Genomic DNA, 72,089 nt, shown 5'->3' with positions numbered 1-72,089 from the left:
AACTACGAGTTCTGCTCACGGGTGCCTTTTCGAATGATGCCGGTGCATCTGGCCTCCCCATTCCCATTCAGCCCTATGTGGCTCGAATGGGAATGGGGAGCATTTCTTTCTGGTGCCCAGGAATGGGCAATTACTGGGTCCGGCGGGGCCGTAATAACCATTCCTGGGCATGGGAAAAAGAATGATACCGGCGGCAGCCGTGCCTGTTTTACTGGCACGGCTACCGCCAGTATCGTAATGAGTCCCACTGTGCCACTTTTGATGGCCTTGCTGTGTGTAGCTTGGTAACAAAAGGAGGGGATCATTGGTGGGACAGTGGTAGAGGCAGATGCGAAAACTGTGGTTATGTTTGTTGCAGGTCAAAAGGACTCAGCCAGTTCCTGTGTGTTAATGTTCTTTCTATAGGTTTCGCTGAGACCCTTGGGGGTATATGTTATCAGAAGGGAAGAGCCCAGGATTGGAGAGACCACAGAACTTTGGGTCTGGTTAGTTGCGAAGTGGAATAGTGTGATAGGGCTAAAGAGAAAGAGCTTAGTCTTGACTTGATTAGTGTTGGCATGTGGGTATGCTTCTGGCGAGCATCTGTGGGGGATTTGTGTCAGTAGTGTAAGGTACTAGGAGACTATACAAGGGAGTCAGTCGTGAGAAGAAGGGAGTAGGCCTTACAAATCAAACCATGTAACTGTACTGCAGGTTGCCTGTGAACTCACAATAAAAAAATTGCAAAAGTATTCCAGAAAGGAGTGTACGGCAGGCAAGAAGTAACACAGTTTTATTAAGGGCCCAGACGCAGCTGGGACATCAATATTCACACAGAACACAAACAGAACTGCATGAAAAGGCGCTATCAAGAAATGCATCTAGGTCCAGAACTTTTTATAATCATCTAAACCAATTACCATCAAAGCAAACTGACACAGTTGGCCCACCCCTTGAACGAAGATCACTCGTGAACATACCGTTACCCTATATCGGGACATACATTAGCTTGCGATGACTAGGTCCCGAAATTCTTATCACACCACCATAGAACCATATTGTGATGTCACAATCCAACCCCCAATTCCCACATCATAAAGCTTCAGGCATTCTTGTGCACTCAAATCTGGTCCTGCGAAATGTAAACGTGGTAAGATACTCTGAGGTCTGGATGCAAACAATTGAGAAGAAAGCATTGTTCTAATTCACTACTATGAAGTAGTGTGCCTCTGCTGGGTAGTTAAAAGGGCATAAATCCTGCGTGAAACACAACGCCCCTCCCTTTGATTTTTTTAATCAGATATATGGGCGTGTTGCATGATGATGTGGACTCCTACATGATACCTTCCTGCCATAGGGTGTGCAGTGTCTCATATATGCCCTCATCTACTTCTCGTGAGTGGGGGTATTGTTTCACTCATGGTAGCAGTGCTCCCTCTTTCAGTTGTATGTGAACTGCCACCTCCACTTTCAGTATGCCCACATCGTGGCGTCCTGTGGTCCATAGATTCTTTGGTACTTTCTCCAAATCTTCCTGTATGCACTCTCTCTCTTTTCTTGTCAATTGTGCCATCAGCGGCATCGCTCTTTCCTTTCTTTGAACTGGACATGGTATGTGTAATTCAAAAACCACCTCTGCTGCCTCCTCATCTTTTGTAGCAAACAACTCCTTGTCTGTTACTCCCATCAATGTTAGTGCGGGTTCTATGCACAATATTGATCACCATCCCATGTTATCATCATCTTTGGCAACCAATATAATCATGTCTTTTTTCACTACCACTTCTTTCAGGTATAACAGTGTGTGTATGTCTGGTGCAATAGCCGAGGGGGATCTTGGTCTGAATATAAATTCATTTGACAGTTGAAAGACCTTGGGCCTCATTCCGAGTATGGCCGTAAGGGATAGCGGCCACCGGTAACGAGACCGGTGGCGGTGATCCCTTACTGCCATACTCCGAGTTCCCTTTGCGCCCTCGCCCTTAACGCCTGCTTTGAGCAGGTGTTAAAGTCGAGGGCGCAAAGGGGCCTCCAAGCCAATAACGGTGACCGTAATGAACGGTCACCGGTATTTGCATCTTCCCCATTCCCATTGAGCCCTATGGGGGCTCATTTGGGAATAGGGAAGAGCCTTGGTGAATGGGGAATTACCGCCCCGCCAACCTTGGAATGGGGCGGTAATTCCGCCATCCACCAAGGCGCTGCCGGTCCGGGTACGGCGTCAACCAAGGCGTTAATAGCGCCATTGGTTAGCGCCGTACTCGGAATGAGGCCCCTTCCCTTGTATTCCCGGGACCCAACCTAGCAGTATCTGGACCCTGTACAAAAAATCCTCTGTTTGTGTGGGTATCCTTCTCAGTGTGCTGTGTGCATTGTATGCCTTTATCAGTACTGCTACCCTAGTTGGGTGCATTCCAGGAGTGCGGCACACGACTCCTTTCTAATATAATAGTGGTGCTACAATGTGTTGTGTTCCTTTTGTCAGTGGTAAATCTTTTGTTAGAGGAAGTGCTTGGATTGTCCCGAAAAGCCTTTTGTGTCCAATTTCTTATTGAATAATGGGAACCCCCCTTCTTTTATACAGGATCTATTGCTCCAGTTCTGTTAAAAAGGAGAAGTCCCTCTACGCTATCTGAACTGCTTCCTCAGCCTCCTCTTCTAGATTTTCAGTTACTGCTAGGACAGGACACACTCACACTTCCTGTGGGCACCCCTACTGACAAAATGTGTTCCTCAGAGATGTCAAAAGGATTCCCTCACACCACTGTGACGCTGGTGAACTGGGGAACCTCATTCTGTTCCAATATTGTCACCCTTTCTTGTGTGTGTGTCTGCGCCGGTGCCTGCAGTATACTTACAGTACCCTGTGATCCAGCAGCCATTCCCCCTTCTGCTGGTGCCTGTCTCTGACTTGATGGAACCTGTGCATTTGCTGTTGCAGCACTATTTCTGTCTGAGGTTGTGACTATGTCTGCATGTACTTCTGCGGAGGCTGTACCCCTCCTTTCTGTTCTGCTTGTTAAAGGAATGGGCATGTTCGAGCAAAATGACAACAAATCATGCAATCAAAGCACTGTCCCCCAAACCAGGGCCCCATTCCTCTATATCAAAACCCCTTTGCCCTTGGATAATATCCCCTTCCTGGCTGATATTGCCCCATGTACATGTTTGCTCCCCCTCCCTGTACAAACCTAGGCGGTTGCATATTCATGAATCCAGGCTCCTGTTGTATCTGGTGTCCTCCCACTGTGGGTTATATGGTGCTTGTGTATATCCCCCTTGACTGGAAGTCCCCTTTGTTGGGCGGTGGAATACTGACAGGTCCTGCGAGTACTGCCCCTTCCATGCTTATTTTCGCCAGTTTTTTCTGCACTAGTTTGCTGCTTTTTCTGTGTTGTCTACTGCCTCTTTATCCTTTACCTGCTTCCTTTTGCAATAATGTACAATAGTAGCTTGCATTTAGGCCATCCTTTTGCCTCTATCCCGACCACCTTTTCTAGGGAAGCCTGCACGTCTGTGGGGAGCCCCCTTACTAATATGTGATAGAATAGAGGTATTGTACCATCCCATGATTGTTTATTCTCTTGGGTCCACGTCTCTTGAATAGATCGTATGTATTCTGGCTTCATTGTTCGTGCCAATATTGAGGCCATATCTGACGTATCTGAATACAGCTCTCTCAGAGCCTTCCAGACGTGTGCTCAGAAATTATTAAATGGTACCCCGTCACGTATATTTGAGCTCAATTTCACCCCTGCATATCATGGTTCCTGCCAAATGTTGCTGCTTCGCTCCCTTACCAATACTGCCAGCAAGCTCTTGATATTCCCTATCTCTAAAGGTATCCCTGCCATCTCCTTTGTAACGCTCACCTGATTCCCGTAGAGGCGCCGGTCTTGACTGGGCGTATACCGTATCTGCAAAGGTGATGTGTAACACACGGATGGCTCTTTGGGCTGGACCTCTGTGCACTTTATGTCTGACTTGAAGGGTAAGATGTCTGCAGATAGAAAATATGGGATTAAGGAACTGGGTTATTGAATGTCTCTCTCTTCTTCCCTTCCTCTTCTCCTGTAGAACCCCAAAGGTTAACGCTCTCACCTTAGGTAAGTGAACGCCGTGCTCTCCATCTGCCTCGGGGCAGGGTGCTGTAACCAGTTTCTTCACTGGATAAGGGGAGCAGACCTCTTGACTTCAGAGGACTGCTGTCCGTCGTTTACTGCACGAACGGTAAGTTTCGAGTAATTCTAATGTCTTTAAAGTCTTTAGTAATGATGTTTCTTGTTTTGCAGGGTTCCGGCGATGGCGGATGACGGGCTGAAGTGAGTTGAAGATGGAGCCCGTGTGATGAATAGAAGCGCCTGGAAGCACGTAAGTAAGCGCTTGTTGCCTGCTTCACGATGCGCTCTAACTGTCTTTTTATTTTGCAGGTACAAGTTCGGAGCGGCTGCAGGGTGCCGGAATACCCACTGGGTTAGATGTGGAAAGGAGTAATGGCACGTGAGTATTAAAGTTCCCCAATGTCTTTAAACGCACCTTGTTTTGTCTTTCAGATGCGGGATGCAGCGCCAAAGGCCTCCGGAGCGTGCGAAGAGTTGGTAAGCTTTTGTCTTTCAGATGCCGGAATGCAGTGTGAAGACCTCCGGAGCGCACGAAGAGTAGGTAAGCCTTTGTCTTTCAGATGCCGGAATGCAGCGCGAGGCGTTGGTGACAGCCGATGGACCAGGTAAGTGAAGAGCTGTCACTGAAGACCGTAATGCTAACCTGTTCTTTCTTGTCTTTATAGGTGTTGCTGAAGACTGGATTCAGGATGGTAAGCCTTTTTCCTTAGGCCCAGGATCAGATGCAGAAGACACAATGAGCGTTCTGCTGCAGAGGATGCAGAATAACGCAAAGCAAGATTCATCCATCGGGTGTGGTTTAAATAGCCTCCTGTAGTGCTTAGGTGTCTCCTTCCACAGCCACGCCTAGGTAAGAAAAGAGTTCCTGCTTTCCAGAAGAGTTCCAGTGTTCTGAATCTAGGGAGTGGCTCCTGCCCCACCCAACAGGAAAAGTAGTTCCAAACAGAAGAGGATCAGAGGCTCAACTGGCAGGCAAGTAAGCAGCATGGTCTGCTGCAGGTAAGTCCACCCAAGCATTATGAGCCCGGCGCTTCCAGCGCTGGGACTGGGCATATTTATGAGCCTGGTGCCACTGGCGCCAGGACTGGGTCCAAAAGGTCCCAATTGGAACTGGTTGGCACTCGGAACCTGGGTTATGGATCTGCTTCCAAGGGAGTTTGGAAAACCCTGACCTTTTGGAAGCAGAGATCATGACAGTACCCCCCTCAAGGCCCCTCCCAAACCTGGCTTCTCCGGGGGTTTTGGCTTGTCAGGAAATGTTCGGTGAAATTTTTTGATTAGGCGAGGAGCGTGGACATATTCAGCAGGTTCCCAGGATCTCTCTTGGGGGCCGTAGCCTTTCCAGTCAATTAGGTAAAATAGTTTAGATTTGGAGATCTTGGAGTCCAGAATGCTTTTGACTTCAAACTCGAGTTCTCCATCAACTAGGATAGGTTTTGGAGATTTAGTTAGTCGGGTTTGAGGTTGCACGGGTTTTAATAGAGAGACGTGGAAGACCGGATGTATCTTCATGTGCGGGGGCAAGTCCAACTTGACCGCTACTGGGTTTACTATGGTAGTGATGGAATAGGGACCAAGGTATCTTGGGTTGAATGTGCGTGGCCCTTTTAGAGGTAGATATTTGGTGGATAACCAGACTTGATCCCCTACTTGATATTGAGGGGCTTCCTTCCGATGTTGATCTGCTCCTTTCTTGTATTGTTCTTTAGCCCTTTGAAGGTGAGAAACAGCTTCCTTAAAGGCTTGGGTGATTGTAGAATGCAGTTAGTCTACTGCTGGTGTTTCAAGATCTTGGAGGGGATCCAACTCCGAGATTCGAGGGTGACTGCCGTACAAAAGAAAAAACGGGGTTTCCCAGTTTCCGAATGGACAGAGTTATTGTAGGCATATTCGGCTATCCAAAGGATGTCTTTCCAAGTTTTTTCAGTTTGTTGCAGCATGCAGCGTAAATACTGTTCCAGAGTTTGATTGGTCGTCTCGGTTTACCCGTCGGTCTGAGGGTGGTGACTGGTCGATAGTCTCACATCAATTTGAGCCGACCGACAGCAACTTCGCCAAAAATGAGAAATAAATTGACTACCTCGATCCGAAATTAGAACCGAAGGAAAACCGTGCAGTCGGACGATGTTTTCGAGAAATTCTCGGGCCAGAGTTGCTGCTGTTGGCAAGCCTTTGAGCGGAATGAAATGCGCCATCTTGGAGAATAAGTCCACGATTACTAGAATCGTATTGTATCCGGAGCATGGAGGTAGATCGGTGATGAAGTCCATAGAAAGCGTATGCCAAGGGCGAGGTGGGATGTCAATAGGGCGTAAGAGGCCTGCTGGTCTTTCCTTTTGACTCTTGTTTTGGGCGCATTCTCCACAGGACATTATAAAGTCTCTGATATCTTTTTTCCAAGACGGCCACCAGAAGTAGCGCTTGATCTTTTCTGAGGTCTTGGCCATACCGGGATGTCCTTCCATTAAAGAATCGTGATAACAAGAGATTACTTTTTTCTGTAAATCTGTGCTGGGTAGGTATAATCGTTCTTGGAAATACAATAAGTTGTCCTTTACTGCAAAGTCCTTTCCCTGCAGATGCCAATTCTGTATGTCTGCTGGAGTTACAAGTTGCCTGGCCTTATCCTTAACTTCCTCTATGGATTCTGTGGCGATTACGCCCAGAATTCTTTGTTCGGGAATGATTGGTACAGGTTTAGGGTTGATCAAGTGTTCTTCCACTCCCATCCGAGAAAGGGCATCAGCTTTACCGTTCTTTGTACCAGGTCGATAGGTAATTATGAAGTCAAACTCGGCAAAGAATAATGCCCAACGGAGTTGTCTAGAGGATTGGGCTTTTGCGGTTTTCAAATATTGGAGGTTTCGGTGATCCGTAATCACAGTAACGGTGTGTCGGGCCCCCAGCAGATAATGCCGCCAAGCCTTAAAGGCAGACTTGATAGCCAGAAGTTCCTTGTCAGTAATCGTGTAATTGATTTCAGGAGGCGAGAATTTGCGGGACCAAAATGCCACGGGATGCAACTGATTGGTTACCGGGTCCTTTTGTGATAGAACTGCCCCCATGGCAAGGCTTGAAGCATCAGTTTCCACGATGTAGGGGAGTTCGGGGCGAGGGTGTTTTAAGATTGGTGCAGAGATAAATTTAGTCTTAAAATCCTGGAAAGCTTGTTCCGCCTCGGTAGACCATTCAAAACGTTTGTTTTTCTTTAACAAGGCAGTGATGGGCTGGACTATTCGAGAGAATTCGGGGATAAACCTGCGGTAAAAGTTAGCGAAGCCTAACATGCTTTGCACACCTTTTACGGAGGATGGTGATGGCCATTTGAGAACTGCATCGACCTTCTTTGAATCCATACGCACTCCGCCAGGTGATAATATGAATCCCAAGAATTCAACTTCAGTCACGTTGAAAACACATTTTTCCAATTTAGCGAAAAGTTTGTGTTGACGCAATCTTTCGAGGACCATTTTCACGTGTTTCCGATGTTCAGATTCCGATGAAGAATAAACGAGGATGTCGTCAATGTAAACAACAACACACACATCTATGAGCTCTCTGAGGACATCGTTCATAAAATATTGAAAGGCGGCCGGGGCATTGCAAAGTCCAAAGGGCATGACCTGATATTCAAATAGTCCATACTTGGTGCGGAAGGCCGTCTTCCATTCATCGCCCACTTTTACTCGTACCAAGTGGTAAGCTCCTCTAAGATCCAGCTTTGTATATATGCATGCTTTTCTGACTTGGTCCAGGAGTTCAGGGATCAAAGGTAACGGATATCTATTCTTAACGGTGATCTGGTTCAGGGAGCGATAATCTATACAAGTTCTAAGGTCTCCTTCCTTTTTTTGAACGAAGAACAAAGCTGAAGAAGCAGGGGACTTGGAAGGACGAATAAACCCATTTGCCAGGTATTGATCCAGGTATTGTCGAAGGTGAAGGTTCTCAGGCTCGGTGAGGGCATAAATTCTACTACAAGGAGGAGTAGATCCAGGTATCAGGTCTATCTGGCAGTCATAAGACCTATGAGGAGGTAGAGAGTTAGCCTGATCCTTCCGGAAACCATCTTGGTATTCTAGGTATTCGGGAGGTAACTGGGGAGTCTCTGAAGAAATTGCTGCCAGTGCAACACCAGGTGGAGGGTGACAAGTAGAGACACATTCTGGAAACTGGACCGTTCTTGCTCGCCAATCGATCAGAGGATTGTGTTTCTCTAACCAAGGTATTCCTAGAATAATCTGAAACTGAGGGGCCTTGATCACATCGAACACGATCTTCTCATGGTGTCCATCTTGACTTACTAGCGTCACCTCTTGAGTGGTATGCGTTACTGGCCCGGAGGCTATCTCCGTACCATCCACCGTAGTAATGACGTCCTTTACAGCCTTGGGACAAAGAGTTAGATTCATCCTCAAAACCATTTCATGATCCACATAATTGCCGATGGCACCGCTGTCGACGTAAGCTTCAATTGCATGTAATCGATCCGGATTATCAGGGCTAATGAGGACCATAGGTATCACGAAATGCGAGGTCACGGAACTGGTTTTCACGCTCGGCAAGAGGACCTCTATTCTTGTCGGGCGAGGTCGTTTCCCTGCTCAGAGTTTGTAACTTTGGTAACTGCAGCTCCTACTGCCTTCTTGGCAGGTTTCACCGGACAGTCTCGAAGAAAGTGCCCTGAGTTTCCGCAATAGAGGCATAATTGCAACTGTTTTCTCCTTTCCCGCTCCTTTTGTGTTAGAGGACCTTTCAGACCCCCTATTTGCATGGGTTCCCCGGAGTCTACTCCTTTGGAAGGAGTTGGCGGTTTGGAAAATACTCGAGCATCAAACTTGGAACGATCGGCCTTCCTGTTCTGCAGTCTGTGATCTATTTGAACGACTAAGTCTATATAGTCCGAACAATCTTGTGGGGGATTCACTACTTGGGCTAACACATCTTTGAGCTCTCCACGTAGACCTCTATAAAACAGCGTAATCCTTTTGTCCTCAGGCCATTGAGTTTCCACTATCAGTCTGTTGAAAGACGCAATATAAGCCAAAAGGTCTTGATTACCTTGTCGCAACGAAAGAAGCTCATTGTCCAAGGCCTGCCCCTGTGAATGTCTTGCGAACAGTTTTTCCATACTGAGCTGAAAAGCTTGAAAATCATGGAGGACCGGATCATCTTGATTTAATAGAGGGATCGACCAGTCTGCCGCATTGCCACTAAACACGAGGTACTAAGTTATGAAAACTTAGGTATGAAAGCATGAAAGCTACTTTAGCTTGATCAGTTGGAAAGGCTGCTGGCCGGCATAAGAAATGCAACCGGCACTGATTGATAAATACTGCAAACCTCTTTGGGTCACCAGAAAATCGTTCGGGCGGAGCCAGAGGTACATTCCCAGGTAGGTTGATCTGCACTGGATTCATAGAGGATGTAGAAGGAAGGTTTCCCCCAGATGCGGGTAACGGGGTCTGTCCGGCTTGTGACTGTAGCAATTGTCTAGCGAGATCATCTGTTCGCTCCTTGGAAATAATCAGTTCCCTTCTTAGAGCGTCCGTTTCCTGACGGGCTGCATGCACTTCTGCCCTTAGTTCCCCAAGTAATTGGGCTAGCTGGTCGGTATCCGAGGTTTCCATAGCGTCTGGACGGGAGTTTTGTGGTAGTCTTTGCGTTCTGTAACGCTCACCTGATTCCCGTAGAGGCGCCGGTCTTGACTGGGCGTATACCGTATCTGCAAAGGTGATGTGTAACACACGGCTGGCTCTTTGGGCTGGACCTCTGTGCACTGTATGTCTGACTTGAAGGGTAAGATGTCTGCAGATAGAAAATATGGGATTAAGGAACTGTGTTATTGAATGTCTCTCTCTTCTTCCCTTCCTCTTCTCCTGTAGAACCCCAAAGGTTAACGCTCTCACCTTAGGTAAGTGAACGCCGTGCTCTCCATCTGCCTCGGGGCAGGGTGCTGTAACCAGTTTCTTCACTGGATAAGGGGAGCAGGCCTCTTGACTTCAGAGGACTGCTGTCCGTCGTTTACTGCACGAACGGTACGTTTTGAGTAATTCTAATGTCTTTAAAGTCTTTAGTAATGAGGTTTCTTGTTTTGCAGGGTTCCGGCGATGGCGGATGACGGGCTGAAGTGAGTTGAAGATGGAGCCCGTGTGATGAATAGAAGCGCCTGGAAGCACGTAAGTAAGCGCTTGTTGCCTGCTTCACGATGCGCTCTAACTGTCTTTTTATTTTGCAGGTACAAGTTCGGAGCGGCTGCAGGGTGCCGGAATACCCACTGGGTTAGATGTGGAAAGGAGTAATGGCACGTGAGTATTAAAGTTCCCCAATGTCTTTAAACGCACCTTGTTTTGTCTTTCAGATGCGGGATGCAGCGCCGAAGGGCTCCGGAGCGTGCGAAGAGTTGGTAAGCTTTTGTCTTTCAGATGCCGGAATGCAGTGTGAAGACCTCCGGAGCGCACGAAGAGTAGGTAAGCCTTTGTCTTTCAGATGCCGGAATGCAGCACGAGGCGTTGGTGACAGCCGATGGACCAGGTAAGTGAAGAGCTGTCACTGAAGACCGTAATGCTAACCTGTTCTTTCTTGTCTTTATAGGTGTTGCTTAAGACTGGATTCAGGATGGTAAGCCTTTTTCCTTAGGCCCAGGATCAGATGCAGAAGACACGATGAGCGTTCTGCTGAGAGGATGCAGAATAACGCAAAGCAAGATTCATCCATCGGGTGTGGTTCAAATAGCCTCCTGTAGTGCTTAGGTGCCTCCTTCCACAGCCACGCCTAGGTAAGAAAAGAGTTCCTGCTTTCCAGAAGAGTTCCAGTGTTCTGAATCTAGGAAGTGGCTCCTGCCCCACCCAACAGGAAAAGTAGTTCCAAACAGAAGAGGATCAGAGGCTCAACTGGCAGGCAAGTACGCAGCATGGTCTGCTGCAGGTATGTCCACCCAAGCATTATGAGCCCGGCGCTTCCAGCGCTGGGACTGGGCATATTTATGAGCCTGGTGCCACTGGCGCCAGGACTGGGTCCAAAAGGTCCCAATTGGAACTGGTTGGCACTCGGAACCTGGGTTATGGATCTGCTTCCAAGGGAGTTGGGAAAACCCTGACCTTTTGGAAGCAGAGATCATGACATCCTTCTCAAATACGTATATCCACTTGCTGGCCCCTGCCATTAGTGATGGTAATCTGTAAACAAGATTGTCTCTACCCATGGTCTGCCAGGGCACATATTGTACCTCCCCTTTTGACTTCTTAAGAAGGGGCACCTGGAGTCACGCTTTGCGTCTCCCCTGGGCCCCCGTGGCCTCTTCACTATTGCCATTCTCGCTTTTCTGCTTCAGAGCCTACTTCCCCAGTTACCTGTTTGTTTTTCTCACTCTTCATCTTCCCCTTCCTTCCTCCTCCTCTCTCTGTCCTCATGAGTTAAGTCACAGGCTTTGAATTAATCATCCCTACTGTCATTGACAATACTGTCCTTCCAATCTGATGATTACCCTGCGTTTTCTCCTGTTCATCCTCTTCCAGGTCCTGCCCAAACTGTCAATTTCAAATGGTATGCATCCTGCTGTCCAACCCTCCTTATCGTCCCCTTTTCCTTGTTCCTTTCCTTTGTTTTTTATTTCCCTTTCCATTACTTTTTCCTCTTCTTGAAACATTGTATCTAGTTGCTGCTGTGTTCTTTCTTTGATGTCTGTTAAATATATTGTTTGTCTCTTGGATGGCATTCATGCACAACCTCTATTTTCTTTGTCTTTTCCTTATCTGGACACTCCAGCGTTGGTTTCTATATCCCGTCACTAGTCTCAGTAACGGATATAATCTGTAGGAATGGGGGCAGATCCCCATCCTTTTCCTCCTTTCTTTCATCTTTCTTTTTCTCTCTTTTAAATTCTTCATAAAGCTTCCAAACATCCAAAATATCCTGCCTCGTTTTAAGTTTTGCACCTTTATATGTAGCTAGCAAATATGAATACATCCTGTTGATTATATCCTTTTGGTATGTTCCATTTCTGGGCCATTCCTGATAACACTGTTCCACTGTGTCGTTCACCCACTCAAAGTGGTATTTTAATATTTTAGTGGGATAATGCGGCAACTTTCTGCACATGTGACCAAGGGGTGCGTCCATCCATTGGGACAACATTACCGTCCCCTCTCCCTGATTATTAGAGTACTCTTCCCTCCCCCTTTTCTTCTTACCCTTTCTTATTTAACCCCTAAACTCTTTTATCCTTATTCACTCACTCAATCTTATACTTACCACATAACTTGTTCACCCTATTTCATTCACACTGGCCTTCTCTAGAGGCCCCACCCTCTTACACATCTCATTCCACTCTTACATGAAATGGCCCTCTACACATTCCCATCTTGTTAGTTTTGATTATTACACAAATGGCCCTCTCCACAGGCCCACCACCTTAACAACTATTCCCTATGTTAGTAATACAAGAGTGCTGTTACTCCTCCCTTCATTCGACCGCAGACCCTACACTTGCTACACAGCTCTTTCGATAATTACACATTAGTTCAGCTCTGGCCCTTCTGTAATTTCCACAGCCACAATAAACAGAAAACTGCAACAACTTCCACCTTGTCATCATAAACTGCTACTACTCACAAAAAGCACTAGCGCATATGCTTCTTTCCTTTTTTCTTCTCTAGTTCAAATTCTTTAACCCCAAAAGAATATAAGAATGATGTAACTATACCAATTGGCTGCACTACCCACAAGGCTTGTCTGACAAGGTCTGCCACTTTCTACACAACCCTCTACTCTAATGCAGATGTGCCACCGCCCACTTACTCTGTATCGGATAAATGAACCTAAAATCTACGACTACTACGGCCAATCGCCCAACACCTCTTGAGGGTGCATCCTATACACCATAAAATAATACCTCATCCCAGTATGTTCATGCATGGGTAGGCACAGGTATCTTTCTTCAGAAATTCTCGAACACCCTTGATGTCTCCCGTTAAAGGCCAGCACCCCTCCTGAGTGCAGGGGACGTTTAGACTAGTGCAGACCTTTACGAAATCAGCATCTGCAATGCATCCCCGGTCTTGAGTTCTAGGTACTGGTCTGGAAATGCCATCCCATCCCCCTCCATAGACACGGCTGGAATCCCTGCATCTGGTCGGGAAAGCTGGAGTTTCCCCATATTGGCCACCAAAAATGTACTGCAGGTTGCCTTTGAATTCACCAATAAAAAAGTACAAAAGTAATCCAAAAAGGAGTTTACACCAGTCAAGAAGTAACACATTGTATTCAGGGCAGCAGACGCAACAGGGACAGTAACATTCAAAGTGAATGTGGGACAGAACTGCATGAAAAGGGGCTGTCAAAGACACACCCCTGGGTCCCGAAGCTTTATAATCATCTAAACGAATTACCATCAAAGCATACTGACACAGTTGGCCCGTCCTTTGAATGAAGATCATTGTTGAACATAACATTCCCCTATATCAGAACATAAATTATCCTGCAATGATTGGGTCCCAATAATCTTACCACACCACCCTAGATCCACAATGCGACGTCATAAACCAACCCACATCATGAAGGCAAGGTATTGAAACTTTTGGGATGGCCGCAGATCTTTATTCATCTGCCACTGATCATCCCTATCCCCTTCTCACAGGAATGCTACCGGTCAAGACTCTGGCAGAGCATTGAACCAAAGGCAAGTTGCTGTTTCTAATGCTACATCTTAAGAACACCTCAAATTGCTTCCCAGGCTGAGTTGTACTGAAGCATAATTTGAAACCACCATGGGAACTTTGAAACTGCCAGGAGGCAAGCTTCATAACTAATATGCTGAATTATTAAAGGAGGTTATGGTCACTGTCCTTACCCTACCCCTCGTGAGCTCGGCTCTGTGACCTCGAAAGTATCCTAAGCTGTTCATTCCTTTCCTTTCGCTTAACCCTGGGAACGTGTACTTTTGCAATGTGGTCTCAGTTCTTTTCTACTAAATTGGCAAGCTTTGAGGCATGTTTACAGTACCTTGTTTTGAAGTTAAACCTTGCATCCTTACCTGCAACCTATTTTTATCGTTTTTAAGCTCTCTACTTATAATTCAATTGTTTAGGCCCTTCTCGGGTTTGGCACCTACAATTATTTAGCTGTAAACGAGAACCCCTCCCCTTTCGGTGGCTATTCTAACTGATATGTGTGCGACTCTTTCTTGTGCAAATCTTGCATTTCCGCAACATAGCTTTCTCCCTTTCTCTCTCTCTATCTCTCAGTCACTCACTTTCACTCGCTCTCAAGTAGATACATTGTACTTCATGTGCAACAAACCAAGAATCTATAAATTGTCATATGAAGGATATGGGGCAGTCTGGAAACTCCACTCGTCAACATACTCTTCATGCTAAGGGCTATAGGAGGTAAGTGCATTTGGTTCAGAAAATAGCCTGCTTGAGATATGAGGACCTCAGGTTCCCGTTTCACTTTCCTTGTATGTGTGTTGGCAGGTTGAGAGACATTGCAAACATTAGCTTAATATGCTCAGCTGTTGTGCTCAGTGGCTTACTGGGACTTTTACCTGTCAGGGCCGGGCCTGTCGGATGAAGTAAAAGGTGTTTTGTTAGGTGATTTGGGCAGGATCCAGAATCCCTGCTCTCTATTTCCAGGAGTCTACCCTGCTGTGCCCCACAACCCTCAAACTCTTCTAACAAATCCACTGACCACAATGAAATGTACCCCACCTATTGGCTGTTACCTTGTAAAGGAGAGTCACAAGCCTTCCTTTATTCACATTTGGAATAACACTTAAGAAAGAATTCATTAGACCTCTTTTGAGAGAGTTGATCTTTCCAAAGTCATCCACTAGTGAGGTAATGGCTGAGAGTCAAAGGTAGAGTGAAGCTCTATCCCCTAACTCTTCCCAGGAACCAGCAGGGGTGAACTGATGTTGAGGTATTCCCTGTCTCTATGCCAGCTACAATGGTACCCAGGACCTCACCGTGTTTAATGACCCCTGCAGTTGGATGCCAGCCTCCGCCGTGTTTGCGAGCCCGAGAACAAGGACCAATCTTAACCTGAATCCCCGTATTAGGATTCGGATATTGTGATTCACAGCATCTTGAGGGCCAAGACAGCAAGTACAGCTTTGAACCATTTCCAAACTTCTACTCAAACCACAGGAAGGCCACTCACCGCCCTTACCCAGAGATTACAACCCTGACATGAACCGGCTCAACCCCAAAACGATCCTGGTCAGCCCTCCAGCCTGCAATGCATGAACAGGCTCGGACTGGCTTATAGGGCAATAGGCCCATGGCCAAACCAAAAATGCAAAATGCTGGTGTGGGTCATGTGTTATGGTCAATGTGGGTCAACTTTTTGTCCAATGTCTGCCAGTTTGAGTTACTTCACTATGCTAATAGTTTTGGCCAGTGTTGCTGAATAAATATTATTTAAACTGCACAAATTACATCAAATTTTATCACAAAACACCCCCTTGGGTACTATTTAGTGTCACAAAAGGAATGAATTGCCATTTACAACTGTGGGCTACTTTTGCATTGGTGCCCAAGACAATTGTATGGCCCAGTCCGACCCTGTGCATGAATGCTGCATTCAAAATGATCTGACCACGGTATTTGCCCCAGCGCAACGCTAGCTTGCTGCTTGGATCAACATGACTGGCTACACCCGAACTTGTCTCGAACCGCTCGCACAACGGCTAATGCCTGGTGCGACACTCTCAAATGGTCAAGAACCACAAAAAGTTACTATTGACTGATAACTTCCTCGCTTAGTCCATTTTCGAAAAGGACATTGTGGCTTTGACTTGCCTTTCCCTCTGATTCATTACCCAGAGTGCTGCATCTTCCTGTCATTGCTGATATTGTGTTCTTTTCCCATGGGTGGTTTTGTGAAGTGTTTTCTATGTATTTATTGCATATGGTGTGTTTGATTAAAGTATATATTTTTGTAGGATCTTGATTGGGCATTCCTTTATTTTGGACTGTTATAGTTTGCTGTTTGGGTCACAACCGAATCACATTCACACCTCTTGCGAGTACAGCCTTCCCTTGGCCGACGTTACCACAAAAGATGAAAGAGCTATATCTCTTAACTGTCCCTGTTTTACCTTTATGATTATGTGGGCTCTTGATTTGTAGAAGTGTGAGGGTTGAATAGGTGATTTACCCTCTACAAATCCCTGTACACTTGCAGGGCAGGAGTCAATTTGTCACAGGCGGTGCCATGGTAATAAACAGGAACACTGGGCGGTTAATACAGGTACCAGAGTGCAGAGTCATCAGCTTGTGGGTGTAATGTGATCACTGTTTCGGATATGACGTCTTTGGTGGATACATATTCGGAGCACGTATGCACCAGGAAACATATGGGGGATGAGATCCAGTGAGCAAGAAGCACAACAGCTGGTTGAGACAATGTTTTTTCGAGCATAATCCCTTGCCCTGATCCCTGCTCAGCAGAAACCATTGCTTTAAGTGGGCCGGGCCCCGCCAGTCTCCAAAAAGTGGGGCTGAGCCAGGGCCCTGCCGGGGCCCCCCGTCCCACCACGCCATGGCAGGACGCATTATCCCGCTAGGGCCGCTGCCGCGACGGGAGATGCGCCCGCCAGTTTAACGTTAGGCAAGTGGTCAGAAGTGCCAGCCAGACACAGCTTCGCTGAGGCTGGCTGGCACTTCTGTCAGTCACTGTAACTTCCCGGATGACCCCGCATCTGAGGGATCATCAGGGAAGTTACAGTTCCTTTGTTTGCCCTCGCCAGGTCACTGACCCTCTATGAACCCGCAGGCTCCATGATCTAATATGCAGATTAGATCACGGAGCCCGCGGGTTTCCAGAGGGTGAAAGACGCCTTGGGCTCTGTGATCTCTGCTCAGAGCAGAGATCACTGAGCCCGAGGTGCCTGTCTCCTTTGGCAAATCTTTATAAAAGATGCCTTGAACTGTGCACGTTTCAAGCCATCTTTTATAAACGTAGAAATATTTCTATGTTTATAACAGACGGCTTGAAACGTACACAATTCAAGGCATCTTTTATAAAGCTTTGTCGACGGACAAAGCCACCTTGGGTTTGTCCGTCCTCAACGCTTTATAAAAGATGGCTTGAATTGTGTACGTTTCAAGCCATCTTTTATGAACATAGAAATATGTTACAAATGTCTATGTTTATAAAAGGTGGCTTGAAAAGTACACAATCCATAGTAAGGTAAGCACACAAGTGTGCCTAACTTACTATGGTTTGTGCACTTTCAAGCCACATTTTATAATCATAGAAATATGTAACATTGCTATGTTTATAAAAGAAAGCTTGAAAAATACACAAACCATAGTAGTACGCATACAAATATATAAATGCTCACATACATTTATATATTTGTTTGCGCACCCTACTATGATTTGTGCACTTTTAGGCCACGCCCACAGTAGATGCCACGCCCCCAAACGAGGGCCCCCCTCAATTTCTTACCCTACTTAAAGCACTGGCAGAAACTGTCCACACTGGGTGGGTATAAGTTCCTGGAAGGGCATGCATTGAGCCTGCCCAACAGTCACGACTTTCCCAAACATCTATAAAGACATTCCCACACATGCATCTGCCAGAATTAACACAAATTAATGGGGCATACAAAAAATAAAATGGCAGAAGGCAAATATTGAATAGCCATAGCGAAGGAAAATATCTACACATTGTTTATGTAATTATTTTATTTATTTCATACAGTGAACCACTATTACTTGTGTAAATGAGTGTTATGCTGCATGCAAAAAGTAGTCATATGGAAGCTTGACCCCTGGCATTTCAAAGAACTGATGTCATGTAGGACGTGACATAATCCTATGCGTGTGTTAGTATAAAAGAAAAACAATATATAAAAAATGGTTTAAAAAACTATTCTCCAGTCATATATAATGGAATTTATTACACAGCCTTTCCTTTTATACAGCAACATTAATTCATTTTCTTTGTAGAAAGTCTCCACCTACTAGACCCTTTTATTAAATGCACTCCTTATGTTGATGCTTCCCTTAGGAACATGGAAATCCAAGTTGGTTTCTTGGTGCCAACCTAACTCAGCGAGTTAAGTCCCTTACTACCTACTCTTCCACTCTAGGTGAGGGGAGGATGGATTGAAGTAGAGACTATGACACATCCGGCAGATGCAAAATAAGAAAAGCCCAGACATATCAAGAGAAAACATCAAAAATGCATTTCCAACAAATCGGCTCGCTGTCATCTGCAGAGTCTTTTAGACCGATCAGCACTAAAAACTTGTTTAGCAAAGACTTAAAGAATTTGCCACTCTTCGATATTTCCTTTCCAGCTCCTTTCCCTGTGTCGTTGTCCCCTTTGCCAGCTTGGGTTGCCACATCATGGGTTTTCTATAGGACCAACCCGAAAAAAAGACAACAAAAAATACAACAAAGCGTTAAAAAACAGAAGATGGTAGACAAATATGCTTTATAACTAAAAGCATTCAAGGCACATGACACTTAAAAAGTCATATCCGAAACATATTCAGCTAAATAATTAGAATGTGGATTCCAATATCGATCTCCTTTGAGCCAATAATAATGCTCAGAATATGCAGTACATAATCGCTTGTCTAGGCCCCATTCGAAAATGACTGACTTCAGCAGGAGCTTAAAAGCATTCTCTTTCCTTTTGAGTTGTTTAACAATACCAAATGGGAAGGGAAATTATTGTTTGGGATAATGACTCTTCCCCAACTAATAGCTCTCGGCTTCAACTCGTGCAATAACTTGGTGGAGAGTCATTAACCCTCAACCATGATGCATTCCTACATATGCATTTTGTATTTCTTTATTTGTATAGCGCGCATGGCCCAAAGACATCTGGGCGCATGTCTTAGTTCCAAAGGTGAATATACATTACATCACAAGGTAAACAGAGTCAGTACTTGCAGGTGTAATTTACAATAACATCTACACACAAGGTAACATGAGGGTCATCAATATACAGTTACAAAGCATGAAAAACTATGTCAAGTACATGTTAGATGGTGTAAGGGATGAATTGGTTAGAAGGTGTGCTGCTGGAGAGGGAGTGGTGTGCTGTTGGACTCTCGGACAATGAGCCATAGTTTGGCTTTGGTCTTGAATACGTGAAGTGAGGGTTCCAGTCTAAGTGGGTAGGCAGAGAGTTCCACAGTTTGGTGGCAAGGACCGGGAAGCTGACACCGCCAGATTTTTGAAGTCTGAATCTGGGGACGACTAGGCAGTGAGCTTGGGCTGCTCTCTGTGGCCGGTTGGAGGTGTGTGGAGTAAACTGACTAGCTAGGTATTGTGGGGCCTTGTTGGCGAGGCATTTGTGTGTGAGTGAGAGAGATTCGAGAGAAACTCTTTGGGCTACAGAGAGCCAACGCAGATTGCGCCGGGTGTCCGATATGTGTTGGTTCCTAGGTATGTTCAGGGCAGCCCCTATGGCATTATTTTGGGTGACGTCAAGTTTGCAGAAGTTATGGTGACTAGTGGCAAGGTAGAGGGAATTGCAGTAGTCGATCTTGGCCAATGTTAATGTTCTGGCAAGGATGATGCATTTTGCGGTGGTGAGAAAAGGGCGGAAGGTTGTGATACGTTTATTAGTATAGGCAGAAGCTGTTACCACAGCGTTGGTTTGTCTTGAGAGAGATAAGGAGGAATCAAGGTAGATACCTAGGGTTTTAGTGGCATTGGTGACGTTGATGATGTTGCCATCAATAATTAATGATTTGAAGGAGTGGTCTAGTTTGCTGAGTCGGTTAGGGGAACCCAGGATGAGGAGCTCTGTCTCATCATCATTAAGACAGGGCTTGTGTTGGGTCATCCAAGCCTGTATGACTTGGTAAACATAATTTAAGGCTTCAGTGTCAACTACATGGTTACCAGTAATGGGGATTAGTACCTGGGTGTCATCTGCATAATTAGTGTAGGTGACACCCAGATAGTCGAGAATATCAAATAGTGGTTTAGTGAACACATTGTAGAGCATGGGTGAAACGCAGGAGCCCTGTGGAACCACGCATAATACTGGAGCTGTGTCAGAGAAAGTGGTAGGGGAGAAGACCCTCCTAGACCTGTTGTCCAGGAAAGATCTGATCCAGGATGTAGCTTTGTCAGAGAAGTTGGCTGCCATTTTGAGATGTTGACACAAAATGTGATGGTTCACAAGATCGAACGCAGCCGACAAGTCCAGAAGGGCAATCGTGCCATTGTCTTTCAGGTCCTCAATTTGTGTTTTTAGGTCAATGAGGGCAGTTTCCATTCCATGTTTAGGACGGAAACCAGATTGTATGAGGCTGAGGAGATTATTACAATCCAGGTATTCCTGAATCTGTAGATAGGATGCACGGTCTAGGAATGGCATAGTTGTGATGGGCCTATAGTTAGTCGGTATCTTTGGGTCTAAGGTGTTTTTTTTTAGGAGAGGGATAATCCAGGCATCCTTAAGGTTGTCATGTACTGTGCCAGAACTGAATGATGTGTTTATTAGTGACGTAATGAAGGGAGCTAGTTCAAGGCAGATTCTTTTATGATGGGAGCCGGCCAAGAATCGCCCTGGCAGTTGGACGTCTATGAAGCTTAATTCATTCATAAGAACGAAAGGAAAAAAGGCCATGGCCTTCATAACAGGTTTAGAGGTACAGAACCAGTGTAACACTGGATTGAATGTCCAGACGTAGCTGGACATGCAATCGTTTCCAACCTTCCATGAAGTAATACAGCATGGCAAAGAAAAGCGTTGCATACCTGAGGACTGTGGGTGGGACTACATGCCCATCTGCATGTTTGCAGCATTTCTCTGTCTCATCCCCCCCCCCCAATTTCCCAGTCTCTCTTTCCGAAGTAGATCCATTTAATGCATTGTATGTATTGCGCGGCACTTGCAGGAGAAGGCATGAAGGAGTAAAGGGTGGCTGCCTGGTGAATCCCTACTTTCTGTAAGTGCTGTGCTACTGGTTCTGTGAGGAATGGACAATGAGGTTGAGAGAAGGTGCCCCCGAATATATGAAGAAAGCAGGCCCCATTCTGCCTTTCTTAGTATGCACAGGACATCAAAGAGCAGTTAACACCTCACTCGACCTTGCACAGGTGGTGTGCCCCAGATGCCTCCTACTGTAGGTCTTTGCTCTTAAAATTCAATACATGGGAAACAGCGATCAGTCAAAGATATAACAAAAGACTTTAGACCTAGAATGGACATTCATTGTGGGTACATCACCAAACCCTCAGTCCAGCGCTACCTGCTTAAGCTATCTGGTATATCATGTATTACATCTCGTTCCCCTGGTTGCTGGGTGCATGGTGTGTCTGTGGCCTTATGAGAGAATGTTGGGTGAATGTTAGAATGTTTGTGCATGAAGAGGCTTCCTTAGCCAGGCAGTAGAAGGGAGAGAGCCTGGGCGGTGGGAGCCAGTGAGTCAGCTTCGAGTCTCTATGGAGCTTACATGTGATCTTACCAATGTAACTGAATAAAGGAACTTCATACCAGCTTACCTGATCTCCTGAGCATCCTTCATTATAACACTAGCCCAGTGGTAAACCTACCTTTGGTTGCACATTGGTACAGGTGACCACTTTGTTTCCAGTGCCAGACACAATGCAGTCCTTTACTATCTGCAAGAGAAACAACTATTATGTTCTTGCAAAATGCATAGTCTCTTCTGCTGTAAATATACAGTTTCTAAAACATACCTAGTGGTTATGTCATGCCTGCTCTTGTAAGCATGTTTATTATCTCCAATGGGACATGCCAAAAATATAACATCGCAGATGCCATGGTAATGCTGTCTACAAATTCATACACAAATGTATGCCAGACGAGTATGTAACCAGGCTTTGTGAAGTATAGGAATCTATGTTATGTGTTGACATTTTACTTGGAAATTTTCTGGATTTGCAGTAAGAGTAAGGCTGGGCAGATTTCCACCGAGCACTGCTCTCATCTCAAACCAAATATATCCTCCAGTATTCAGTGTTTCTGTGGAATCCCAGAGGGCTCACCACCAGCCAATAATGGGGCACAAACACATCGTATTGGTTCAGGCAGACGAGGTTCTATTAGGTGGGCTAATCACAGCCACCAAATCTCCTGGCAAGATTTCGACTGCTCTGGCGGTTTGTAAGTCACGTTCCCTATATCGTTCTCTTATTTCGTTATGCTACACAATGACCAGTGTACCGGCAAAGCTGCAAATTGTGCTTTAGAGCGAAATGGTAGACTTAGGTAATTTGTTTTGTCAATGCACTATATTTTACAGCTTTGTGAACCCAATTTATCAACTTGTGTCTATTCCTGTGTTTACTTTTTAACCTATACCTTCCCTCAAATAAATGTAATAAAAACATCAAAGCAAGTTTCCCTGCCCTCTACCCTATTCAGTTCCCCACTTTGGGTCATTACAAAACATTTTTTAAAAGGCAATTACTCCTCTTGTATTCCTAATCCATTTGACAATGCATGTATGCTAGTAGACCATGTGGTGTGAGTTGTTATATTTGTTTCTCTTAGCTTGCCTTCAACCCCAAAAATTTGAAAAACAATTTAATAATCATTCCATTTGTATTTCCACTTGTCTCTGAAAAGGAAAAAGAAATTGCATTTGCGTGTGAACCAGGGTATCCACCCTATTCTTATTATTATCTGTCTATGTGTCTCAGAAGCATGTACACATCCATTGGTTTTCCGTATTGAGCCACTTGTCTTTGTTGTTTTTCCCTACTGATAGCACATTCTTAAATAGAAATTGAAATCATAAAGTCAGGCAAGGGTAGGTGCCAGTTGCCCACAGCCAGAGGAGATATTGCTTGAGATGGAGAGTCATTAGGGAAAGGTCGGAAAGAGGAGAGGCGTTAGGACTGACAATGGAGAGTTTGCCACTGGAAGAGGACATTTGAGTTGTTACAGATACTTGACCTGATGCTGGACAATCACACTTTTAATATGCATGATGTTGTATTTGCTGTGGCAAATTATTGGAGAGTCCCACTGAGTAGAATGAGAGAATGAAAAAAACTACCTGAAGTGGTGAAACCTGTTCTATCGAGTGGGTCGGTCATTGAGTGTCAGAGTGTAGATAGACTGACGGTTAATTGTGACCTGGGAAAAGTTGGTTCTATTACTGCTTTCCAGGCTTCGAATGCTAGAATTGTTCCCCCTTTAAACAAACAGGAACTCTTGCTAAACACCCTCTACTGTCAGGACTTCCTGAAGCAAGATCCCACTAATACAAGCTGATTGCCAATACCACTGGCCCATGATGGCAGATTGACCTCCATGCCTAATAGTCATGCACCTTTGGAGTACAAACCTAATCGCCCAGACACCCTGGAACCTGGCTTTCTGAAACCTACTGGTTCAGGTATATGCCTAGGGATAACCCTGCCTTCCAGTATATATCCAACAATAACTGCAGGGGTGGGGAATCATTTAGGGCGTCTTCAAATGCCCAATTCTTTCCAGGGAAACAGGGATAATTTGCGTGGTTCTGAGCATACTAAACATAAACCATACAGCATATTGCAAAAGTCTTGGGCAGTAATAATAAGTGGGGTCGGACAGCTACGATTCAGGTAGTTGCGCAAAGGGAAACGGCCCCAGGTAAATCAGAGTACCTATTAAAGTTAACAAGTTTATTGGGCTCTGACATTCCGATCTGTTTAAATAGAAGCAACATACTGCTGATCTTTGCGAGGTTCCAGCTTTGGCCCTTCTTACCTCTACCGATATGGATCGAGTTGCTTTACCAGACAGGAATCACCCTGAAACTATGATGATCTACTTTAACTCAAACTTGGTGAAAGAATGTGTGCATTCTAGAAGAACATGTATACAATCCCTTGGCTTTGACATCTCTGATGTGAATGCTCTTAATGGCGAAGATGTAGGCCCTCGGGTGGGGGGGTTCCGCATTATGGTTCAGCCATCACAGCCGGGGTTGCAGACAGTTGTGAATGCTGACATTCAAGCAGATGGCAATAATATTGACTGGCCATCACTCACGTCAACACTCTGGAGGAAAGTGGCCCCATAGCCACCCGCTGTGTGACCCCCCTGTTAAAAAAAGATTTGTATCTCTGTCTTAAACATGGAATCCTAGGGGGAGTCACTACCTATTTACTAATGCTGTAACTGTCGAAACCTTAAGAGAGGCTACCGTTATCCTCTGACAGGAAACTTGGTTGAACGAGACCCAGTGTTAGATGGTTTCCAGGTCTTTCCTCAAGCAGGCAGAGCAGGTAATGGAGGTCAGGCATCTGGTGGGCTTATTATTGCTGTGGATTCCTCTTTGGGTCTGAATGCTATAGCTCTGGATGATTTCCCATTTAGGGCTATTGCAGTGTCCTTTCTTTTCTCCCGGCTTGTCTGTTAAGAACATATTGGTTAACATGTACTGGCACAGAAGGATTGCAGGCCATGAACATTTTCTACAAGCGATCTTGGAATTTATTACACTGTGGTTAACGTCTAACCCTGATGGTAGGGTCATTCTTGCAAGGGTTCTAAATGCAAACTGTGTCACCCACGATCCGGACAAAGTCTCCCGAAATATCCTCTGATATGTTCTCCATGAACTACAAATCACAAATGGGCCGATGTTGGTGCATGGCCCTGGAGGCTCTGGGGCTTTCTCCTCTGAATAGAACTGATTTTGGAAAGATATATAATATGCAAACATGGTTTAGAGGAGATAGCGCTTCAACCCTGGATTTTGTGTTCATGGATGATTTTTTTGTCAGATTGTTGTACCTCCTTTTCTGTGTTTCGAAATGATTGGAGTGACCATGGTATTTTAAAAACTGAGTTTTAATATGATACTGAATACCAGGGAACGCTCCCGGGTTGTCTAATGTCAAAACAAATGCTTCACGTTCTGCAATTCGATGGTCCGATCTGAATATTGCCATCTTGAATCAGGAACTGCAATGCACGATGTTAGCAACTACACTAGAGTGGAAAATGGACGTGTTCAATAAGAATAACTTTGATGCTTTTTTATATGAAATAGTGAATCGTGTGAAAAGTAATAGTGGGTACAGACCAGTGAAGCCAAAAAGGAATCTAATTTTTTTAATGAGGAGTTAGCCAAAGCAAAGTCTACTCTGAGGAAAGAGGTTAGACAGTTGAAGGCATTGTCCATGGACTCAGTGTTAAAACTGACCAACAGCTTTTAGTGTTCTTAGTAATCAAAGTCTGGAGCATATTTGAGGCTTCCTTATGATTTAGTCCCATCCTATTAAGTCCTATCCAGTTTTTATATTGGAAGTTGAACTTTACCTTTGCTAAATTCTTGTCAGAGAGCACCAACGTATTAACTGAAAAGGATACGGTACTCAAAAAGATACAGGTGGTAGGGTCTTCCGGATCCCTGTTCACACGATTTGATAGTTGTGAAGTCAAGTTAAGACCTTCCAAATGATACAACGCTCTGACTGGTAAAACAGGCAGAGCGATGGATCACTGGAAAGGGCGTGGGTAAGGTATAGGAAGTCAGCCTAGAACAGAATAAAGTATCATAAATAACTGCCCTCAACCTGAGTATGATGGAACAGAAAAGGACATGAATGCACACACTGACCTTAAGTCTAAGGCAGAAGAATCCAGCAGAGTCTCTTGAGGAAATCCAAGGCAGAACAAACGACAAGGAAGGGAAGATTAGTAAGGGAGACTTATCCCGAATGGAACGAGGCTCACGCTAGATACCGGGTTGATGCACCACAGGATAGCGTCCAAAGTACTGTTCACTGTCACCTTCCAATAATCCTTGAAAAGCTTCCTTCCCACGTAGAGTAAAGTATAGAAATGAATCAATCCCCCTGTTAATATCACAGGTGCAGGAGTTGGAAATAGCGCCCTTTTTATGGTATAAACAAAGTACACGCGGTTCTGTACAACCGCGAAGAAAATAGCGTGCGCGTGTGGATTTACACGCGAGCAGGATTCACGCAGTCCAGGCCAGCAGCGCTTGAAGACAAAGAGTGCGTGTGGATTTACACGCGAGCAGGATTCACGCAGTCCAGGCCAGCAGCGCTTGAAGACAACATATGCGTGTGGATTTACACGCGAACAGGATTCACGCAGCCCAGGACAGCCGTGTTTGAAGACAACGTGCGCGTGTGGATTTTACACGCGAACAGGATTCACGCAGCCCAGGACAGCCGCGTTTGAAGACAACGTGCGTGTGTGGATTTTACACGCGAGCAGGATTCACGCAGTCCAGGCCAGCCGTGCTTGAAGATAGCGTGCGCGTGTGGATTTACACGCGAGCAGGATTCACGCAGTCCACGCCAGCCGTGCTTGAAGATAGCGTGCCCGTGTGGATTTGCACGTGAACAGGATTCACGCAGCCCAGGCCAGCCGCGTATGAAGACAACGTGCGCGTGTGGATTTACACGCAACCAAACAGCTCCAGGAATCAGCGTGTGGCGGAAAACACGCTATAGAAGGCCCAAAAAGTAGCTGTAGTAACCTGCAAGGATGCAGATCGGAGGTCCAGCTACACAACGCCAAATGATTCGATCAGAAGCAGCGAGTTAAGTTTCCACATTGCTTATATACGTAATGCCGTAGTTCACGTGATGAAGCAGAATACACGTGAAGTTAGCGACGTGAAAAGTGCAAACGTCGTTTTCCCGGCAACGTATCGAACAACCGCCATTTGGAATAGAACGGTCTAGCTGTTCTACGAGCGTAGGAGGTAGGACCACGTCCAGCATGCATGACAGTGCCATCCCCCAAAGGGGCAACCTCTCCCCTTCTCGTGTGAAAACGCTTCAATAAAGCAGGAGCATGAATATTAGAAAGAGGTTCCCAGGACCTATCTTCGGGACCATAGCCCTTCCAGTCCACCAGATAAAACGGCCTACCAGAACGTAGTCTCATATCCAGTATGTCCTGTACCTCATATTCATCTGAACCCCGCACAGAAATAGCAACAGGCCGTACAGGCAATCTAGTAGCTTCAGAACATGGCTTAATGAGTGACACGTGGAATACGGGATGCACTCGCCATCGTTGTGGCAAAGCCAGACGGACAGCAGCCGGATTAATTACTTGGAGCACTACATACGGACCAATGTATTTAGGCAATAATTTCTTTTTGCCTGGAATCCTCAAGTTCTTAGTGGACAGCCATACTTTCATACCCGCCTTGTAGATGTAACGCTCACCTGATTCTCGCAGAGGCGCCGGTCTTGACTGGGCGACTACCGTATCTTCAAAGGTGATGTGTAGCACCCGGTTGGCTCTTTGGGCTGGACCTCTGTGCACTGTATGCCTGACGTGTAGAGTAAGATGTCTGCAGATAGAAAATATGGGGTTAATGAACTGGGATTATTGGGGTGTCCCTATCTCTTTCCTCTTCTCCTCTCCTGTAGACCCCCAAAGGTTAACGCTCTCACCTTAGGTAACTTAATGCCGAGCTCTCCATCCGCCTCGGGGCAGGGTGCTGTAACCAGTTTCTTCACTGGATAGGTAGCGCAGGCCTCTTGACTTCAGAGGACTGCTGTCCGTCGTTTACTGCACGAACGGTAAGTTTCGAGTCATTCAAATGTCTTTAAAGTCTTTAGTAATGATGTCTCTTGTTTTGCAGGGTTCCGGCGATGGCGGATGACGGGCTGAAGTGAGTTGAAGATGGAGCCCGTGTGATGAATAGAAGCGCCTGGAAGCACTTAAGTAAGCGCTTGTTGCCTGCTTCACTATGCGCTCTAACTGTCTTTTTATTTTGCAGGTACGAGTTCGGAGCGGCTGCAGGGTGCCGGAATACCCACTGGATTAGATGTGGAAAGGAGTAATGGCACGTGAGTATTAAAGTTCCCCAATGTCTTTAAACGCACCTTGTTTTGTCTTTCAGATGCGGGATGCAGCGCCGAAGGCCTCCGGAGCGTGCAAAGAGTTGGTAAACTTTTGTCTTTCAGATGCCGGAATGCAGTGTGAAGACCTCCGGAGCGCACGAAGAGTAGGTAAGCCTTTGCCTTTCAGATGCCGGAATGCTAACCTGTTCTTTCTTGTCTTTATAGGTGTTGCTGAAGACTGGATTCAGGATGGTAAGCCTTTTCCTTTCAGATGCCGGAATGCTAACCTGTTCTTTCTTGTCTTTATAGGTGTTGCTGAAGACTGGATTCAGGATGGTAAGCCTTTTTCCTTAGGCCCAGGACCGGATGCAGAAGACACGATGAGCGTTCTGCTGCAGAGGTTGCAGAATAACGCAAAGCAAGATTCATCCACCGGGTGTGGTTTAAATAGCCTCCTGTAGTGCTTAGGTGTCTCCTTCCACAGCCACGCCTAAGTAAGAAAAGAGTTCCTGGTAAGAAAAGAGTTCCTGCCTTCCAGAAGAGTTCCAGTGTTCTGAATCTAGGGAGTGGCTCCAGCCCCACCCAACAGGAAAAGTAGTTCCAAACAGAAGAGGATCAGAGGCTCAACTGGCAGGCAAGTAAGCAGCATGGTCTGCTGAAGGTAAGTCCACCCAAGCATTATGAGCCCGGCGCTTCCAGCGCTGGGACTGGGCATATTTATGAGCCTGGTGCCACTGGCGCCAGGACTGGGTCCAAAAGGTCCCAATTGGGACTGGTTGGCACTCGGAACCTGGGTTATGGATCTGCTTCCAAGGAAGTTGGGAAAACCCTGACCTTTTGGAAGCAGAGATCATGACAGTACCCCCCCTCAAGGCCCCTCCCAAACCGGGCTTCTCCGGGGGTTTTGGCTTGTCAGGAAATGTTCGGTGAAATCTTTTGATTAGGCGAGGAGCGTGGACATATTCAGCAGGTTCCCAGGATCTCTCTTGGGGGCCGTAGCCTTTCCAGTCAATTAGGTAGAATAGTTTAGATTTGGAGATCTTGGAGTCCAGAATGCTTTTGACTTCAAACTCGAGTTCTCCATCCACTAGGATAGGTTTTGGAGATTTGGTTAGTCGGGTTTGAGGTTGCACGGGTTTTAATAGAGAGACGTGGAAGACCGGATGTATCTTCATGTGCGGGGGCAAGTCCAACTTGACCGCTACTGGGTTTACTATGGTAGTGATGGAATAGGGACCAAGGTATCTTGGGTTGAATGTGCGTGGCCCTTTTAGAGATAGATATTTGGTGGATAACCAGACTTGATCCCCTACTTGATAGTGAGGGGCTTCCTTCCGATGTTGATCTGCTCCTTTCTTGTATTGTTCTTTAGCCCTTTGAAGGTGAGAAACAGCTTCCTTAAAGGCTTGGGTGATTGTAGAATGCAGGTAGTCTACTGCTGGTGTTTCAAGATCTTGGAGGGGATCCAACTCCGAGGTTCGAGGGTGACTGCCGTACAAAAGAAAAAACGGGGTTTTCCCAGTTCCCGAATGGACAGAGTTATTGTAGGCATACTCGGCTATCCAAAGGATATCTTTCCAAGTTTTTTCAGTTTGTTGCAGCATGCAGCGTAAATACTGTTCCAGAGTTTGATTGGTCCTCTCGGTTTGTCCGTCGGTCTGAGGGTGGTGACTGGTCGATAGTCTCACATCAATTTGAGCCGACGGACAGCAACTTCGCCAAAAATGAGAAATAAATTGACTACCTCGATCCGAAATTAGAACCGAAGGAAAACCGTGCAGTCGGACGATGTTTTCGAGAAATTCTCGGGCCAGAGTTGCTGCTGTTGGCAAGCCTTTGAGCGGAATGAAATGCGCCATCTTGGAGAATAAGTCCACGATTACTAGAATCGTATTGTATCCGGAGCATGGAGGTAGATCGGTGATGAAGTCCATAGAAAGCGTATGCCAAGGGCGAGGTGGGATGTCAATAGGGCGTAAGAGGCCTGCTGGTCTTTCCTTTTGACTCTTGTTTTGGGCGCATACTCCACAGGACATTATAAAGTCTCTGATATCTTTTTTCCAAGACGGCCACCAGAAGTAGCGCTTGATCTTTTCTGAGGTCTTGGCTATACCGGGATGACCTTCCATTAAAGAGTCGTGATAACAAGAGATTACTTTTTTCTGTAAATCTGTGCTGGGTAGGTATAATCGTTCTTGGAAATACAATAAGTTGTCCTTTACTGCAAAGTCCTTTCCCTGCAGATGCCAATTCTGTATGTCTGCTGGAGTTACAAGTTGCCTGGCTTTATCCTTAACTTCCTCTATGGATTCTGTGGCAATTACACCCAGAATTCTTTGTTCGGGAATGATTGGTACAGGTTTAGGGTTGACCAAGTGTTCTTCCACTCCCATCCGAGAAAGGGCATCGGCTTTACCGTTCTTTGTACCAGGTCGATAGGTAATTATGAAGTCAAACTCGGCAAAGAATAATGCCCAACGGAGTTGTCTAGAGGATTGGGCTTTTGCGGTCTTCAAATATTGCAGGTTTCGGTGATCCGTAATCACAGTAACGGTGTGTCGGGCCCCCAGCAGATAATGCCGCCAAGCCTTAAAGGCAGACTTGATAGCCAGAAGTTCCTTGTCAGTAATCGTGTAATTGATTTCAGGAGGCGAGAATTTGCGGGACCAAAATGCCACGGGATGCAACTGATTGGTTACCGGGTCCTTTTGTGATAGAACTGCCCCCATGGCAAGGCTTGAAGCATCAGTTTCCACGATGTAGGGGAGTTCGGGGCGAGGGTGTTTTAAGATTGGTGCAGAGATAAATTTAGTCTTCAAATCCTGGAAAGCTTGTTCCGCCTCGCTAGACCATTCAAACCGTTTGTTTTTCTTTAACAAGGCAGTGATGGGCTGGTGTTAGGCGATCCTCTGCACACCAGGCCACGACACATCAGAACACTGCTCACATTCCCCCAACATCTCCTCCCAAGCTTCGAGGCTCAAGTGATTCGGTGAAACCACAGAACCGAAAACTCCGTACCAGTGTACGGGCTCGATTGCAACCCTTTCTGCATTGGCAACTGCTTTGGAGAACGTATAGCAGAAAGGGCGGCCTTACGTCTTCACGCCGGTCACGTGATACGCTATGGCGTTCCCCATGTGATCTTGGTGGACGTCACATGATCCAGAGAAGTCACATGACCCAGGGGCGATCAGTATAAAGTTCTGAGAGACAGAACGCTCATTGCTTCTCAGCTGGCTTCGGACACTGTTTGGCGTTACATCTTGCTCCTTGTTACCTTGATCACGGAACTCTATCTCGGACTCCCTCGGACACCCCTTGGTACTTTTGCTTGGAACTGTTTACCTGTTGCCGGATATTTGGACTGCACCTCGACTTGTCTTTGGATCATCCCTTGGTACCTTGCTGATCTTCTACGCCTTTTCCCTACTGGGGATTCAAGTCAAGCCCCGACTCCCACAGGTGGCTACTCTTCATCCACGCTAACCTGCGGTTCTTCCATTCCAGGGACCGCCGCATCTAATGAGCCTCGAACCTCCCTACTAGGTTACCTGGGTCTCCCTTACACCAGATAGGTAAGACACTTTAGATTCTTTTGTTTACCTGCCTGTATTGTGATTGCCTGGTGCTTAACCTCCTTCCTTCTTGACAGCAGCATCGGTGTTCCAGAGGCTCAGTGGATCTGGGAAGACATCTCTCACCTGTGGCCTCAAGGGTCGCACAGCGGGTTTCTATTTCGTTCCCCTGTGCGTCACTTGGGGACGGAGGTCTCATCGGTCTACACGACACTCAAGTCAGAACAGACTGAGAAGCCGTATAGTCGTGTTAGACGATGCAGGGATCCACGGACGAACCCATAACTGCTTTAGTTCAGGCAATTACAATACTAAGGGCAGATATGGCCGCCGCGAACACAGTGATCCACCAAAGGCTGGATACCATACAGAGCGTTCAGCATTCCCTTCCTGCAGACCCGGAGTTTGGAGAGGGCAGCTCCTCCCCTACACCGCCAGTCCCGACTCCAATAGTCCTCCCAACTCCTTCCCCCCTGGCTGCTCCTGAACGTTACCAGGGTGATCCCAAGACATTCAGAACCTTTGTTAACCAGTGCAAGTTACATTTCTTATGCAGGCCTTTGGCTTTTCCCACATCCACTGCTAAGGCCGCCTTCGCCCTTTCCCATTTAGCTGGAACAGCTGCCGCTTGGGCTAATCCCCTGTTAGAAAACAATAGCCCAGTTCTTTACGACTTTTGATTTGTTGGTCCTAGAAATGTCCCGAGTATTCGATACTCGACACAAGGCACAGTCTAGGGATTTGGAGTTGTTGGAATTGACTCAGGGCAAAAGAACGCTGATAGATTACATCACCAGGTTTAATCAGCTAGTTGCGGAAACATCATGGCCAGAAAATAAGCGGGCGGTGGTCTTTTATAGGGGGTTGAGTAACACCATGAAAGACGCTTTAGCAGTGATCCCTTCTATGCCTACTCAGTACCAGGAATTGGTTGATCTCGTCCTGCAGGTAGATGCACGCCGAGCGGAGCGTAGAGCTGAATCGGGGGCCTCCTCCTCTCCTCCTCTTGTTAATACTCCCGTTTCCGTTACTGAAGAACCTATGCAAGTGGGAGGGGTACGCAGTCCTATTACAACATCTGAGAGGGAACGAAGAAAGGTTGATAATGCGTGCTTTTACTGTGGCACCACTGGACATTTCGTGAAAGAGTGTCCTCGACGTCCCAAGAAGAGTCAGGTTTTTCGGATGGCTCGACCTTAGAACCGGAGACCAGGTCGAGTGTCCCATCATCTTCTCCGGGAACCCCTCTTACCTTTGCTCGTGTTCAACCTATCTCCGTAAAAGCTACTCTATGTCCCTCTACTGGCCTTCTACATGCAGTCAATATCATTATTGATTCTGGTGCCACTGGTAATTACATAGATATTGATTTGGCCCATTCCCTCAATCTACCTTTAGTGGTAAAAACACGACCGGAACCTGTCCAAGCCGTAGACGGCTCCGCATTGATTTCTGGTCCTGTTAGACATCAAACTGCACCCCTCTTGTTGAACATACAGGACATACACACAGAAACCTTAAGTTTTGATTTGATCACCGCACCTCAATTCGGTATCATACTAGGGATTCCCTGGTTACGTGAACATAATCCATTGGTCAATTGGCAAGCAGGCACTGTACTCTTTGAGTCCGATATTTGTCAGAATTATTGTCTCCCGATCCATCAAGCCCCTGACACACCCTCTCGGGTCTTGGGAGCCCTAGCACAACTCACACTGACGGTTGACGATCCAGAAGTCATACAGTCTCATACTGTTGGGGGGTTGGTGTCTGGGATCCCGCCAGAATATCTGGCTTTCGAATCAGTTTTCGATCGAGGCTCGTCTGAGGTACTTCCTCCACATAGACCTTATGACTGCCCAATCGAATTGCTTCCTAATTCCACCGTTCCTTCGGGCAGGATCTACTCTCTGTCTCCTTCGGAGGAACTGGTGTTAAAAGAATATGTACAGAACGCCCTGCGTTTAGGACACATCCGCCCCTCCACTTCACCAGCGGCAAGTCCTATCTTCTTTGTACCTAAGAAGGAGGGGGATTTACGTCCTTGTGTGGATTATCGGCGTCTTAACGCGATCACCAAGAAGGATAGATATCCCATCCCGTTAATCACTCCACTCTTAGATCATTTAACACATGCTTCCATTTTTACCAAACTTGATCTACGCGGCGCATACAATTTGGTACGCGTTCGCGAGGGAGACGAGTGGAAAACTTCTTTCTGTACTTGTTACGGATTGTACGAATATCTTGTCATGCCCTTTGGCTTATGTAATGCCCCGGCCACGTTCCAACGATTCATGAATGACATTTTCAGGGATATTCTGGATGTGTACATGGTTGTGTATTTGGACGACATCCTGATCTTCTCTCGTGATCTGGATGACCATGTAAAACACGTCCGAGAAGTATTAACCCGTTTAAGCAAACATTCCTTATTTGCCAAACCTGAGAAATGTCAGTTCCATAAGACCTCTGTTGAGTTTTTGGGTTTCCACATCACCCCTGGGGCGTTATCCATGAACGAGTCTAAGGTCAAAGCAGTCTTAGATTGGCCAGTACCTCAAACACTCAAGTCCTTGCAGGCCTTTTTAGGATTCGCCAACTTCTATAGGCGTTTCATCTCTTCCTTTTCCACGATTGTAGCCCCACTCACGGCCCTGACTAGTCCTCGGGTACCATATCAGTGGCAGAGAGAACAGCAGGAGGCTTTTGAGACTCTGAAAACCGCCTTTACTACCGCACCGGTACTCCAACATCCCAATCCGGATCTTCCGTTCATAGTCGAGGCAGATGCCTCTTCCTTTGCCCTCGAGGCGGTGCTGTCACAAACGTGTCCTAATACCGGCAAATTACATCCAGTGGCATTCCACTCCCGTAAGTTTTCCAGTACTGAGTCTCATTATACCGTTACGGAAAAAGAACTCTTGGCGGTCATGGACGCGTTCCGTGTTTGGCGTCATCATCTTCTGGGGGCTAAGTATCCTGTCACAGTATACTCCGATCATCGGAACCTACAGGATTTGGCCTCCCTGAAATGCATTAATAGCAGACAGGTCCGATGGCATCTTTTCTTTTCCTCCTTTGACTTCCGTATTATGCACCGTCCTGGAACGGCACATGGGAAGGCGGATGCCTTGTCACGTTCCCCGGGGGGGGGGTCCAGTTGCCTACATTCCCCGACACTGTTCTCGAAAAGAGTCATGTGATTTGTCTCTGTACTCCCTCATTGTCACTGATAGACTCGGTTCGATCCTGGACTAGCGATCATTCTGACCAGTTACGAGAATGGGATCCGGTATATTCTGATGGTTTACCTTTCGTACATGAACGCCTGTTCCTTCCTACACCTGATACACGTAATCTTGCCCTTGAGTGGTCTCATGACGCTCCCTTTAATGCCCATCCCGGACAAGAGCGCACTTTAGACCTTCTCAAGCGTTGGTGTTGGTGGCCTTCTATGAAGCGCGATGTGGAGTGTTATGTCAGGTCTTGTGCGGTATGTGCTCAGGCTAAACATCAAAGGGGTCGACCGATTGGGTTGTTGCTTCCGCTTCCGGTACCTCCCAGGCCCTGGCATACATTGACAATGGATTTCGTTACCGATCTCCCCAAGTCGAAAGGCTTCGATACCATCTGGGTAGTGGTGGACACGTTCACAAAAATGGCCCGTTTTGTTCCTTGCAAAGGTATCCCTTCGGCCCCTGTCTTGGCGGACTTGTTTTTTGAACATGTGTTTATGCTATTCGGCCTCCCTTCGGTCATTGTTTCCGATCGAGGTTCACAGTTCACCTCTCGGTTTTGGAGATCCTTGACGAAACTATTGGGCATTGATACGAGGTATTCTTCGGCCTATCATCCGGAGACCGATGGTCAGACCGAAAGGACGAATCAATCGATGGAACAGTACCTTCGTTGCCTCATATTGCAACATCAGTCCTCTTGGTTGGCCGTTTTGCGGCTTGCGGAGTTCGCGTATAACAATGCGGCTCATTCAGCTACTGGTTATTCTCCTTTTTACGCCCTCTATGGTCAACATCCCAAGGTTTTGCCGGTCACTGATGCCTCTGGTTCTTCGAATCCTGCGGCCACGACATGTCTTAGGGATCTTTCTGCTATTCATGCGAGTACAGTGGTTCATCTCACTGAAGCAAAGGCCTCTATGAAGGCCCGTGTGGATGGCAAACGTCGTGCTGCTCCCCCTCTGGTGGTGGGTTCTAGGGTCTGGTTATCTTCCCGACATCTTCGCCTAGTGGGTTGCCGGAAATTGCTGCCTCGCTTTGTCGGGCCGTATGTGATCTCACAGGTTGTTAATCCGGTGGCTTTCCGTCTAGTACTCCCCAGCTCTTGGCGTATCCATCCTGTGTTTCATGTCTCCCTCCTCAAACCCTGTCCTGACTCAGTCCGTCTTCGTACCCCTGTTGCGCCGGTGTCCTTGACCTCTCCTGATGTTTTTGAGGTGTCGGCCATTTTGGGTTCTAGATGGTTTAGGGGTAGGCTCCAGTTTCTGGTGGATTGGACGGGTTACGGCCCGGAGGAGCGTTCGTGGGTTTCCGCATCTGATTTGAACGCCCCGCGGTTGGTAGCCCGCTTCCATAGGGATCATCCGTCCTGCCCACGGGGTCGTGGGCCGTTGGGGGGGGGCTATGTTAGGCGATCCTCTGCACACCAGGCCACGACACATCAGAACACTGCTCACATTCCCCCAACATCTCCTCCCAAGCTTCGAGGCTCAAGTGATTCGGTGAAACCACAGAACCGAAAACTCCGTACCAGTGTACGGGCTCGATTGCAACCCTTTCTGCATTGGCAACTGCCTTGGAGAACGTATAGCAGAAAGGGCGGCCTTACGTCTTCACGCCGGTCACGTGATACGCTATGGCGTTCCCCATGTGATCTTGGTGGACGTCACATGATCCAGAGAAGTCACATGACCCAGGGGCGATCAGTATAAAGTTCTGAGAGACAGAACGCTCATTGCTTCTCAGCTGGCTTCGGACACTGTTTGGCGTTACATCTTGCTCCTTGTTACCTTGATCACGGAACTCTATCTCGGACTCCCTCGGACACCCCTTGGTACTTTTGCTTGGAACTGTTTACCTGTTGCCGGATATTTGGACTGCACCTCGACTTGTCTTTGGATCATCCCTTGGTACCTTGCTGATCTTCTACGCCTTTTCCCTACTGGGGATTCAAGTCAAGCCCCGACTCCCACAGGTGGCTACTCTTCATCCACGCTAACCTGCGGTTCTTCCATTCCAGGGACCGCCGCATCTAATGAGCCTCGAACCTCCCTACTAGGTTACCTGGGTCTCCCTTACACCAGATAGGTAAGACACTTTAGATTCTTTTGTTTACCTGCCTGTATTGTGATTGCCTGGTGCTTAACCTCCTTCCTTCTTGACAGCAGCATCGGTGTTCCAGAGGCTCCGTGGATCTGGGAAGACATCTCTCACCTGTGGCCTCAAGGGTCGCACAGCGGGTTTCTATTTCGTTCCCCTGTGCGTCACTTGGGGACGGAGGTCTCATCGGTCTACACGACACTCAAGTCAGAACAGCTGGACTATTCGAGAGAATTCGGGGATAAACCTGCGGTAAAAGTTAGCGAAGCCTAACATGCTTTGCACACCTTTTACGGAGGATGGTGATGGCCATTTGAGAACTGCATCGACCTTCTTTGAATCCATACGCACTCCGCCAGGTGATAATATGAATCCCAAGAATTCAACTTCAGTCACGTTGAAAACACATTTTTCCAACTTAGCGAAAAGTTTGTGTTGACGCAATCTTTCGAGGACCATTTTCACGTGTTTCCGATGTTCAGATTCCGATGAAGAATAAACGAGGATGTCGTCAATGTAAACAACAACACATACATCTATGAGCTCTCTGAGGACATCGTTCATAAAATATTGAAAGGCGGCTGGGGCATTGCAAAGTCCGAAGGGCATGACCTGATATTCAAATAGCCCATACTTGGTGCGGAAGGCCGTCTTCGATTCATCGCCCTCTTTTACTCGTACCAAGTGGTAAGCTCCTCTAAGATCCAGCTTTGTATATATGCATGCTTTTCTGACTTGGTCCAGGAGTTCAGGGATCAAAGGTAACGGATATCTATTCTTAACGGTGATCTGGTTCAGGGAGCGATAATCGATACAAGTTCTAAGGTCTCCTTCCTTTTTTGGAACGAAGAACAAAGCTGAAGAAGCAGGGGACTTGGAAGGACGAATAAACCCATTTGCCAGGTATTGATCCAGGTATTGTCGAAGGTGAAGGTTCTCAGGCTCGGTGAGGGCATACATTCTACTACAAGGAGGAGTAGATCCAGGTATCAGGTCTATCTGGCAGTCATAAGACCTATGAGGAGGTAGAGAGTTAGCCTGATCCTTCCGGAAAACATCTTGGTATTCTAGGTATTCGGGAGGTAACTGGGGAGTCTCTGAAGAAATTGCGGCCAGTGCAACACCAGGTGGAGGGTGACAAGTAGAGACACATTCTGGAAACTGGACCGTTCTTGCTCGCCAATCGATCAGAGGATTGTGTTTCTCTAACCAAGGTATTCCTAGAATAATCTGAAACTGAGGGGCCTTGATCACATCGAACACGATCTTCTCATGGTGTCCATCTTGACTTACTAGCGTCACCTCTTGAGTGGTATGCGTTACTGGCCCGGAGGCTATCGCCGTACCATCCACCGTAGTAATGACGTCCTTTACAGCCTTGGGACAAAGAGTTAGATTCATCCTCAAAACCATTTCATGATCCACATAATTGCCGATGGCACCGCTGTCGACGTAAGCTTCAATTGCATGTAATCGATCCGGATTATCAGGGCTAATGAGGACCATAGGTATCACGAAATGCGAGGTCACGGAACTGGTTTTCACGCTCGGCAAGAGGACCTCTATTCTTGTCGGGCGAGGTCGTTTCCCTGCTCAGAGTTTGTAACTTTGGTAACTGCAGCTCCTACTGCCTTCTTGGCAGGTTTCACCGGACAGTCTCGAAGAAAGTGCCCTGAGTTTCCGCAATATAGGCATAATTGCAACTGTTTCCTCCTTTCCCGCTCCCTTTGTGTTAGAGGACCTTTCAGACCCCCTATTTGCATGGGTTCCCCGGAGTCTACTCCTTTGGAAGGAGTTGGCGGTTTGGAAAATACTCGAGCATCAAACTTGGAACGATCGGCCTTCCTGTTCTGCAGCCTGTGATCTATTTGAACGACCAAGTCTATATAATCCGAACAGTCTTGTGGGGGATTCACTACTTGGGCTAAAACGTCTTTGAGCTCTCCACGTAGACCTCTATAAAACAGCGTAATCCTTTTGTCCTCAGGCCATTGAGTTTCCACTATTAGTCTATTGAAAGATGCAATATAAGCCAAAAGGTCTTGATTACCCTGTCGCAACGAAAGAAGCTCATTGTCCAAGGCCTGCCCCTGTGAATGTCTTGCGAACAGTTTTTCCATACTAAGCTGAAAGGCTTGAAAATCATGGAGAACCGGATCATCTTGATTAACTAGAGGGATCGACCAGTCTGCCGCATTGCCACTAAGGTACGAAAGTACAAAAGCTACTTTTGCTTGATCAGTTGGAAAGGCTGCTGGCCGGCATAAGAAGTGCAACCGGCACTGATTGATAAATACTGCAAACCTCTTTGGGTCACCAGAAAATCGTTCGGGCGGAGCCAGAGGTACATTCCCAGGTAGGTTGATCTGCACTGGATTCATAGAGGATGTTGAAGGAAGATTTGCCCCTGATGCGGGTAACGGGGTCTGTCCGGCTTGTGACTGTAGCACTTGTCTAGCAAGATTGTCTGTTCTCTCCTTGGAAATAATTACTTCCCTTCTTAGAGCATTCGTTTCCTGACGAGCTGCATGCACTTCTGCCCTTAGTTCCCCAAGTAACCGGGCTAGGGGGTCAGTATCCGAGGTTTCCATAGCGCCTGGGCGAGAGTTTTGCGGTAGGCTTTGCGTTCTGTAACGCTCACCTGATTCTCGCAGAGGCGCCGGTCTTGACTGGGCGACTACCGTATCTTCAAAGGTGATGTGTAGCACCCGGTTGGCTCTTTGGGCTGGACCTCTGTGCACTGTATGCCTGACGTGTAGAGTAAGATGTCTGCAGATAGAAAATATGGGGTTAATGAACTGGGGTTATTGGGGTGTCCCTATCTCTTTCCTCTTCTCCTCTCCTGTAGACCCCCAAAGGTTAACGCTCTCACCTTAGGTAAGTGAATGCCGAGCTCTCCATCCGCCTCGGGGCAGCGTGCTGTAACCAGTTTCTTCACTGGATAGGTAGCGCAGGCCTCTTGACTTCAGAGGACTGCTGTCCGTCGTTTACTGCACGAACGGTAAGTTTCGAGTCATTCAAATGTCTTTAAAGTCTTTAGTAATGATGTCTCTTGTTTTGCAGGGTTCCGGCGATGGCGGATGACGGGCTGAAGTGAGTTGAAGATGGAGCCCGTGTGATGAATAGAAGCGCCTGGAAGCACGTAAGTAAGCGCTTGTTGCCTGCTTCACTATGCGCTCTAACTGTCTTTTTATTTTGCAGGTACGAGTTCGGAGCGGCTGCAGGGTGCCGGAATACCCACTGGATTAGATGTGGAAAGGAGTAATGGCACGTGAGTATTAAAGTTCCCCAATGTCTTTAAACGCACCTTGTTTTGTCTTTCAGATGCGGGATGCAGCGCCGAAGGCCTCCGGAGCGTGCGAAGAGTTGGTAAACTTTTGTCTTTCAGATGCCGGAATGCAGTGTGAAGACCTCCGGAGCGCACGAAGAGTAGGTAAGCCTTTGCCTTTCAGATGCCGGAATGCTAACCTGTTCTTTCTTGTCTTTATAGGTGTTGCTGAAGACTGGATTCAGGATGGTAAGCCTTTTCCTTTCAGATGCCGGAATGCTAACCTGTTCTTTCTTGTCTTTATAGGTGTTGCTGAAGACTGGATTCAGGATGGTAAGCCTTTTTCCTTAGGCCCAGGACCGGATGCAGAAGACACGATGAGCGTTCTGCTGCAGAGGTTGCAGAATAACGCAAAGCAAGATTCATCCACCGGGTGTGGTTTAAATAGCCTCCTGTAGTGCTTAGGTGTCTCCTTCCACAGCCACGCCTAAGTAAGAAAAGAGTTCCTGGTAAGAAAAGAGTTCCTGCCTTCCAGAAGAGTTCCAGTGTTCTGAATCTAGGGAGTGGCTCCAGCCCCACCCAACAGGAAAAGTAGTTCCAAACAGAAGAGGATCAGAGGCTCAACTGGCAGGCAAGTAAGCAGCATGGTCTGCTGAAGGTAAGTCCACCCAAGCATTATGAGCCCGGCGCTTCCAGCGCTGGGGCTGGGCATATTTATGAGCCTGGTGCCACTGGCGCCAGGACTGGGTCCAAAAGGTCCCAATTGGGACTGGTTGGCACTCGGAACCTGGGTTATGGATCTGCTTCCAAGGGAGTTGGGAAAACCCTGACCTTTTGGAAGCAGAGATCATGACAGTAGACAGGTGCGGGTACTCTATGAGCATCGGCATAGAACTTGTCGCGTCTTTTAGCCTGCTCCAATTGCTGCTTCACTTTCCTCTGTAATTTCTTCAGATCACGAAAAGTACGGCCTGCGGCAGGAGTATCCAAAGACAAGCTGGAATCCAAAGGTATTGATCGGGGGTGTTGTCCATAAAGAGCATAGAACGGTGAAGTGCCTATGGCACTATGATAGGAGTTGTTATAGGCGAATTCTGCTGCCGGCAGGACCGTGAGCCAATCCGATTGGTACTGCAGACACAGACACCGCAGATATTGTTCCATAGTGCAGTTGACTCTTTCGGTCTGTCCATCAGTTTGAGGGTGATAAGCACTGGACATTCTATCATCAATCAGTAATGCAGATGTTAGTGCTCTCCAAAAGTGTGACGCAAACTGTGAGCCCCTGTCCGTAATGATTACTGACGGTAGACCAAAGAAACGAAATATATGTTGGATGAATAGGTCAGCCAGAACAGCAGCGGTTGGTAAACCAATACAGGGAATATAAAGAGCCAATTTAGTGAAATAATCCACTACAACCCATATGGTATCGTACTCCTGGTTTGGTGGGAGTTCTACCACAAAGTCCATAGATATCATGTCCCATGGTTTGTTAGGGACAGGTAGGGACTGGAGTAAGCCCACTGGTTTACCAGGAGTGTTTTTACATTGGATGCATACAGAACAAGTTGATACATGATCTATGACATCTTTTGACATGGATGGCCACCAGCACCATCTTTTGAGCAGCTCTAGTGTTTTCTTCCGTCCAGGATGGGCTGCGATCAAGGAATCATGATTCCACTTGAGGGCTTTATTCCGCGTTGAAGACGTCGGTAGGTAGAGCACTCCTTGTGTGAATGGTAAACCGTTATGTACGTCCAGATTCATATCCTGGATAACTTGTGGATGTTTTTTCACCCACTCTTGTACTTCGGTTTTTAAGGATGGTTGAACAGAACAACTACATATTACATGATCTGCCAACAACTGCTTTTGTACTTGTGCTTCTTCCTTCGCCTCTTCACCCATACGAGACAACGCGTCCGACTTAACGTGTTCTCGGGCAGGACGATATGTGACCCGGAAATCGTATTGGGCACAAAAGACATGCCATCTGGCCTGTCGGGCCGTAAGGCATTTCATAGATTTGAATGCTTGAAGATTTCTATGGTCAGAGTACACCAACACCTGATGTTTGGCCCCAAGAAGATGATGATGCCATTCTCGGAAGGCATCCTTGATAGCCTGCAATTCCCGCTCAGTGACGGTGTAATTTCGTTCATATGGGGTAAGTTTGCGAGAGAAGAAAGCCACTGGGTGCTCCTCCTTGGTTTCTGTGCAAACTTGTGAGAGTACCGCTCCAGTAGCGACACTGGATGCATCCGCTTCAACGATAAACTGGCGATCTGGATCTGGATGTTGAAGCACGGGTGCAGTGGTAAACGCTTCCTTCAACTTTTCGAATGATGCTTGGGCATTTTGGTTCCAACAGAAAGGAACTTTGGAACTAGTTAAAGCCGTCAAAGGAGCCACTGTTTTGGAGAAGGAATGAATAAATCTGCGATAAAAATTTGCAAAGCCTAAGAAAGACTGTAATGACTTGACATTGTGCGGAATAGGCCAATTCAATATGGCCTTCACCTTGGAACGGCTCATTCGAGCACCTAGATTGGTAATGTCATAACCCAGGAATTCCACTTCCTGTGAATGAAAGACGCATTTCTCGGCTTTCACATAAAGAAGGTTCTCCCTGAGTCGTTGTAGGACTGTAGAAACGTGTTTGACGTGTTCCGAAAAAGATGATGAATAGATCAGAATGTCATCCAGATAAATCACCACAAACTGGTCCATTATGTCCCGGAATATATCATTCATGAAGAATTGAAAAGTGGCGGGAGCGTTGCACAGACCAAAAGGCATCACCAAATACTCGTAAAGACCATACCGTGTCTTGAAAGCGGTCTTCCATTCGTCGCCTTCACAAATGCGAACTAAATTGTATGCTCCTCGCAAGTCCAATTTGGTGAAGTAACTGGAAGTACCTAATTGATCTAATAGAACGTTTATCAGTGGTAAAGGATATTGGTTTTTTATGGTGATGTCGTTAAGTGCCCTGTAATCAATGCAAGGCCTTAGATCCCCCTCTTTCTTTGGAACAAAGAATAGAGGAGACGCAGCAGGTGATTGTGATGGCCGTATGAAACCCATCGCTAAAGCTTTGTCAATGTATTCTTTCAACACAACGTCTTCTTTTGGGGTCAGTGAATATAAACGACCTGTAGGGATTTTGGCACCAGGAATCAATTCAATAGGACAGTCGTACTGTCGATGGGGAGGCAATTGTTCTGCCTGGCCTTTATCAAAGACATCAGCGTACTCAGCGTATTTGCATGGTATGGTAGTGTCGCTTTGATGTATCACGCTGATAGTTGAAGCTCCCCCCATAGAGGCCAATATGTGTTGCTTGTTTGACACCTCCTGACTGGTAAAGCAATGTTCATTGCAATGAATCGAAGGATACTGGAGCAATCCCGAAACCCAGTCAACGGTGGGATTATGAAGGGTTAACCATGCAAGACCAAGTATGATTTCGTACTGTGGAGCAGCTATGACATCGAAGACGATTTCTTCCGAATGATTATTCGATAATGTCATCTGAACAGATACCGTCTCCTGGGTTACCGTACCAGAAGTCAAAACAGATCCGTCCACGGTATTAACCGTTTCAGGTTTGTTTTTGTTTACAAGGGGTATGGAACAGTTCTTGGCATATGTGATGTCTATGTAATTGTTGGTGGCTCTGGAATCAACCATGGCCTTGGAAACCAATTCTCGTTCATCACAACGTAACGTCACCTCAACAATTACGGGTGCGTGATTAGGAATGGTACTGGAGTCCGATGAAACACTCGACATAGGGACTCCTGCTATTGTCGAGTTTTGGCGTTTCCCGAACGCTTGATGGGTTTTTTAGGACATGTCGCCAATAAATGCTCGGATGAACCGCAATACATACATAAATGGTTCTTTCTTCGGTTCTCTCGTTCTGCATTGGACAACCGGCCTCTCACGGCGCCAATCTGCATGGGTTCGGGATCGTTCGAGAGGACTGCCGGTGTCTCTGAACGCACCGAGGCTTGTATGAAGGGCTTTTTCTCTCCTTTCCGAGCATTCCTTCGGGCATCGATTTGTAGAACCAAATCGAGCAACTCTGCGAATCCCGTAGGAACCACCGGAACTGTAGATAAGGCATCTTTCAGTTCTTCTGAAAGACCCTTGTAGAAAACAGCCGTTTTCTTGCCGTCAGGCCATTGAGTTTCGGCTGTTAGTTGATTGAACCGGGCAATGTAAGGCAAAAGAGGTTGATTGCCTTGTTGCAGATTAAGTAACTCCAGATCCATGGCTTGAGTTGCATAACGCATGTCAAAGACTTTACTCATAGCAGCCAAGAGATCGTCACAGTCGTACAACAAAGGGCTATTTGTTTCCAACAAAGGGTTAGCCCAAGCAGCAGCAGTGCCCCCTAAATGGGAAAGCACGAATGCTGCTTTTGTGGTTAGGTCAGGAAAAGATGTAGGACGGCAAAGAAAATGGAGTCGGCACTGATTAACGAAGGTTCTATAGGTTTTGGGATCACCAGTGAACCGTTCCGGAGGGGCCAAGGGAAACTGAGTGGGCATAACCACATTAATAGTTTCCTGTGGGGGTGTCATAGTCCCGGATCCAGATGCAGTGGCCATTGGAACCTGTGCTCCCTGAGAACTACTGTGCATGGCGTCTTGCATAACGTCCATACGGTGCCGTAACATGTCCTGTGCTGTAACCATTTCATTTCTCAAATCGCTGATCAACTGAGTCAAAACAGCTAAAGGATCCGTACCCTCCATGGCTTCTGATTCTGTCAGAGAGCACCAACGTATTAACTGAAAAGGATACGGTACTCAAAAGGATACAGGTGGTAGGGTCTTCCGGATCCCTGTTCACACGATTTGATAGTTGTGAAGTCAAGTTAAGACCTTCCAAATGATACAACTCTCTGACTGGTAAAACAGGCAGAGCGATGGATCACTGGAAAGGGCGCGGGTAAGGTATAGGAAGTCAGCCTAGAACAGAATAAAGTATCATAAATAACTGCCCTCAACCTGAGTATGATGGAACAGAAAAGGACATGAATGCACACACTGACCTTAAGTCTAAGGCAGAAGAATCCAGCAGAGTCTCTTGAGGAAATCCAAGGTAGAACAAACGACAAGGAAGGGAAGATTAGTAAGGGAGACTTATCCCGAACGGAACGAGGCTCACGCTAGATACCGGGTTGATGCACCACAGGATAGCGTCCAAAGTACTGTTCACTGTCACCTTCCAATAATCCTTGAAAAGCTTCCTTCCCACGTAGAGTAAAGTATAGAAATGAATCAATCCCCCTGTTAATATCACAGGTGCAGGAGTTGGAAATAGCGCCCTTTTTATGGTATAAACAAAGTACACGCGGTTCTGTACAACCGCGAAGAAAATAGCGTGTGCGTGTGGATTTACACGCGAGCAGGATTCACGCAGTCCAGGCCAGCAGCGCTTGAAGACAAAGAGTGCGTGTGGATTTACACGCGAGCAGGATTCACGCAGTCCAGGCCAGCAGCGCTTGAAGACAACATATGCGTGTGGATTTACACGCGAACAGGATTCACGCAGCCCAGGACAGCCGTGTTTGAAGACAACGTGCGCGTGTGGATTTTACACGCGAACAGGATTCACGCAGCCCAGGACAGCCGCGTTTGAAGACAACGTGCGCGTGTGGATTTTACACGCGAGCAGGATTCACGCAGTCCAGGCCAGCCGTGCTTCAAGATAGCGTGCGCATGTGGATTTACACGCGAGCAGGATTCACGCAGTCCACGCCAGCCGTGCTTGAAGATAGCGTGCCCGTGTGGATTTGCACGTGAACAGGATTCACGCAGCCCAGGCCAGCCGCGTATGAAGACAACGTGCGCGTGTGGATTTACACGCAACCAAACAGCTCCAGGAATCAGCGTGTGGCGGAAAACACGCTATAGAAGGCCCAAAAAGTAGCTGTAGTAACCTGCAAGGATGCAGATCGGAGGTCCAGCTACACAACGCCAAATGATTCGATCAGAAGCAGCGAGTTAGGTTTCCACGCTGCTTATATACGTAATGCCGTAGTTCACGTGACGAAGCAGAATACACGTGAAGTTAGCGACGTGAAAAGTGCAAACGTCGTTTTCCCGGCAACGTATCGAACAACCGCCATTTGGAATAGAACGGTCTAGCTGTTCTACGAGCGTAGGAGGTAGGACCACGTCCAGCATGCATGACAATTCTACATTTGATTTACCCCAGATAGCCTCCAGAGATGGTATTTCTTCCCTTATTTATTTTTTTTATCTTGAGCCCTTTGGTCAAAGAATAATACTTAGATGACTTTTGAGACTAGATCTTGACTGATGGTCTATCTTCACCAATGCCACACATGATGTACCCAAGGACCTCATTATAATGATCAAGGGTGAGTTTTATGCTGCCTGTTTCCACATTACAGACAAACATGTAATAGATTTTTCATTTGACTTCGAGGATCTTTTAATTTGTGTATATGAATTCGTGATTTTGTGGTGACTCAAAATACTTGCCAGATAAGATGGATGCGTGAGTAAATTCATTGTTAATTCTAGGCAGGCATGGTTACTAAAATCGCTACTTATAATGATCAGAGCATCTGCTGGACAGTCAGTTTGAGATGATCAAAAACTGGACTTCATTGGTCGAGACCCATATTTGTTTGATAGTGCCCCAGGAAGCCACGACAAGTCCCTCAGCACTGATTTAGTTGGCATGTCGGAATTTACACAAGGGCCCAGTAACACTGTTCATTGTCCCCAAATATTCAGTGTACACTTGATTGGTAGCATTTCTGTACCATAATTTGAATCACCCAGGATTGGAATATCCCTTAGCCTTCACTTTGAACATTGTATGCAATGCTCATATATGGAAATACATCAACGCCAATTAACAGAAATGCTTCAGTCTGACTGAGAATAAGATTATAAATAAGTATATTAATCTCAAAACAGGAAGCGATGTAAAGATAGAAAGTATCATGTATCTGTTCAGGATTGTACAATCAGGGTCTCTAAAGATACACTGCAAGGGGCCCCTGTTGCGCATGTTGCCGGATGGAGCATTGTGTGTGAGCTCTGCAGGCGAGTCGAGGTCCGGAGACAAAAGCTAGTGAATTATAGCCCGGTTTTCCACCAAATTGGTAGACGTGGTATATAAAACTATCGTCCACCTATCCGCCAAGTATGGAATTATTTGAGGCGGTGGTTCTCATGTGACACCATGTGTTCGGTGCAGCCCCGAGAGGCATCCTGTTGAACCCAGAATACCACGTGAGCTTGGGAGCAGCGTCGCCACTTGCAGCACAGTGGGAGCATCGCTGAGCCGCCTGCCTCAGTCTCAACCGACAGGCGAACGAGAACCCTGGGGGGCGTAACAGCATAGGTTTATTGGCACCTGGGACACGTACAGCTATGAAGAGCATTTGGGTGCTCCGGTAGAACTACCGTCGAGCGCCTGCACATGCACTCACGAGTGAGAGAGGCCCAGTGATGTGGTGCGCAACCCGCCAACAGCAACCCATCCTGAAGGTGAGGCTATCCCTTCCCCTCCTACCAACCCAGGCCATACGACTCGATCCCGCCTGCACACGACACTTGCTGATGCGCTGGTCCCAGAGAACAGACAGCGTTGAAGACTTGGGGGCTGCTGGTGACACAACCCGATATGAAACAGATACTGTTTGGCATCGCCTCACAGATGGCCCATTGCGAATAGAGGGCCCTCCTCTCCACCGCACGAACTATAGGCTCCCATCCAGCCATTCACGGGCCACCACTGCGTATACACTGGGACCCAGGGCGCAAAACCTATTAACGAAGCTCCTAGGCAGGCCCACTTCGTTTGATGCTCCATAAATGCACTATGTGTACCACTGAACTTTCTCTCCTAAGACTGTAAAAACTCTCTAGGGTGACATACTATTTCTCCCATGCAGAACAGACCGGCACGGCCCTACATATACACTGCAATATGACAAGAGGTGAGGCGCCCAACATCACGCAGCAAAGATCACCTGCGACGTTGAACCACAGCAGCTGATGTGGGACGGGACGTTCCCCGTCCCATTATAACCAAGTGTCATAACTTCTACAGCTGACTACGCGGCGGCCCGGAGCAAAGGCACTAAGGGAACATACTACCAGCCACAGGTGCCAGCCACATAACGTGGTCTACCCGACCCAACCAAATGAGTCACTCTGCATGAACGCGGCACCACCGGGAGGCGAAAGCCCACATTGGAGCAAAGAAGCGCCAGCTACTATTCATACGGTGTGACCCTACATTGAAGATAATAATGCATGGAGGCTTGTGATATAACAATGAGACCAGACTCAGCCCATAATACACTTTGGCTGGAGCTTGTTGAATTAACGGAAGTGGAGAGGGAGCTGAGAGTTAAGGACCACAAAGACCTGAAACCTGGACATATTAGGCACCACAGACCTCAGAGGTTGTCAAGAACCAGGCGGGAACCAACACAGACACCACAGGCAGAATGGTACAACACTAAGGTGCACCTACTTGACCTCAACAGAGATACGCCCTGCTCGCAAAACAGGGCTGTGCCCAGGGTACATAAGAGTGCTGTGAGTCGTGGCCAGTATCAAACATAGGAGGTGGTAGTTGCATTTTCAGGACAGACCACAGATGCCCACACCTGGCATAGGTGGCGTATTGCACATAACAAACCATGTAAGTATATCAGATCTGCAGCCCCGAAATGAAGGCCACGGCCCAAAACTGCCATTGTAACTGAGCCCACCTCTCTGCTGCAGTTAGACTACTGAGACACTGAGAACACAAAACACAACCCCACAACACCACTGAGCATACCACCCACGCCTGGCAGTGTGGTGAGAAGATATACAACGCCCAAAGGGGCAGCGCCCAAAAAAGGAAGAGGCGCCATATACAACACAAACACTTAAAACAAGCGACAAGGGTAGCATCGGCCCCGGATCAACCATGCAGAATGCATCTGTAGCCATGCCTACCACCATGGACCCTAATGCGGTCTTTGCCTCAATGCAGCAAGGATTTGCGGCCTTGAATGATAGACTAGATGGAATCAATGCAAACGTGACCATGAGCAGAAACCAGCTTGAGAAAGCCACTAACCTCATCACAGAGGCCGAGAACCGGATCAGCACCACCGAAGATGCGCTTGAGACGCTACAGAACACTGTGACAGAAATGGCCAAAGATCTGGGAACAGTGAAGCTCAAGTGCAAGGACTTGGAAGCTAGATCCCGTCGCAATAATGTGTGCATAGTGGGAGTGCCTGAAGATGCGCTGAAAGGCCCGATTAAAATAGGAGTGGAGGAATTGCTCAAAAGCTTGTTGGGTGATCCTGGCTGGTCCTCAATGTTTGTCATCGAAAGGGCGCACAGATCCCTTGCACGTCACCCAAAACCGGGCGCCTACCCCAGACCTATTATAGCTAGGCTGATGAACTATAGAGACAGGGACTTGGTGCTCTAAGCAGCGAGAGACAAACAGGAACTGATGCTGTGCTCCAGCATTATCCAGATTTTCCCAGATTATACATTGGCAGTCCAACAGGAGCGATGCTCATTTACAGGCTTTAAGAAGATGTTACACGAAAGAAGAGTGCCCTATGCAATGACGTACCCCACCAGACTCTGCCTGCAGCATAATAACAAAACATATTTCTTTACTTTTCCTGAAGAAGCTGCCTCCTTTGTTGAATCTAGTATCCCAATGCCATCCAAACAGATACTCGGCACCACTGGTGGGAGCAACAGCACCTCAACACTGCCCACACAAGACAACACAAACAATTGATTAAATACTACTTTTAAGAACATTGGACATAAAGCTACAGTAGCAGATACCCATGATCTGTATCTTTTTCCTATATATTTGCTTTTTGCGATGTATTGCCACACTACTGAATGCCACTGATCATTATGTGCACTGGAAACGTTCATGTTGGCAACCCTATGGGCAGTCATGTCATTCTCCTTGGCCTTGGCTGCCGCGGAAGCACCCCCCAATGCAGGTGCATGGGTTTGTTAAGCAGAGAAGGGTAGGAGAGGGTGGAAAATGCATGGTTGCAGTTCGGAGAACTATGAGGGAGGGGGTGGGGGGAAGCAAGAATGTATGGGGAGTTAAAGTTAAAAATGCACAGTTATATACAAGACGGTCATATGGAAATAGCAAGGGACACTTGATCATTATGAGTCCTACTAGAAACTGTGCAGAGTATGGCTGAAAATAAGTTGGAATTTAAGGGGCCTCGGGAAGCCAGTGAAAACACAGAAAATAATGGCGTATATTAACAGATCAGGTGCCCAGATCGCATTTCTCCAGGAGACACATCTACTGGGACACCAGGCAGACAAGATAGCACCTGGTTGGGGCAGCCTCCGCTTCTACACGTCCTACTCAAGCAAAGCACTGATGGTACTCACGTTAATACATAAAAGACTATCATACATGCAATTAGCGGCAGAGTGTGATCCGGAAGAGAGCTATGTGATTGTTCACGGGAAACTGTATGAGATGGAGGTACTCCTCATTAATATCTATGGCCCAAACACGGACGAGCCCGTATACTACACAACGATTTTTCAGAAGTATGCCAAATATCCTACTGCTCACATAATCATGGGGGGGGGATTTCAATATGGTACTAAACACCCAACTGATCCGTACATCCAACAGCCCCAGAACACTCACCCAGGCTACACGTACGAAACACACGCACATAACCGACCTGTACCGCGATGTCTGGCGATCCTTACACGGAGAGAAGCGAGCATACACCTTTTACTCGTCAGTGCACAACATGCACTCTAGGATCGACAGTTGGCTGACATCTCAAGAAGTTCTGGGATGGGTGTCTGAGGTGACGATCTTGCCCAGAACACTGTCGGACCACTCCCCTGTGGTGTTGACCCTACATATTCCCAAAGTCTCCCCACAAAGACCTCCTTGGAGGTTTAAGGCTGCAGCTCTATCGGATCACGTATAGAAGACTAATCTGACACAACATATTGACAAATGCTTCAAAATAAATGATGGCACAGTAGAGAGCCAAGCGACTCTATGGCAGGCCATCAAGGTATACATACGGGGGATCGCCATGTCGACCGAGCTGGAAGTGCTTAAAGACAAACGCAGAGAGCTTGGGAGGCAGTGTGATATACAACATGTTCCAGTTAAGCAAGGTGCACAAAAGAAGGGTTCCTCTTTGTTGGTCAGGGCAATACAAAAGCAAAAGAAACAGATGAATGGTCTGACTATTCCAAATTCACTCATGTCAGCTTCCAGAGACCCCTCATCCATAGTGTGGGGGACATCAATGAGGTAGTGCCCTTACAGGAACAAGCACCTGCTCATAACTGGTCTTGGACAAACCCGCAACAGCAGCCCACAGCCTGCCCAAGTACCTCAGCCCTCTGGCATACTGCACAACCAGTTCCATTCATCAGCAGGGCATTGTACACAGCATCAGCACCACTGATGCAGCTTGTTGTGGGTAGTGGTATCCCTAACTGGTATGCCAATATCTGGGAAGGCCAGAAACAAATGATGAAGCAGGCTGAATTGCACTGTTTATATGGTCTTGTGGCCAAAAGTGGCTCCTTAGCACTGGGAGCTAATCTCAACTCCAAAATGGGTCCTGGCTGTTTCGACAGGAGCTTGGAAGGACCTCACATGAAAACTCAGGTGGTACACAGCCCCCATGGTCACCCCATCCCTAACCCATCAGAGTAAATACGAATTTTGGAAAAACCCACAAATCTGTCAGATTTGGTTTCTCTAGCAACCATAACTGCCACCGCCATGGCAGCACAGCTATAACTTCTGCACAGCAATGCTCTGCTCATAACGTCTCTACTTGCGCTTACTGCCTTGAGAAATCCGGGCTTCAAATGTATTTCCACAGGTGTATTGAGATGCATTTGCTGGCCCTTAAATAAGATTTGAAGTGGCCCTAACTAGTGTTGGGCACTTCTTTTTCCATTGCTCTTTTTTTTTTGTTTTGTTCAAGTCCTGCGCGTACATGCATGTCAACTACATTGGCATATTGGGTGTCATGCGAAGAGCTTGGTAGTGTTCAAGTTGTGGTTATTTTACAGTTGCAATGGAGAGCCAGTGCAGAGCTTTGGTTGCTTGCTTTGGAATACACAACTATCGAATTGGTGCGGTTTTACGGTTTTAGGTTGCAACTGTACCATCACTTTAACAAAGATTTTTGTCATAATATACTTATGCATACATACATGTGCAGATTTTGACATGCATGGGAAATGGTATGCCTAGTCTGAAGCACTGGCAACATCCTGCATCATTAGCCTCTTCTCCCAGTATGGCCTAACTCCTTGAACAGGAGTTTGCTGTTGCTGAATACTTTAATATTGGGAATAGGACGAAATTACCTAACCCAAAATTACCGACCTCACCAAAAGACCTAAAACACACACCACGAAAAGTTCTAACTACCAAAAGTTCTAACTTTTTGTGGTGTGTATTTAGGTCTTTTAGTGAGACCGGTTAAAAAAAATGTTTTTAAAAAATTGGCTGCAGGGGTCTGTGGGGGTGTCCCCCGCAACACCCCGCTAACTACACTATACAGTATAGTGAGTGGAGGTGGCAGGGGACACCCCAGCAGCTGCCCAACAAAAACAAAAAAAAAGAAAAGAAATGGACCCTGCAGCGCTGGTTCCGATCACGGAAGTGAAAGGGAACAGGCGTTTCAGGGTCCAGAGAGACGGAAGGCAAGGTAATTAAGGTGGTGGGGGTTGGGGTGGGGCTAGGGGTGTAGGTGAGGGTTTGGGTAGGGGATTGCGCGCATCGGGAATATTCAGAGGAGAAATAACTGAAGATTATTTTGAGCAAATAAACTTCGGTCATTTCTCCCTCGAACATTTCCATTTCGGATAAATCACACAGATCCTAATATTGTGAGCTAAGCTCAGAGACGGGCTCGTCCCTCCGACAAACGTGGCCCCAATCGCCCTATTTCATGCACAGTGCTCCATTCTGCCAGTCACACAATTCAGATATTTTATGTATTACCCCCATGGATACAAAGGAGATTGGGTTTCAAACCAGTGGCGTCGCTAGGGGGGTATGGGGGAGCCAGGGCCCCCGCTATGATACCCTGTACCCCCCCTTGTACCCTCCTACCTAAGACGAACAGTGACCATGTTCTCCCCCTACTTTTGTCTGTGCCCCCCCTGCTTTTGTCTTTGGCCCCCTCTGTGCACCTCCTAAATTTGATTCCTGGTGACGCCACTGTTTCAAACACAGTCAGATTTCAGGATTCTGACTCCAACTCAGGCCTACCGCGATGCCAACCTGATGGCAAATCTAATCAGTCAGGCATGATAAAGGGCGTGTTCCCTGTGTTTTACTGCCAGGATGTCAGTGTCAATTAAGTCAGGGTGGAACAGGTGAGCCTGCTTTTCCGTCTCTGTGGTACAGGGAACGATCCCACATCAAGGGTAAGCATACGAGGTACACCCACTCATTATCTCAGTATTATTCTTAATGTTATTTTATTTTGAAAGAATGATATGTGGCAGTGATATAATTTCCTGCATATACAATAGTCAAAACAATAGGAATTATTGTTTCTAACCAAAGACAACTAAGACAGTAGCTGCAATGTTTATTGCAATTTAGTGGTATTAGTGCTGGTATTTATAGCGCTGTCTGTTGGACAGCGAAACAGAAGGAAGCCAGCCCTTGTGCCAGTAGAACTAGAACCAAGTAACCCTTAATAAGAAAGCATGCAGATTGCCAAATCAATACATTAAAGGTGTATCTAAAACGGGCTGGGGCCAGTGACGCAGAGCTCAGGTGTAAGCTGAGGGTGGAGGTCGAATTCACTAGATGAAAGTAATCTCCTTTTTTTTCATTGCAGTAAACCAAAACCCACGTTCTAATTTTCGAATAATACCGGTATTGCCGTTTTAGCTTTCAATAGTTGTACCACACAATACCATTTTGAGTAGCTTTTTACGACATGCAAATTGAAGTTGTTGTACGACTGTTTTGACTGACATTGGCAGCAGCCCAATGGATATCCTCGTTCATCAGTAATCGGGATAGTAGAGTTTTCCACGAGCAGGCAGTAGCCTCACCCATAACCTTGAAATTTGGCGTGTCTCAGGGATCATGTATCTCACCTTGTTTGTATAACATCTTTTCTGCACCTTTCTTTGCTCTCATGGAGCGAGAGGGGGTGGTGTTTACGAATTATGCCGATGACACACAGTGGGGGTCATTACGAGTTTGGAGGTTGCCATGGTTATGGCTGCCTCCAAACCCGTGTACGGGTCCGGGTAGTCAGAATGAGGCCCAGAGTGTCATCCCTATTTCTGGGATACATGAAACTGATGAAGCACGGTTGAACAAGGTCTGTTCCCTCATCGAGGGTTGGATTGTTCAAAACAACTTGGCTCTAAATAGAGACAAGACAGAGCTGTTGATTGTTGGTACCCCAAATTTGATACAGAAATTGGGTCCGGTTTACGAGAGCTTTCATATTGGGGACTCAAAAGTAGTCTCTCAAAAGAAAGTTAAGACGCTGATGTTATCTTGGACCAACATTTAAATATGAAGGCGCATGTTGGTAGCCTGGTGTTATCATCAGCCTATTATATTAAGCTCTTGCCGCACCTTCGACCCTTCATCTCCCAAGCCAATGCAGAGACCATCGCAAGGGCAATTGTTGGTGCCAAGATAAATTACAGTTGTAGCATGCTGTACGGTAGTAACAAAACAGATTGCAGCAGGATACATGTGATACAGAATGTGGCAGGGCGAGTGGTTACGGGAATTGCCCGTAGGGATCATGTATCAGTGGCTATCCCCGTTGAGTCTAGGCTTCTGTTCCGCCTTCTGCTTATTACACAGAAATGCTGACAGGGCATGATGCTGTCTATATCCAGGATCTTTTGAAAGAGAAAACATATACAAGAGCCCTCAGATCAAGTCATTCTGATCAGTTGGACCTTCCTAGGTGCAAGGCTACGAAAGCCTCAACGGGGGCTTTTCAGTTTGCAGCCCCAAGAGCATGGAATGGTCTGCCGTTGGAACTCAGGTGCCTAAAGTGCACAGAACTTTTCAAGAATAAACTCAAAATTCTTCTGTTTGAATGAACCTTGACTGATGATCTTTGCTGACTGGCCTCTGGTTTGACATCTCTTTTATGTTGTCCCCCTGTTCATTGTTGATGCGCTCTTAAGCCTAAGGGCCCATGGTCTGTGCGGTATAAATGATAAAAGTAAAGTATTGTAGTTAATTACAGAAACTGTACAGCAGAGTGTCTGTGGGTTTAAGCTCTGGGTTTAAAATATGTATTACAGATTTCATTTTTTTTTACACTTCAGGAAAGTGTAATTTCCCTTCAGCTCGCTGCAATTTCAATGCGTGCTTCTAGGTTTTTAAAGTGGGCATGACAATGGGCCTCCGGTGCCTGGCCTAGCCGTGACCTTCCTCCTGCTTTTCAGAAACCCATTGGAGATATATTCTGCTTGAAAAATGCTTGCTACGTTTCTTATAAAGCCAGTGTGATAGATTACTTTCATTTTAGTTTACTTGTAAAGTGCTGTGGGCCACAAATGGCGGCTTTGGGATACAGAAGAACAGTGTCACTGCAGGGCAGGTGAGCACAGCACTATGATTAGAGGCAGCACCAGTGGGTGCCCATAGCCTTTATGCGCAACAGGCTGGAAGGAATATGTTTGTTTTTGGGGTCCCTTTCGACCCACAGGTGGCCAGGCTGGAGGCAGAGCTGGGATATACGTGTTTTTTTTTCCAAAGCGAGGAGCCTTGATACTGCGTGTACCCCAGAGCTTAATTTGTACTCAAAATATTTACTAGCACGCTTGTGACACCGCGGGCGGGCATTTCCCCAACATTGCTGCCACCACCCACAGCTGCTCCCCACAGTGTCGACACATTTGGGGTTAAACTACAGATCGCACTTACTCATTGGGGTTGATGGATGCTCTGACTATCATCACTTCCTAATCAATCTGAGTCTGAGGCAGTACCTCTTGGGGGTGAAGAAATAAGTGCCAGTGCTGAGCCCTGGTAAACATCCCCACAAATTAAGCCCTGTTACCTGCACTGACATCTGAAGAAACCAGGTACTTAGTGATCTAATTTGTCATGCAAATATTTTTTTGGGCTATTCCAATAACACTTCTCAAGACCACCTGAATGTTTGGACTGATGTAACAATTAAAGGGACCTGTAGGCCCAGAGTTCAAATCTCTCCACAGGCGAGCAGCAAATGAAACGTATCACCGAATGGCTCTTTGTATGTAGACTGCACGGCGATCAGAATTCATTGTAGCTCCTGTGGTTTTGTTATCTCAACCAATAGCACCATGGTTACAGTAGAGCTTGGTTAGAAACTAAAAACTGCATGAAAATGGAATGTGAAATCTCCCACTCTTCTCCCTAAATTTCATCCCCCAGGCTGGAAACCATAGGTGGCAGTGCTAGTAGAATTGTAATACACAGATGGGGATCACTGCAGACAGGAATGTGGTCTAATGGCTACATTGTTACCTATTTAACCACAAAAAGTGAATTATAACCTCAAAGAGTTTGCATTGCCAATGAGTATACTGACATATTAATTATTGTAAAGACTCCAGTCAGTGGCAGTTTGTGCTGATTTGCACATGTGACGGGGCACACTCAAGTATCATGAGGCAGGTCTGAGGGCAGTATGTGTGACAAGAGGCAATTCTAGGTGAAATGTGGTGTAGCATGGGGAATTTAGGAGATAGCATGAAGTCACTTGACAGATTGCAGGGCAAGTGTGAAGTAGCATCTCCAGGCCTAGGTAAATGTGAATGACAGGAGGCAAACAGCGGTGCAACGCCAGAGCTGTTTTAGGGGCAATGGGAGTGACATTAAGAAAACTGGGTGCAATCTGAAGTGGAATTAAATGTTTTTGGAGCAATGAGAAAGACAAACCTAAAAATGATTTCGTTGTCGTTGGCCTAGTTGTGCAAATGATGCCCTCCTTACACACGATTGCTGTAGACACTAAACAGGACCACTGGAATCCAACTGTGGATGTGAAGGCCTCTTCAGAGTACACCTTCTCTCCGGTTGGTTCAGCAATAAGTAATGTCTGTCAACCACCCCTCCAAACCTCTCTCAATCTGGAGAGAAGGAGGGAGAGAACTATGGTGTCAAATTCAGCAGGCAAGTCCTTGGGCATATTAGCATGCCTGTACCATCACTGCCCACACATAGAGTAAGTTATCCTTCAGATCCAACATGGCAGTCCTTACATCACCTGGGTTTCGAAAGCCAGGTAGCCAATCCCATCAGCAATTTGTGTGTCTGACGTTGCATGAAGCCAGATAATGGCATCTGTATCCATTAGTGATTCTAAACTTTCAGGATTTTGCGAAGGCCGTTGGTAGGATTATGTGAGCCAGAATACCATGGCTATAAGTCAGGAAGACAGACTGTGTTTCCGAATCAGGAACTGGAAAATGGCGGTAATTTAAAAGTGACGCCACGAGTCACGATTTGGCTTTAGAGATAATCTTCATAAGTAGAGAAGACTGATATACTTTTTTTGACTCACATTGAATTCTGAGGATTTTACGCTTTGAAGCAGTATGAAATTAGAAAGTAGAATTTAAAAAACGTATTTTATTCCAGAACAAAACAGATTCAAGCACTGATCAAAAAAGTCAATACTTAGTGAGTTTTTCATGCGTCAATTATCTTGCGTTCATTTTCGAGATTATAGACCATTCTGGGCCCATTCTCCTCCCCTCCTTCCTCCGCTACCTATGGTGCCCCCCAGGACTCCATTCTCTCGCCCTGGATCTTTAAAATGTACCTTTCCCAACTAGCACGCCTCATTTCCTCCTTCTCCCCCAACTTCCAGTGCTATGCTGATGACACACAACTTTTCTTCAAACTTCCCACTGATGCCCTTGCACCCGCCTTCATCCCTGACTGCCTCTCTGCCATCCAGGCCTGGTTCACTGCCAATGGCCTTTGTTTCAATGCCAGCAAAACCGAGATTCTCCCTACTGGGTCACCTGCACCATACTTCTTCCCCACACTCTGGCCTTCCTCCTTTGGCCCCCAACCTGCCCCCGCCACTGTAGCTAGGAATCTTGGAGTCATCTTTGACTCCTCCCTTTCCTTCATCCCTAATATTCAGGACATTGTCAAGAAGTCCAACTTTCATCTCTTCCTTCTCAAAGGGACTCTACACATCCTCACCTTCCCCCAGAGACTCAATGTTACTCGTGCTCTGGTTCTCTCAAGGCTGGACTACTGCAAAAGCCTCTTCCTCAATCTTCCTTCCGCCACCCCGTGACCCCTCCAGCTAACCCAGAATAGGTCAGCAAGACTTATCCTTGGCCTGAAGCCCAGGGACCGCATCTCTCCTGCCCTACAAAACCTTCACTGGCTCCCGGTCTCAACACAGATTAAATTCCAATCCCTCTGTATCATACACAAGGCTAACAGGGGACGGGGATTACTCTATCTTCAATACTTCCTGACCAAATACTCTCCTTCTAGACTCTTCCGTTCCTCTAGCACCAACTCCCTGCGGGTTAAGCGCTTTGCCAAACAAAGAGCTGGTGGGCAATCACTTTCCTCGGCTTGCTCCCTCCTGTGGAACAGCCTCTCTCTCCCTCTGCATCTTGAGCAACCTCCTTAAGTTCTGAAAAAGCTTCAAGACCATTCTCTTGACCTCCTCCTTCTCCTCCTCTCTTCCCTGCTAATCCTACAGCAGGTCCATTTTGTGTCCTCAGGGCCTTTACCCCCCACATCTCTCATCCCAGCCACTGTCTTCTGCTGCACTTATTTGGACTCACCATACCCATGGGTGGTTGCACCTACGCTCTTCTCCTCTTAGCACTTACTCTGAGCACTTCTACATGAGTATCAAAGCATCTCATCCCTCTCCCCTCCTCCCTCTGCACTTGCAGATTCTGAACACTCAGAAGGCATAATAGGTTCGTCTCACCTTCCCTTTATTCACATTATTTGTTAGTACTATTAATGCAATTATTTATCCTTGCTGTAATGTCATTGTCTACCCCCCGCCCGACGTCTCCACCCGGTTTGCCCTGTGGGAGCCTTGAAACAGTTTTGCTAATTGTATAAGCACCTAATAAGTGACCAAAAAATAAATGAATAAATAAACAGGCAGTTCATTAGATGGAGATCCCATTCTGTGATGACTCCGGACCTTGAGACAAATAATATCAAATTTGATCAACATGAAACCAGAACCAAGATCATGTTTTGAAGAATGTAAGATGGAAAAATTCAAGAGTTTCAGAATACCCAGTGGTGGGTGGACACTGATCTCACTGTGACCATGGAATTACCCCTCCTAATCTTCTTCCATATTTTCATTTAAAATATGAAGAGGTAGTACTATCAGACACTCTCCTCTAGTATTGGAAATAACCCAACATATTTTATCTGATGAATTCCTCCTGTGGATATTGGATAGAAAGCTCCTAATTATCAAATATTTTTCAAAATATGCTTCTTGAGAGTTACAGATCTTCACAGAGGCCAATCATTCCATGCCTACTCTGGGCTATGCTGAAGTAATTCCTTGGGACAATGGTACTACTTACTCAGTCCAGAGGTTCAGAGATAAACAGAGCTCTCACTACATCTTAGTGATGTTAAATAGCTCTTTGCAAGACCTATTACTCAAGGTGAATCATCCACCTCCAACCAGGGCCTGTTTTACAGATGCAAGTCAAAATCCAGATTCTCTTTAACCACGAAATTGAGAGACTAATAGTACCTGTGAAAGCATTGCCTCACATTAGAGAAAGGTCTAGTGAACCCTGCTCCAGCAAAAAGACAAATGACCAGCAGATTTCAGAAACATATTTATATATGGAGTGATAGGTTGGTGACTAATGAAGCAAAGAGAACATGTATTGTTTGCCAATACTGTGATTAATGAATCGACACCGATGAACAAGAAGCTTCTGCAACTCTGGGAAACTAAAACCGAGCAGCTCTAATAAAATACTACATAAGAAATATGTGCAGATTTCTACCTAGTTGAGAGGCTATAGGGATGAATAGAATCCAAATTGAGGTTGATTGATCATTTTGCCATTCTGTTTCCAAGGTTGTGGTTAGTATATTCACTAATGTTTTGAAAACTGGGATATCTGCATTTGCATGGCAAGGGTTCACCATTGCAATTTCTTTAAAAAGGCACGGATCCAAAATCAAAATATTATCATATTAAAGGCATGGTTCCCTCCTCAAACTGTATCCCATAGTTTGAAGTAAATTATACACCAAAAATCTGGCTACTCAGCTAAGCCAAATAAATTTCCAATTTGAGCAGCAAAACTATATCCTGGGCAGGGACACAACTCAACATATCAGATTGATGGCTACCTTCAGGAGGTTGCTGTGAGTATGAACTCCAAGTGTGCCTTGTAATTTCTCGATTCAAAGAAAGGTTTTGATTGGAATGTCCTTTGGCATGTACTTGGAGTAAAGTACTTTCCTGAGAATTGTGTTAGGGCCATCAGAAGTCTCCCATATCTGCCACCAATTTAGGATTGGCGGGAGGAACTTCTCGTTTCTACCAGTTACTATTTTCAGTGACACTCCACATGTTTGCTTCATCTAACTCTTTTCCTTTGCCCTATGTGGAACCTTTTCCAAGACCTATGAATGCTACATCCTCTATCCTGAAGTTTAATATCTGCTTGAATTGTTGGATACACGTAGCAGGATCTGCCATTAATCCTATTATAATTACTTGGAACCCTTTTTATGAAGCATTTAATAACTAATCCATTTTTAAGTAATAGGATCAAACAACGTATATTAGCACCCAGGCGGGGGGAGCCTGCCAATGAGATGGCTATGAACAGTGGTCGAAGGGAGAGGGTGGGAGCGGTGCTCCTCTACTTTTTTAAATTACGTTTTACAGTTCCTATACTTTTATTTTAAAAAGAAACCGTTCCGGAACGGTTTCGTTTTAAAATAATAGTGTAGGAAGAAGTTGAAACTTGCACTTTCAGTGCACTGCACTGAACATTCCCTTAAACAGCAGGCACAGGTGTTTGGGGGTTTGTATTGTGTGTGGGAGGGGGCAGGGCAATGGGGTTTGTGAGGAGCAGGGCAGGCTAATAGGGAACATAGTTCCACTACTTCTTTTCTTACACTTCGACCACTGGCTAGGAACGCAGGCTTGAACTGGTGGTACAACCCTGGATTCCAAGCCAACTGACCGCCGGCTACCCCCACCGCCATTTTACCCCCACACTCCATCCCATTTTTAAAAATAACTCCTTACCCCACTACTTACCTTATTTCGGCAGTGGCGGTTGGCGCCGCCGCATCCACTCCTTCCCTTCCCCCCTGCAGGCCATCATGGAAAGGGAAGGGTGCTCCGTACAGAATTCCACCTTCCCTTTCGAAGGCAGTCATCTTGGAAAAGGATTTTCCTTCCTACAGCAGGACGCTGCACGCGTGCTTTTGTAGGAAGGAAAATCCTTGGATTAATGCATTGGTAACTCAGGGTGCTAATGGCTTTCATCCCCAGTTCCAGCTGCTGGAACTAGGGAGAATGGGGCCGGAGGCCTCGTTATCCACACTCGCTTTGCTGGGGCCGATAACTTGGGCTGCCAGGCCTTTATCCCATTCCATCCCCTGGAACGGGGAATGAGCGCCACATTCAATGCAAATATGACCATTGGAATCCATTGGAATCCAAAACTAATATATGCTCTATGTGGGGGTTGCATCCACTGTATTCAGGGGAGGGAGATATATATGTGGGGCAGGGAGTCAGAAAAGCCATGAGGGAAGGACCATGTCCAGGATACATTGGGGCAGAGGGTGGGTGTCCCAGGTTTAAACACAATATTACCCTGATTAATCTATCTAGTGTTTAATCTGCATACAGTTACAAGAAGCTGCCTCCAGTTACATAAAGCTTGACTAAAGAATTGAAGAGGCATTCTCCTCCCCAGGATAGCCAGTCCCTCAATACCCACCAACAATGTCTCTTATCTTGGCTCATTCCTTTCTTTCTATATTCTTAGAATGTTTGCAGTTAGAGCATTAGTATGGGAACATTTCAGCACAGAAATTGAACCAACACAATTCCTTCCATGGGTTGGAATTATCCAAATTGTGTAGCTATTTTATTTGCCACTTCATCTGTAATCTACCTTGGATTAAAGGTAAGACTTGGCCCCAATAGATCAGTTGAGGCCAACAGTATCAATCTAATGAGGGCCAATCAGATGTATTCAAGTAACATATTTGGCTTGCGGTTTGTGATAACTCTAACTGGAAGTGGGAATCTTTTAACAATTTTGGTCTTTCCAAAATGGCTTTATTTATTGCAGGCCATAATACCGTTTTTCAATAAATAAGCATCTTTCTGCTTAAAAACTAGCAATATCAAAATGTATATTGAGCAAAATAATGTTCAATGGAACAACCAAATAATTATTAACACAAGGTTGCATAGAGGATTTACTCTCCCATATCTATAAATTCAAAACAGTGCTACTATTTCAAATAGGATCAAGAGCGTTTCAAGACCAAACGTTGTTCTTCATACAAAGTTTATCTCATTTTAAATGCCATTAAACATTGTTTTGACACATTGTTTTAAGATCCAGTGTACTTTAAAAGATATGACTTAAGACCTTACCACCCTCCTTCTCTAACTGTAGATCCACCACTACAAAACATCTTTTAATAATGCTTATACTGTTGAGTGTTTTTCTGTTAATCCAAGGGACACCCTGTGACTGATAATGTAGTGAATCTAGGCCAATTACAGAATCTCAATGTCCCAAATTCATGTAGTCATCAATTTAATCACTAGAATACTACATTCTGTATGTTCTTAAGGATTAAAATCTGTTTGTACTGTATTAGATGTCGAACCCTCCCCCCCTCACATCTACCTTGAAAACATATTTGTACAATAATACTGGTAGAGGGACTGTGTTTTTATACTATAATCCTTTATTTATGCAAGTAAACCATGGTCCTGAGAGTACAATGTATTTGGTATTGTACAACCCTCTGTTTAATTCAATGCAATCCACCAAATCCTTAATATAATAATTAGCAGACATGTTAACATACACATATATTACACACCAGTTCAGATAATTAAAACTTTCCCTGCATCTACCAGCTCATCTGATGACCTGCTTCATACATTGGTTCAATTTTCCTTAATACAATATTTCTTGCAGGAAGCCATTATTACTAGTTTTACTATTGTGAATTTTAAAGTTACCCTTTTAGCTTCTGAAGTTATTTTGGCCTACTTGAGGGAGAACTACCTGCCATCACTGACCTCTCATTCTTGAACTCTCTAAAAGTATGTTAATAGAAGGCCATCCCTACAACACACTCCTCTTTCGTGTCCTTTTCATGTATCAACCACGCATTTAGCCCCCATTATCTCCTTTGCTATTTACTTATCTTTGACTACTTCAACATATGTGTCGAAAACCCCACCATCTAGTTGTTGAACACGTTCATCCAAAACATGAATGCACTAGGCCTCAAACGGTTCATCTCTGGATACCACTTATTTGCTGGAGCACTTCCTGTATCTCTTAAACACTGGCACCAATGTCCCTGCCTTGTGCTCTACACCCAGACTATTCCCTACTCAGACTACTCCCACCAGCAGACATTCAGCTACACCCACTCCCTACATTTATCACATACAGGGCCTGAAATAATGAACGCCCTCTTTACTGTCTCCTGTACTTCTTGACTATGCTTCTGACTTACTTCTTAATCCAGTCCTGGCTCATGCAGGCCTAACATCAGTACAATCAGCATCATAGGCTCTTCCTGGAGAGATCAAGGCAAGGTTACTACCAAGAAAAACATGGATGCCAAAATTCCCAACTCCAAACATCTGCTTCTCTCTCTTGAATGTAACTAGTGGCACTACTACAAGCTATCCACAATACTTGCCTTCCTCTCTTACTTGAGAGCCCAAAAACATATCAAAACCACTAAGAAAGCATACTTCACCTCCAGGATCTCTGATAGCTACAACACTTTTCAAGAGCTCCTCAAAGTCCTTTCCAACCACGCCCCACTTCCCTTATCCACTCCTGCTCCTTCCCAGGCCACCTTTTCTGGTGGATTCTCCATCTTTACACATTTGCTGCTAAATATTTCCATAATTCGTCACAACGCCTCCATCGCTAATCTCACTATCCAGGCTGTATGGGCACTCATGCCAGTCCTCACACTTTCTAGTTTCAACAAACTCCCTCAACTCTGTCTCCTAGAAGGTAAATTCCCCCAAATTATCTCCTGTGTCAAAACCTCAGTATCTCCATTTGATCCATGTCCCCATCCATCGTCAAGGAAATTGGCTCTATTCTCCCTAATATTCTAGACCTCATTTGCAATTCTTCGCTAGCCTCCAGCACAGTTCCATTCTTTTTTAAGCAAACCGCACACTCCTCCGGAAAAAGGAATCCTTGTAATCCTCAGTATGACAAAACTGCCACCCAATTTCGAATCTCTCTTTCCTCATTGAACCCTTCAGAGTAAAATGATAATTCAAGGAAAACAACCTACTGGGCAAAATCCATACCGGCTTACTCCCAGTAAGTTATCTCAATCTTTGATCATCTCTGTTGTGGATGACATGTGCCAAATGGGGCTGATGATTGTGAAGTCGGGTGTCTGGGTATTCTTTGACCTGTTGGCTGCCTTTGACACAGATGGCATCCATATTCTCCTGTACTACCTCCTTATTCTCCTGTACTACCTCCGGTCTATTGACATCTGGATCTCTGCACTCTCCTGTATCACTTCATTCTTATGCACAGCATCCTGGATCCTTGCTATTCACCCTTTCCAATTGGAGCCTCTGATTCTTTAGCTGTGGTGCGCCCCAGGACTCCAGGCTTTTACCCCTCTTCTTCAAAATATATCTGGACCCCTCGCCTCACGTATCACTCATTTGGTCTCACTAGCTCTTACTAGGCTGACAACACAAAGATCATTACCACACTCAGCCACAAAGCATTTCCATCTCTATGTGTCGGCAGTCTTTGACTGGAATACATGATAACTGACCCAAACTCAACAGCCACAAAGCAGAGATCCTCCACACCTCTCATCATCCACAATAATGTCCCCAACCAATCAGGACTCATCTTTCTGCTGCCCGACTCCAGCCCCTCCTTCTCAGTCAAAAAAATGTCTTCCAATGTAATGATAACATCTGACTTACCCAGCACAATGTTTGTAGTCAGCTTGTGTTTTTTCACATCAACACCTTACACAAATTCCTCCATTACTTCATGCTCCTTCACAACGTGATTGTGAAAAAACATCTTATCTCCTCTGAACTCGGATACGGCAACAATGCCAACCTTGGCCTCTCCTCCTTCCACATTAAAAAAACTGCAGTCCATGTCCACCTTGCCCTTAATAAATCTGCTGATATCATGAATGCCCACTTCACCCTAAACTGCCTTACAATCCCCAACAACATCAGGTTGAAATGACTTCATGAACATGGAGCTTTTAGCAACCTCAGACCCCTTTCATTACTTCCAAGAGCCAGCACTACTGTCCACATAGAATCACCTTTTCTCTATTGAAGAACCTTCTCTCTCGTTCTCCGTTCTTACTTCGTTTCAGGATTTGATCCATTCCTGATCACTTTGCCGTCTGCAAGGTCCCGAAGACCTAGCTTTTTAATCAGAAGCTGCCTGTATCGAACCCTGTCCTCCCTCTCTATTTTGGTTGCTGTGCCAAGACCACTCATCATCATCAAGCAGCAGTCCAGTACATGATGACGTTGATCATGATGATAATGGTGGTGGTGGTAGTGATGGTTTATAGTCATTTTTTCGAATACAAAAATGTCGAGTCATTTTTTCAAAAAAATAATATCGAAAAAAAGTCACTTTTTTTTAATTACGTTTTTTATTCGAAAAGGGGGGTTCCCCCCCAACCCCTCTTTTTAAAATGTTTTCTTGTTTTCCCCATTTTTTTTTATTCCCGGACCGCAAAATAAATATATAATTTTTAAAAAAAGAATTCGACTTTTTTTTTCGATATTATTTTTTTGACATTTTTGTCTTTCGACATTTTTTTTCGAAATTAAGACCGACCACCGGTAGTGATGGTGGTGATGGTGATGAGTATAGGACAGTATAACCAGTGCTACCTTTCATAAGACAGTTATGCTTGCCAAATGCTTCACACCTAGAAATAGAACATTTGATGTATGGTGGCCCGGACAGATGACATATCCTGAAAATGGGCAACCTATGTGTAAAGCGAGTCCCATGCAAAACATGTTTGGATCCATTCTTTCCGAAGCAGGTGTGTGCATTCATCGGGTTGCTCTAAGTGTTTCTGCATGCGACAGGCATGCTGCAACATGGTACACCCTCACTATTTTATTCTGGTTTATTTGAACTTTTTCTACTTTGAGGACGCGCTCAGGAATGGGCCAATACATAATCCATAATCCAAATACACATTTACAATACGATCATATAGAAAGTAGGAAAGAAAACATATTGGAGCGAAATTATTGCAAGCATCCACTTTAAGCCCTATGTTTAAACACACGAGCCGCACCAATAAAAGATTATTTTCAACCACCCAACCAAAGGACCACTTCTAACCACTTATGTTCACTTAATACAAAACCGGACACGTTGTGATCATTGGGATGTCTGGATATGGTTGGTGGAAGGACACAGTAACGGCCAATATGGTATTGTCAATGCATACTTGAGCAAAACAGTGGGCAAGCACAACGCACTGTCTCCTATAACTACAATATTTTTGTAGGGATTGACATGGACTAACGCTTTTGATGATTAATGACTATATGTGACCATTGCATGGATCAGAAATGATGTGGTCTATAGCTGTGTAAGGATATTATTCATATGTTTTGAGACAATGTTTGTCAAACAATCAGTAAACATAAAGAAAGTTAATAAAATATTTTTTTAAAAAAAGACATCTCGGAGACAAGGAGACCCCACTCCACAAGCAAATTGTGGGAAAAAGAAAACGGGAAAAAAGACCCAGAAAGCGCTTGTTTTCAAACATACATACCTTAAACTCTTAATATGGCGATCATCCCTTCGTTTGAGGGGAACAGGCGAAGTAGTGGCCTGCCGGCCGAAGCCGTTCACTATGAAATGTCGCAAATTAGAGTTCCTTGTACACATCAATTCCAGAACACAACATTGACTTACCCCGTCCCCTTTGAAGTCACATTCTTCTGGTCTTTTATTGTCTGTCTTCGAACACACCGTCTCCTTAATCCTAAACCTTAGCTGTGCAGAATAGGAGGGCTCGCCCTGCAAGAAAGATTGATCCATTAGAGAGAGATGTATTCGGTAGTACTCAAGCAAAGCCAACAAGGCTGTAGGAAGGACCTCAGGCCCTACATGGCATTACCTGCTTGCTTAGCTGGCGCAAGCAGAATCCTGCCACATAACAATTATTTCACATCTAACAGACAACAGCCAGTCACATTTTGCATAGAATGCGGATAACTGCATCACCCTGGTTGATCATACTGCACATTTTACGCAAAGGTATTCCTTTTGCATGTCCCATAAGGACTTGCTTTGGAGATTTATGTGAAAGGCACAGATCAGGGGTTCGAATCTTTAAAGGCATCGATCAGCCCTACTGAGGGAGAGCCATGCATTACCAATGAATGGATTACAACTAACGCCCCCTTTTAGAACACATAGACACAGGCAGAGTCGAGCAATAAGTGCTAAATGAACATCTGATGCAATGGATGTAGCTCCCTGGTTAATGTTTAAAAAATAAAATAAAAATGTTAAAAATGAGCGCATAATAAATAACCTGCCCTTCCACAATGAAACTAGCGCCTAGATACCTAGTGGTTATGTGCGCTGCAAATAAATGCAAAAAACAAAATACAAACAAAACATGTCAGGCATCGAATAGCCCACGTGTGTTGTCGGAGAAGTTTTGCTGGCGGTGGCACGTGTATACGGATATTGAGTGATAATCTTCGACACCATTCCAACCATAAGGCCCTTGGGATGGGAGTAGAGTGAATGACATATCAGGCAGCCCACTACGGAACATACAGTCTACGGAACATACAGAAATGGGGCTGATTACCATCTGATTTGCAATGCATCTCCACACACCCTTATTCAAACCTCAGAGAACCTTGGATCCTTTCTAGAAACCTAGAAAAAAAATCATATTTACACAGTGCAGAGAGGACATTTTGAGTAAAGCCAGGGATTTTGTGCTACACCTATTATTTTTTGTAGGTTGATATTTGAAGCACTGAGGGCAAGGTATCTGGGAAACTGCATAGCCACTGTACAATTGTACTTGATCTCTAAAAACCTGATGAAGGTATTCATAAAGCCTTGTTCTAAACCAGAGAATTTAATTAAAGAATTTAATGACACAAGACAGTGAAATAAAGATTTTTTGACACACCGCAGGGATTCAAGTTTAATGAGAGCAAAACTCAAATTGGACATCACCGGGATGAAGAGGCGTCACACACCAACTGAGCAGGCACCACAGAGCCAGAAAGTAATGTAGCACAATTGACTTCGTAATGACATGCACACTATGCAGCCGTTTCATACTTACACTCAGAGGGTCATCTGCTCGCTTGTAGAGAGAACCAGTGCCTTGCTCATTATTGTAGACATCAATAGCTGCTGCAATGGCTGTGTCTTGCAAACTCCATGGATCCAGCGGAATGGCCTTGACCGCGGTTGCCACAGTAAGCACCAGCACAGCATTCCACCACGTCTCCATTCTGTTGACCCTTTAAACTGTGCTCAGGAAGGACACCCAGATCTGGTGTGCTGGATCTCCTTATATATGGCATTTGTGGAAAATGAATGTTGTTGCTCCTTTGGATAATTGGCACCAGGAAGCCTGTACCAAGAAAGCATAGGCTTGGATTTTCCGGCTTTGCAAAAACCTCCCATGGCTAATGCAAGCCTGGGCATGCACAGTGAGACTGCCCTGTTTATTGCTCAATTAAACTGTGAAAGCAGCTTAGCATAGTAAATAGGCTCTAAAATCTGATGATTGAAATCAGCATGAGACTGATTGAAATGTTTTATTGTTACACATTTTCCTTGTTTGTCACAAGTTATAGAGTTTAGGTTTCTGGAATGGGTCTATTGGTTAAAATAACTAATCTGTGAATCCTGAAGCAACTAGTGGTTTCTTCACAAAAGTCCATGTGAAGTTAAATTAGTGTGCGTCTGAAAGGTGACAGGTGTAGATGGGTGGCGAATTCAAAGCCTACTTTAATCCTTGGAAAAGTGGTGAAGAGCCAAATGTTGTGAACCATTCCTCCTGGATTCAAGCAGAGGCAAATAGGAATGGGATAAAACATTTCTTTAATAATAATAACCTAGAATTCCTTTGAGTGTCCTTTTTTGTTCTCTTATTAACATAAAACGTGACCCCAGAAGGGTAAAGGATTTTTGGTACACTTCTAACGTTCTAACTTCCGATACCCTTTTACAGGATATGAGGCAAATCAGCGTTGTGAGCTTCGCCAATAATGCTTTCCTTGTTAGATGCCAGTCTGTGGTATCCCTCAAATATTGTGAGTTCCAGTCTGCCACCTGGTTATGCAGGCCTAGGAGATACTCTGCTGTTATGATGACCTTGCTCTGAAGGCACATGTACCAAAAATCCTCAGCTAATTCCGCTAGCATCTTGGAACTCATTCTGTCTAACCTGTCGATGTATCTTATCACAGAAACATTGTCCATGTTCATCAACACGCAGCAGTTAGCTCTGTCCTGGGTCAAACACTTCACTATGAAGGACCCTACCACTAGTTCCAGCCCATTGATGTGGATCTCTAGCTCCGTCCCTGACCACCTGCCTCTCATTGACATCCCTCTGCAATGGGCTCCCAGCCCCATCGAATGGCATCTGATTCTATTATCAGGTCCGGGGAGGATCCAAATATCACTCTCCCATTCCAGGCCTCCATGTGGTGGAACCACCACCACAGTTTTGTTTTTGCCTCCTCAGATATTGGTACTCTCTGTTCGTATGATGGTCCCCACTGGAGGTGTTGAATGTTTAGTCATTGAAGTGCTCTGTAGTGGAGAGGCTCTGGAAAAATCACATTAATGGAGGGCGCCAGTCTTCCTACTAACCTGGCTAACTCACTCAGAGAAATGGATTCTGTCTCGAGCATTCTTCTGATCTCTTTCTTGATCAGATTTACCTTTGTTATCAGTAGACTGAGGGTGGCTGCTCTCGTGTCTATCAAAAACCCTAGAAATTCTATCGACTATGCTGGTGATAACTCTGACTTCTCCGAATTGATCAGGAATCCTAGATTCTCTGGCAGGTCGGTTGTTGTTCTCAGCTGTTGTTCTCATATCTCCTTGTTCTAACCCATTAGACAGAAGTCATCTAGATAAACTATCAACCTGATGCCCTGTTCTCTCAGCTGACTGACCACTGGTTTCATCAGCTTGATGAAAAACCAAGGGCTGATGCCAGCCCAAACGGGAGATTTGTGAACTCCCATCTCTGACCTTACCAGTAGAATTGTAGGAACTGCCGATGCTCCCTCGCGACTGGAATCATCAGATAAGTGTCTCTGAGATCTATGCACGCTAACCAGTCTCCTATTTATAGCACGTATCTTAAAAGTTGGATTCCCTCCATCTTGAAATGCCTGTAAAAAATGAAAGCGTTCAGGTTTTTAAATGTATCACTGGTCTGTTTTTTGTCTGCTCTTTATTAAGAAGATATTGCTTATAAAAACCAACTGCAGAGCCTGTCGTTTGTGTAATGGCCTTTTATCAGTCTAACTCTCAGATGTCTCTAATGTCTCTTCGGCTTGCTTCTTGAAAATGATAGTTCTTGGCCACTCTTGGGTCTTGAAAGAACTCTACACGCACTGTATGTTCGACCCAGGCATTTCCCGATAATTTTTTCCATTTCTCTATGAACTGTGCCACCCCCTCTCCCCCCACACCTATGGGATCACTGTCCCTGATCACAGGGCTGAAGCACTCTGACCCAGTCTCCCCTGTATTTGCTTGTTGACCTCTGTTGCTGGATCTCCAACCTTTTCCTATGACCCTTCCCCTTAATTGTAAGAAATGGTTGGGTTTGCGTTCTTCCTGTTCTCTCCAGCTGTTTCTGTTGCTGTAGTTGGACCTGTAGGCCGAATAGTAGCCGGATGACTGGCCCCTACCTCTGCCAGCTCTTCCAAAGACCTTGCTTCCGAATACCCTCAACAAGGAAGCTTGTGCTTTGTCTATCGCATCATAGGGATTGGCCAATTTTGCCATTTCTTTAATGAAGGCATCACCAAAGAACATGCCTTTTGTGGCTGTCACTGAATCAGACATAGCCAATTTCCCCATTTTGGGGTCTATTTTTACTAATATAGATCTCCTCCTCTCTGTGGTTAAAGCACGGTTGGCATTACTCAGGATACATATCGTCCTTTGCGCTCAACCAGCTAGAATCTCTGGGTCAACCTTTTGATGTGGCTGTTTAGCTTCCTCAGCCATCTACCAAATCTTCGTTATTGGTCCCAGGAGGTCCAAGACCTTATCCTGTGTTAAAGTGTACATCCCTAGGACGTTGCGTACCTGAGCTTCCAGGAGATGCACGTTGAGGTGATGCCAGTCTGTCGGTCGATTGGTAGCACGAAGAAAGATAACGCAAGGAGTCAGCCCCTCTCCCGCCCTAATGGCACAGGGCTGAAGGGGAACCAACTCATTACGCCACAATGTGGGCGCTTCCCTGGATCTTAATGTGGTGCCAGAACAGTGCAAGCACTGACAGGGAAGGCCGTTCCAGCGTAGTACTGGGCTGGTAGATGTCTGGTCCAGATATTGCGGCAAGGTGATGAAGAATGCTGGTATCCACACTTGAGCAAATGCCCAAACCGGAGGCTATAGGCAGACAGGATCAGG

At 45.9% G+C, this 72,089-nt stretch overlaps 1 protein-coding gene across 1 annotated transcript; it reads right to left on the bottom strand.

Annotated features, from left to right (window-relative positions):
* Positions 1-17,776: 17,776 nt before the first annotated feature.
* LOC138568930 (cathelicidin antimicrobial peptide-like) lies at positions 17,777-69,055 on the bottom strand. Its single transcript, XM_069646702.1, has 4 exons — positions 68,761-69,055; positions 67,359-67,463; positions 21,635-21,703; positions 17,777-18,469 (listed from the first exon to the last, which is right to left on the bottom strand). The coding sequence occupies exons 1-4, from the start codon at positions 68,929-68,931 to the stop codon at positions 18,275-18,277; spliced, it is 540 nt and encodes a 179-aa protein (XP_069502803.1). The 5' UTR covers positions 68,932-69,055; the 3' UTR covers positions 17,777-18,274.
* Positions 69,056-72,089: the final 3,034 nt, after the last annotated feature.

The sequence above is a fragment of the Ambystoma mexicanum genome, chromosome 2q, assembly GCF_040938575.1.
Source record: "Ambystoma mexicanum isolate Mex_15411 chromosome 2q, UKY_AmexF1_1, whole genome shotgun sequence".
NCBI lineage: Eukaryota > Metazoa > Chordata > Amphibia > Caudata > Ambystomatidae > Ambystoma > Ambystoma mexicanum.
This window is presented reverse-complemented; position numbering and strand designations above follow the sequence as displayed.

Bases quoted from the DNA above. Each gene is read 5' to 3' on its own strand.
- LOC138568930 (XM_069646702.1), bottom strand. From the start codon at position 68,931: ATGGAGACGTGGTGGAATGCTGTGCTGGTGCTTACTGTGGCAACCGCG. The intron at 67,464-68,760 runs GTAAGTATGAAA...TCTTTCTTGCAG, and splicing joins GAGCAGATGACCCTCTGAGT to GGCGAGCCCTCCTATTCTGC. The intron at 21,704-67,358 runs GTAAGTCAATGT...TTTCTCTTGCAG, and splicing joins GTGACTTCAAAGGGGACGGG to ATAGTAAAGGACTGCATTGT.